The following is a 72,089-nucleotide window of genomic DNA, read 5'->3' on the forward strand; positions in this document are numbered from 1 at the left end:
CATTCACTCCTATTATTCTGGGCAGCCCTGTGCAGCTTGGGGTGAGCTCTCAACATTGTGTCTGCTGTAATGTTGCTTTGTGATGGTCTCCATTATGTTTTAGAATTTGGTTGAGCTAGGCGTATATAGTGATGCACTAGATGTGATTACTCTCTGGGAATATTTTCCTGGTGGTTTTGAACTAGGATCCAAACATGCCTTAGCTCATCCTAAACAGAAACGGTGAAACAGATTTGGAGACAGATTTACTACAAGGTTACTCCTTAGAGAACATTAAACCTTTGTGTAACATTTCTCTTACATTACATTAAGATTACATTAAGATCCACCCAACTAGTACATAGTATAGTGTTATTTTCCTTTGAGGTTCCCCAAAAACTTCCTTTTTTGATTTCCTCTTTCTTTAGTCCTTCTCTTCAGTTTCCCTGAATATCCACTCAGGGATTATACCTTGAGCATGTCAGAGATTGAAATCTGTGGGACTACATGTCCCATGTTTCACTGTGCACTGCCCATAATGTGCATGCTTTGCCTGAACACAGCACAGTAAGGTATGCTGCTACAGTTCTTCTTACTGTTTCATGGAGTGTGTAATGATGCTTCACTTCTTAAATTCTTGCAGGCAGAGGGTAAAGGCACTTTATGTGTAAGCCCCACTCAGGACAGAGTTTGGGATTCTGATTGGTCAGGGCTGGCACGTGACTGCTTTGACCAATTGGAATCACTCTCATTCGTCCCAACATCCTTAAGAAAAGAAGGGGAAGAAAATGGCACATTTCAAATCCCTGGACCAGCGCACTGGCTGCACGGGCAATGAAAGCTAATCCACCAAAGTATGTAGCGGGAACCAGGGGGGTGGGGAGGTTGCAGTGTGTTAGTTAGTTATCCTTTTTTTGTGCAAAGGTGAACTTACACTTTACATTTTTTAAAAAATCTATGGTTTGTTGGAAAACTTTTGTCGGTCGGCAGCTCAAGCCCCTGATCAGTGTATTCAGGGGATAAAGGCCCTTTAAGTGTAAGCCCTGCCCAGGAGACGTGTTGGGGGGTTGAGTCAACGTTTGGCATATATATTGCCCCTGCAGGAAGGGAGAAGGGTCTGAAGGGGAGATAGTGACCTGGCAATAGCAACATGTGAGGCTACAAGGGTTTAGAGAAATACCCTGATAGGCCCCAGGCTGCTCCTGAGAGAAGTGGGTCTGAGCTATGGACAATTATTTTTGGGACTGAATCTGCGAAGGTTGTGCTGTACCCACCGTGTTCATACTAGAGTTGCCAGAGTTTGTGGGGAGAGGTAGAAGGAAAAAGAATTGGAATGGTTTTGTACACAGGAACTGCTTTGTACCACTTTAACCACTCTTATATTATTTTAGTTAAGCATCTAAAATGGCTGACCGTATGGACAATCGTTGATTAACAAAAATGCCAAGTATTCTTTGGAGTAGGCCTCAGACCAGGATTATGTGAGTAGCCAAGATGAAGGAATTCCTCCATAATTCAGGTGTTTGGTACCCCATCTCGATCATGTTTCAGGAAGGGAATGGGTGGTGCCCTGGCCTGGCATGACAGTTATTGGTGGCCAGCCAGGAACTGCTTACACTTGGCGTAGTTGACAGGGTAGGATATGTTGCCACCAAAGGAGAATATATCAGCTTTGCTAGTTGGGGCTTGATTGAAAGGCGGAATCAAAGGGGCAGTGGAAAGAACGCAGCAATTTGTCAGGTCATGTGGTTAAAGTGGAAAGCAGGTTTCTGCTACCTTGGAAAAGAGCTACTTAGGATGAGGTTTGGCCCTGTATGGTGGGGGAACTACAGTGGACAGTGGGCTGAGGTTCCTGCACAACAGAGGACTGCCTTTGTGCCATCATGATGTTAGGGAATCGCAGGTACCACTGTAGCCACAGTGTGGGAAGTGTCATATGTATCTGTTTGAAACCCTTCCAGATCCTGAGAAACCAAAATATCTACCCATACCTTGGGAGGAGGACAGTGTAGCAAACTAACTCATCAGAGTTGGAGCTGAGTTCTCCTTTTACATTTTTTCTCTTTTTATTCAAGATATTTCTCATTCCTCAGCCTCATTTCCTACCCCCCCCTGCAGTCCTGAGAGGCAAACGTTATCTTCTGACAGATGGTGTGGGTCAACCAGGTTAAGACATCCCTGGTTGGGTGCCAGTTGTCTGGGGAAACATGTAACCTTTCTCACCTACGTCTGATAAGGCAGCATTTCTAAGAGAATTGGGAAGCACTGACCCCAAAACTGTGTAAGCCCCCACATCATAAAACAGATAATAGCTTCTCTCCAGGACTTAAAAGAGAATTGAACATTCCTCAGGTCAACTGTGTGTTTCATGTCATGGATTATGAAGCTGTTAGTTTTAACTGAGTTTCCCACTGACCTCTCCCAAAACTTGTAGTAAGAGCCCCCCTCCCCTTTGAGAGGGACTTTTAAGAAGAGAAAAGCTAGTTTAAGATACACACACACATCTCCCAGTGAACATCGTAACAAAAGGAGATCAAAGAATCACCCTGCTCTGCAACTTGAATCTGCAAAACCAAGGCAAGGCACGTAACTTAACCCCGTAATCTCTTTCCTATTATCTTGCTGCTGTGTCTTTATATACATATATATATATATTTGTGACATCTCTTTGTAAATATTTTATTGCACCTGTTTGACTCTTTTAGTAATAAATCTTTCTTTCTGAAAGTATTAAACTGTTTTTAAGTGCTTACCTGCAATTCACGAATTCCTGCCTTTTGAAGAGAGGCTACTGTGTTTGTTTACTCCCTGCCCAATTGACCATATTGGACAGGTGACTTTTCAATCATTATAGTGTATTTCTGACAGAGTCCGTCTTCTCTGTACATTTCAAGACGGTGGTGGAAATGTGAAGGGCTAGTGGTGTAATTAACCTGACCCAGTAACAAGCGCATTCAGGCTGCAGGCGGCACCGATTGTAGCCCATTAGCTGGACAATCGCTGTGCAGGGTGCGGCTGGGTGGGGCCTTGTTACGCGCGTCACACCGCGGTTTTAGATAGGCCGGTCCTTTGGTCACGAGTTTGGTGAGAAGGTCTGGTGTCTGATGCCGTGGGCGTGATGTATTACTGTTAGTCACGGTCGTGCGATTGTCGCATGTTGGTGGCGGCGACCGTGGATCCGTGACAGACGGAGCCTAGGAAGAAATTTTGGTTGGCAAGGGGTCAGGGGTTGGATCAATAGTAACAGACCCCCTGGGCTCTCCTTGTTCCTAGTCATTCTGGGCTGGTGGAACAGTGGACAGCTTCCCTAATACTTTCCCAAGTGTAGTTGTGATCAGTGTGATCAAGCGTGTCCTCAGCCTCAAATACCCCACAGTTGGGAAAGTTGCAGGAATCTATAGAGGTGGTGCTGGAGAAAGATGTAGAGGAGCTGCAGGTGAAGTTAGGGTTGATTTGAGAAGGGGAGTGCTTCCCTCTGAAGGGGCGGATGACTGTTGTCAGTGGTGGTGGAGCTGATAACGGAAAAAATTTTAAAATAGTATTGGAACAGTTTTGTATGCCAGAACAGCTTTGTACCACTCTTTTTTTTTAGTAAAGCATCCAAAAAAGCCGACTGTGTTGAAAATCGTTCATTAGCAAAAATACCAAGTGTTCTTGGGAGCAGACCTCAGGCCGGGAGTACTTGAATAGCCAAGATGGCAGAATTCCTCCATAATTCAAGAAGATGGTGGGAGGTGCACTGGGCTAGCATGGCCGTTGCTGTTGGCCAACCTAAAGGAGCACTGCCACAGAATGAAACCTCACCTGACCACATTGTGTGTGTCTGTTTAAAGGAAACTCTGTCATATCAACAATGATAAATCTGTTTCAGATACTTATTCCTGTTTCAGGAAGATGGCGGGAGGTGCACTGGGCTAGCATGGCTGTTGCTGTTGGCCATCCAGAGACCTGCTGCTCTAAAGGAGCACTGCCACAGAATGAAACCTCACCTGACCACTTTGTGTGTGTCTGTTTAAAGTGAAATTCTGTCTTATCAACAATGATAAATCTGTGTCAGACATTTGTAAATCTGTCACAATTTGCTGCCCAGGATTTCAAGCACAGGGGTTGCAAAAACACAGCTAAACTGTTGCATAACAATATAGAAATGTGCCAAAATTATACAAACTAATACTTATACAGTCTGCCCCATAGAACAACTCTATATCAATATTAAAAAAAAATAAAATTAAAAAAAGTCCAAAAAAAAGTCCAACCAAATAAATATAAATCCAAAAAATTCAAAAATAAAATAAATGAAATATTCGTGACAACACTCTGGTGATTATCCAAATAAGAATATCATTTTTTTCTTTTGCTAATTAGTGTAAAAAGTGAATCAAGTGAACAAACATAATTAAAAAAGAAAAATTAGTGCAAAACACTGTGTACTGTGAATCACTCTTCCAGTGCTCCAAAACAAATCCACACTGTGCCACTTCTATTGTAGTAAGGAATATATACCCTTACCAACACTCCTCAATAAACCTGCTTTCAATATTTAATAGTATCCTATGGATGGGATCCTCCTAAAGTGCTCCCCAGATTCCACTATATTCAGTGCACTATTCCAGCAGGATTTTCCATATCTCCATATCATTGGCACCATATAGACAAAAAGCATATGAGGGACAAATAGTATAATACCGCCAAAGTAATGTACAGAAAAACACTTTATTAAAACTGCTCACATTTGAAATGATTCAAAACCGCTTTTAGATACCGTGAAAACCGCCAGGCTACTATCCAGGGAACATCCAGGGACCAACACACAGTCCTTATCCTCTTTTTCCCTTTTGCAAAATGGCCACCGGTCGACTTCCGGTTCCTGTATGCGTCTTGACGTCACAGCCCTTGACGCGTTTCATCATCGACTTAATCATAAGGGATCCCTTATGATTAAGTCGATGACGAAATGCGTCAAGGGCTGTTTTATTTTATTTTATTTTTGATTTTTTTGGATTTATATTTAATTGGTTGGACTTTTTTTTGGACTTTTTTTAATTTTATTTTTTTTTGAATATTGATATAGAGTTGTTCTATGGGGCGGACTGTATAAGTATTAGTTTGTATAATTTTGGCACATTTCTATATTGTTATTTCATATCTTCAAGGGTGAAGGTTTTATTTGTGCTATGGGGATTTAAGTTTTGTTGTATATTGATTTTCTGAATTTGTCACTTATTATATTTGAGGAAGTGGTAGTTATAGATAAACTGTTACATAGGCATTTTATCAGGAGGTAGCCTGGTTTCCATCTAATTGTGTTGCCAATTTGTTTGATAATTGTCTCCTAATATGTCTAGGTGCCTAGTATATTATGACTGGTAATACTCCAAAAGCAGGGTAGAGAGGAATGGGGAAAGCACAGGTTCACTTTGTCCTTAACACCAAACTTAAGTCCCACCCCCTAAGCTTAAAGGAATTCTATGGTCACAGCACAGACTTTCCTTTTTTTAACATCAGTACTGTGATAGCAATACAATCAATAGTTATTTTTGACAATCCAATATAAGCTTACTTAAAAAAAATTCTGCTTTCATGTCATGAGTCCTGCCTGTCTGCTGGCCATCTCTTTCCACAATTTCTCAGATTCCCTGCATGCTTTCCAGCTGCTCCTCTGCTGCATGCTCGCCATTTCTAAGGACTACATATCCCATGGTACCTTGCTGCCTGCAAGCTGTGATTCCTGTACTGACTCCGCCTCCTGAAACTCCTCCTCTGAGAACCTCTGTAGTTCAGAAGGCAGGCTCTGTGAAATGTGTGACACAACAGTGACTATCAATAGGGCATAGCGAATTTATGTCACAGAATTCAAGCAGGGAAATGTCTGGGGATCTTTACAAAGTGAATTGAAACCTTCAAGGTTATTTAGATGAATGGGAATAGGCTAGAAATAATTGAAACACAATATGGAAATGAATATATGATTTTAAATTTTGATCATAGATATGCTTTAAGGGCTCCTACACATGGGTATCTGGGGATGAGGGGGCACGGTAAAAACAAGTGGTTCAGACGTGTTTTTTTTGCGCCCTGGCTGCTGTAATTACTGTATTGTTGTTACAATACACCTGGATGGGGCTGTACACATGCAGCATTTTTTACTTGAGGTACAGAGTTTGATAAGTAGAAGCTACTGATCTGAGACCAAGGGGCAGAGTGAGAGCTCTGCTGGCAGTGATGGTAATAAGGACTTCCATGTGATCTCAGACCAAGAGACTTCAGCATACAAACATGGGAACAGAATACATACATGATACCCCGGTTTTCTCCTGTTCTCTCTGCGTAGTTCGGACGTATTCCACTATATTACGTAGCTTCCTGTTCTTGATCAGACGAGGCCTCTTTGGGTACTTTCCTCTGCATTCAGGACAGGTATAATATATACCCCCTTCCTGGGTGTCCAGTGCAGTTACTATACAGTCGTGGCAGAAGTAGTGACCACATCTCAGTGATACGGGATCCGTGTAAATGTCCAGGCAGATAGCACAGGTCAGCTCCTCTCTTATAGCAGCAGACGCCATGATGAACACAAAATGAAAGTGAAAGAATTTCTAAGAAGAACAGATGACTTCTTGGAAACCCCCCAGATACTGAGTCACTGGTCCAGGATAAGTATGGAGGAAGTAAAAATGACAGTTGCTTATCTGCGTTCTTGTCTTGAATGGGTGAAGATATTCAGCACATACTGGAAACGACAACGAATGCTGAATACTTTCAGCAGCCGACCCAAGAGATGAATGCAGATCACATGTTAAAGGGTATCTATAGCCAGGGTCACTGATAGAAATCCTGTACAGTCTACCTGATAGGGCCCCCTTTGACTCCACCCTTGATCCCACCCCTGGCCCCTCCCCTGACCCTGCCTTGAAAAAAAACTTTTTTTCTGGACCTGAATGGACATGGAGGTAGGCGGATGTAAATGGCAAGAATTCCATTTACATCCAGACTCCTGTAGACCCACATGGAGCTTTCAATTAAGGTAAGCATGAAAAACTGGCAGGTGGCCCTAATTGGAAAAGCTTGGGTGAAAGATTCTTAAAGGAGAGTCCTATCTTTGTATTTGGCAGAAAAGAATTATAAAGCTGCCCCAAACACCCCTGTTGAGCTGATGGGGCCCAGGTCTAGTACAACAAGACCGGCTGAACTGTCTTATCAGCAGCCCTGTCTATAGCCAAAGCCTTGGCTGGATGCTACGCAGTAACGCTTCTTTTGACCTTATGTGGGAGCAGGGGCGGACTGACAACTCATGGAACCCCCGGGCAATAGGGGATCATGGGGCCCAAACTCAAAAAAGCCTATGAAAAAGGTACCAGGAACATCTCATGGGGCCCCCTACTGACCCCGGGCCCTCGGGCAGCGCCCGAGTTTCCAAATGGTCAGTCCGCCCCTGTGTAGGAGTAATCCTAGATGTCTGTTCTTATGCTGGCAAGGCTATTGTACAGTATCCCTTCTCTGGAATCCCTTGAAAAAGGTTGGATGGCTACTCTTAAGAGCTGTAATTCCTACACCCTTCCTCCAATTTGGATGTACATACCTTCAAATTAAACCTGAGAGTGTGCACTTTCAGCCCATATCCATGATATAACTATAGTTTGAATATGTGTTGGTAAATACCTGAAAAAAAAACTAAAATTGTGCCTAAATATATATGAGCTGAACTGTACGTAAAGCACTACGTAAATTGACAGCGCTATATAAGATTGTAAACTCGAAAGAGCAGGGCCCTCAATCCCCTCATGTTTTGCATTGTATTGGTATTGTTCTGTCACATGTTCTGTCCCCCTTTGTAATGTACAGCGCTGAGCGAATCATCGGTGCTTTATAAATACTGTATAATAATAATAATATAAGTACCTGTAATAATAATATCTGCGCGACACCTCATTTTTTAATCTGAATGTTTTAAGTCAGGTGCATTGCTTTGATTGTAAAAAATTTTGTGCAACCCTGGGCGCACTGGAAAGAGAAATCCCAAGGAACGTACAGTATATCATACCACAGTGAACGTTGGAACAAAAATAAAAAAAGAAACCGCATGCCTTCCTATGCACAAAATATAGACATTAAGCTAACTCTATGCCTTTGCCTTCCTTAACTTCAACATTTGTGGAAAAAAATAGAGAAAATGCAAAAAATAATGAAGCATATACTGTGGAATTGCAACACAAGCCATGTTGTAATGTTATCTTATTAAAATTACCTTTCTTTTTCAATCTGATGCTGTAATCTTATGAAAAATTCAATGTAATATGGCAACCTGATTGTGTTCTATACACTGCTGGTGTAGAGAAGGGTCCCAGAAATTCATATTCCTGTTTATTTGATTGGTTCACTAAATTTCCCAGATGTTTTCACTAAGATATAAGTAAAATTTTTAAACACCCCCTGCACAAGGGATTTCAGTTTGGGTTAGGTACTCCCCAAGGGTTAAATGATTCTTCAGGGATGTAGATACTGCAGCTTTTCTCATTAAAATACTGAGAGTACACCAGCTGATTATAATGAGTCAGCCCCTCCCATTCAGAATCAGTCTGCAGAGGACATGGTGAAACAAAAACAGAGAAAACTTCATGGTAAAGGGCAAGGCAGGAATCTGCCACAAAGTTTGATAAAATCCTTGAGATGTACATTGGTCACCCAATAGGGATTGGAGCATACAGGTGGCGCAAACACCTAGTGCATTATCCAAGTTTTATTGAAAAGTAAAAAAGACGAAAACATACTCACAGACATATCATGTGTGTAAAGCTTTGTATGATAATAGAGATGGCCACTACAATGGGCAGGGTGTTCCTACTGTCAGTGTGGTCGGCTTGCTGACACGTTTTGGGGATGAATCCCTTTCCTCAGAGCTAATGATGGAAGCTTAGCTTAGCTCTGAGGAAAGGGATTCGTCCCTGAAACGCTTCAGAGAGCCAACCACACTGACAGTCGGAACACCCTGCCCATTGTTGTGGCCATCTCTTATTATCATACAAAGCTTTGCACACATGCTATGTCTGTATGTTTTTGTCTTTTTTACTTTTCAATAAACCTTGGATAATGCAGTAGGTGTTTGCGCCACCTGTTTGCTCTTTTTAAGTTGTTGATTTCCCTATCTGAGGAGGGCTGCATCTCCAAAACGCTATCCATAGGCCACCTTTTGCCTTGGTTCCCCTGGCCTTCCTTTGGCAATTGATTCCCGGAGTGCTGGAGAGTACACTGTTACCCAATAGGGCTTGCATTCTTCTCAACAAAAGTAGAGTTACTCTTTAAGTAAGAACTTGATTAACTAGGTTGGGTACTAGTTAGCAATCAGCAACCGCTGAGATAACAAACCCTTAGGTCAGGAGTATGTAATGTACAGCACAGCTTATGAAATTCAGTGGTATTTTTGCAGTATGTTCACATAGTGTTCAGTGTGGTATCACCTTATATTCCTTACATAGGCAGTCATAGGTGAAGTGCACCTTTTCACTGATTGTCAGTGGAGAAGTGTCTCCTACATTAGTGGTCAATGGTAAAAGTGGTCCTTTTAGGTTGGTGGTCAGTATTGTGTGCCCCTTCCATTGGAGGACATTAGAATGCCTTCTTTTGTTGGTGGCCGATTGTGAGTGCTCCCATCACTTTCCATTTTGTCACCTGACCAAACAGGGAAGGAGCTGCAGAGAAATATATTATTATTATTATACAGGATTTATATAGCGCCAACAGTTTGCGCAGCACTTTACAAAATGAAGGCAGACATTACAGTTACGATACAATTTGGTACAAGAGGAAACAGAGGGCCCTGCTCGTTAGATATGTTGCATTATTACCATCTCAATAACTAATAAAAAGCAAATTTTCAAAAACTAACTTTTTTTCAGCCTTCTGGACATGTCAGGGCCCACACTTAAAGTGATATTAAAGGCTATAATTTTTTTTGTTAAAGTAAAAAAAAGAGACAACCTTTAAAGCTCTCACCCCCAGAATTGCTCCATGGATTGAGCCTAACCATACTGTATCTTAAATCAAAGGAATAATATACGTTAGTTTGACTAATGTACCACGATATGATTGGTTTAACAGTAACTACTTAATAATTGACCCCCCCCTTTTTTTTTTTCCTTCTCTCCCTCCCCTCTATGACATTATCTTTCCTATCTTTTCATCTGATGCTCCCTTCTCCTTTCTTTTCCTTCTTTCCTTCACACCTTTTTCTTACCCAACTGACTATATCTCTTATAAGGGATGGAGTGTCCTCTCGCATATAGGTGTGCATGTCCTTTATAAAAAAAAAAACCTATATTTTTTGGATACGGACACATACGATATGCACGCCTTTAGATGATATCGTTGTCCAATGCTTCATTGTCCTATTATGTGAGCACTCCCTACTCAATAGATCAGCATCCATCCTAATTTTCTAGACTACCATTTATAATCAATACTTTACTGGTTTATATCGTTCACCTGTTATAATGTGTTATTTTGCTTCAGAACGATTCACACTTCAAATGAATATCTGATAACCCGTCTGCGTTACGGGAGAATAGGCCAGATGTATATACGCGGACTGTGCTCCGTATCTGTATATGACCTGATATGCCTTTTACTTCAATAAATACCTTTTGGAATTAAAAAAAAAAAAAAAGAGGTTATACTTACCTGCTCTGTGCAATATTGTGGCTTTTATTTTAAGGTTTTATTTAAAAGGTCCCTTACCTCCTCTTTGGCAATTCCCTACTGGCACTGTCTGATCCTCCTGCTCCTCCTCTGGGTGCCTCCCCAGCAAGCCGGATGCTAAGAAGGCACCCATGTGTATGCGCTCCCAAGCCGAGCGGTGTGCATGCATAGATACACACAGCGCTGGTAAGCCATGCCCATGCTCCCTCCTTGCAGGAGTTTGACTGGCAGCAGAAGGAGCTCCCTTCTATCTGACACAAAAAATGTTTGCTTTTAGTTATACTTTAATTCCAGAAATAAAGATTGCAGCACTTCGGTACTTAAGAGTATAGTAACAACTTCTGCTTACACCATGTTATCCTGGAGAAAGGGGCCCTAAAACATTTCCCAGTCCTTAGCTGCATAATGATGTGAGGAAGCATAACTTATCAGATAGAGAAGAGTCTGGGCCTTCTTCAATTTAAATTCTCAGACCACTGAGAACCATACAGAAGAAGTTGGACAGTTCCCCAATAACCCTTGAAGTCTTCATCTGTTATATTTCAGTTTCATACATGCGATATCACCTACAAATAATTTGTATTTATTCATTCTATGCAGGCAAAAACTGAAAGGTTATTTGCCCAGCGTAAACCTTGATTGGTATCATATAAAATAAAAATGGTGAAAAATAAGAAAAAAACTTGTACTCTTCAATGGGCTTTTGGCTACTGGCAACCATTAGAATTCATACACAAAGACCATTTTTATTTGTTAGTTGTATAGTTTTTTTATTTTGAATCTTTAGTAAAATCTGCATGGCGGCACCACGTAAGTTCACACGGTAGGTTCTGGCACTGTTCGCTCAGTTGGGCTACTGATGTCAGTGAATCTTGCTTCATTTTGCCTTTCAGTTCTGTATTGACTTTATATCCATGTACCTATGCTGTAAAAAAAAAAAAAAAAAAAAGAGAGAGAAAGTAAAAATATTCAACAGAGAAATACTATTTGCTATTTGTTTTTGCAGCACTACCTGTATATACCCAAGACAATCCAAACTATTGTGTTAGAAATTGTTAACTAAAGCTGACCGTAGACAGTTCCTCCAACTACACAAACGGGTTGGATGGAGGAATCCATCAACCCCTCCTACCCAACTGGGATATTGTATTCTGACAGTGGGGCCCGGCGCTGTCAGAATACACTAATTAGCAGCTGCAGCCAATTGACTGCAGCAGTTGATCATCAAAAGTTTTCCGGCTTGTTCATTTGACAGTCATCAATCTAAGGGAAGGTCTCACACTAATTGAAATTTGTCCGGTCCTTGCTGAACTGGTCAAATTTTGATCCATCTATGGCAAGCTTTAGTCTCCAGACTAAAAAACCCTGTATGATGACTATATAAAGTCTCCTGAGGAAAAGGACATCATGCTTATAAACTGCACATTCAGACCTATTTATCAGATAGGGACACAAAGGAAGAGGGGATATTTGCCTGCAGCCCAGCCTGGTTCATATCTTCTTACTGACATACATATGTATCTGCATCTTTACTGACCTGGGGCCCATTCTGCTTTGCATAGATCTCAGAGGATCCACATAAACCACCAATAGTCTAATGCATTTTATAAAGAAGATGTATACTATGTATGTATGTGTGGTTATATTGGTGCTGATATCACATTTTTATAGGCATTTTTGCACACTACATAAGCACTATTTAAAAGAGACAAAGGGTCAAATTTATATCCATAGGTTGATTGGATGGCTGCATAGAATTTAACAAAACAATACAGTTTTTAGCACAAACAACACTTTCTTTTGATTATATTGTCTTGCAAAAAAATATTTTATTGTCTTTTAAATCCATAGAATATCTATCTATCCATTCAGTTGTATCCGACCCTTGGCAATTGCATGGACCATCACTCGCAAGCGACTTCTTCCATGAATTCTCTTAGCAATTATTGTACAGGGTAGGTTTCCAGGTCTTTCCCCAACCCCTACCATGCAGGAAATCCCGCATGGCCAGGGATAGAATATAAATAAATAAATATATATATATATATATATATATATAAAAACTGTTTTGTTTTCTACTTTGAAAAGTATTTTTTTAAAACAACTAGTGTAGTAGATAAAAATGTCTACATTGTTCTTTGATTTGTCCAATTTATAACAACACTAAACTTACAATAATAGAACAAAGCATTGGTGGACCTACTTATAATCAAAATAAAAGTTTTTTTTTTTTTTCATTTGGAGCATTTTTAATGTGATAATAAAATAATTAGGGAAAAAAATTAATTCAATCATTAGAGAAATAGCTAAGGGGGGGGCGCAAGGGCCCAATCACAAGTGTGACCTTTGCGACCTTGGTAGTTCCGCCACTGGTGTCAGTAGTTTTCTTTATTGTTGTTGTTTTATTTTATTTATTATTCTTTTTACCATTTTTAAATTTTTTAAAATTATTTTTTACAATTTTGTTTTTAGGAGCTCTTTGGCTTTGGTGAGATATCAGGGGTCTAAACAGACCTCTGATGTTCCACCTTTGGGACAGAGAAATGAGATTAAGGAGACAGCCCTCAATCTCATTCTCTGCATCCTCAGCTGCACAGAATGAATGGACAGGAATAGGTCTGTACAGATTTCCCTGCCCATTCATAAACTGAAGCATAGTAAACACAGTTTACTGTGTTTCAGTTATGAATAGATAGAGTCAGTGATTGGTACTGATCACTAACTGTCTGTTGAGAAAATGAAAGGGCCGCTAAATGACAAAGCAGAAAGAAGCTGGATAGGAGGAGATAAGGGGGAAGCTGCATATAGAGGAAATGATCTCTCGATTTTCCTCCTGTAACCACTGAATTCCTGCGGTCGAAGCTGCCCTGCCTCTCCTCCTATCCAGGCGTACAATTGACCACATGGGCTCCCTGAAGCATGGGGCCAGGTCTCAGTTGCGACCCCTGTAGGTACACCTCTGGATACAGGCATGCCATAGAGTATAAAAGAGTGCCTGCCTCCCTGCATGTCTGTAGATAGATGGGCATTCCATTATACTCCACAGCAGAGAGTGCAATATTGCAGGAATGCATGCCACATTCAAGGTCCCATTCACAGTGCTGTGTCACATTTGTCACCCATGTTTTTCTGTGCTTTTTCCGCAACAGAATATGGCAGTTTATTCATTTGAATGGGCTGCCCTATGGGGGACAAACGTGCCAAAAGAAGCTCTCGGACGTTTTCGGGCATTAAGTTTCGCACACGTTTTACCATGCCGCAAAACACGTGTTTGCTAGCCATATTTGGGGTACCATTAACAATTAATGGCAAAACAAGTGTGATGTGCATTTTTAACACATTTTTTGAGCATTTCAAGAATGCACATGGAGAGTTTCCGGAATGTGCGCCTTAAAGTGAATGTGCCGCTATAATAAAAAATTCCTGAAATTGGATTCAGTGCCCACTGGATAGGTAAGTACCGTGTTTCCCCGAAAATAAGACATACCCATAAAATAAGCCATAGCAGGATTTCTAAGCATTTGCGCAATATAAGCCATACCCCGAAAATAAGACAGTGATAGGCGTGGCTATGCAGTGTACGGGCGCGGAGCCGGGCAGCCCTTCTCATCTCCCCCATTGTGACAGCTGCTATCTCGGAGGTGAATGGAGAGGTTGCGGGCAGCCCCATGAACAAGGTCGGCTCCCAGTCATTCTGTGCGTGCTGCAAGCCAATTCATAGAGGGAGATGGTGAAGAGGTAGAAAGTGAAAGTAAAAGTCTTCTCAGTGAAGTGAGGATCAGGACGCTCTGCTTTAGGTACCATATTGTGTGGCCTCGGGGAAGAAGTAAAGCTGTGCCTGCTGTTTTACTCGGCACTGTGGGTCTCTCTCCCCCAGCACCAACCAGCAACAGTCTGTGGGTCTCTCTCACCCCCACAAACACCAGTAAAGCTGCTGCTCCCCAGCACTGACCAGCAACAGTCTGTGGGTCTCTCTCACCCCCACAAACACCAGTAAAGCTTCTGCTCCCCAGCACTGACCAGCAACAGTCTGTGGGTCTCTCTCACCCCCACAAACACCAGTAAAGCTGCTGCTCCCCAGCACTGACCAACAACAGTCTGTGGGTCTCTCTCACCTCCCACAAACACCAGTAAAGCTGCTTCTCCCCAGCACCGACCAGCAACAGTGTCGGTCTCTCTCACCCCCACAAACACCAGTAAAGCTGCTGCTCCCCAGCACCGACCAGCAACAGTCTGTGGGTGTCTCTCACCCCCCACAAACCAGTAAAGCTGCTGCTCCCCAGCACCGACCAGCAACAGTCTGTGGGTCTCTCTCACCCCCCACAAACACCAGTAAAGCTGCTGCTCCCCAGCACCGACCAACAGTTTGTGGGTCTCTCTCACCTCCACAAACACCAGTAAAGCTGCTGCTCCCCAGCACCAACCAGCAAAAGTCTGTGGGTCTCTCTCACCCCCCACAAACACCAGTAAAGCTGCTGCTCCCCAGCACCGACCAACAGTTTGTGGGTCTCTCTCACCTCCACAAACACCAGTAAAGCTGTTGCTCCCCAGCACCGACCAGCAACAGTCTGTGGGTCTCTCTCAGCCCCCACAAACACCAGTAAAGCTGCTGCTCCCCAGCACCGACCAGCAACAGTCTGTGGGTCTCTCTCACCTCCACAAACACCAGTAAAGCTGCTGCTCCCCAGCAATGACCAGCAACAGTCTGTGGGTCTCTCTCACCCTCACAAACACCAGTAAAGCTGCTGCTCCCCAGCACCGACCAGCAACAGTCTGTGGGTCTCTCTCAACCCCACAAACACCAGTAAAGCTGCTGCTCCCCAGCACTGACCAGCAACAGTCTGTGGGTCTCTCTCACCCCCACAAACACCAGTAAAGCTGCTGCTCCCCAGCACCGACCAGCAACAGTCTGTGGGTCTCTCTCACCCCCCACAAACACCAGTAAAGCTGCTGCTCCCCAGCACCGACTAGCAACAGTCTGTGGGTCTCTCTCACCCCCCACAAACACCAGGGGATAGGGGAAAAGCTTCAGCTTAAGACAACTTAACTATATTTGAATAAATGTAGATTGCTGTACGATACTTAATAAAAATAAGACATCCCCTTAAAATAAGCCATAGTGTGTCTTCTTGAGGAAAAATAACTATAAGTCGGTGTCTTATTTTCGGGGAAACACAGTATTTAGCTTCTCAGTGTTCTTTCTCTTCCAGAGCTAGTGGCATCACTGTTTTTCAACACTTCCGGGTTTGTAGGTTAGTGTTTTCCCTGCCGTGTTCTGCAGTATCACCTACCTGCTCCTACACTACTTTAAGGTGCTGGAGTGACATAGTGACCAGCAGATGGAACCACAGAGTGCAGTGAGTACACACTATCTGACACACCCAGAAGTGTCAGATAGCAGCAGCACCCTTTAGCTCTGGAATAAAACAAATACTGGACTCTCTGCCCACCGGACAGGAAAGTATTCAGCTCCTTCTTTTACAGAGTACTTTGGGTTTATATCCTGGTATTACAACAGGGTCACTTTAAAGCTTGGAATTGCATTTGCTCTGCAACATATCATATGCACAATATTCTATCATCAGTAAGGGCAGATATGGCTCACAATTATGCCCTTTTGTGGGACATTGTTCTATATCACCAAAGAATACATGGGCAATGAATACACTTACACAGCTGGTTCCTGTTGCTTCTGGCATTCCCTACAGGTGCGCACACAGGACAGTCACGTCGTGTGCAATTCTTCCAATGAGAGATTATCTGCCTGGAGGAAGCGCAGTGGGGAACTAAGGGATGAAAAGGCACAATATTCTGTAAGTGCATACTGTAGGGTAAGATATAAATAAAAACTTTATTTCATTTAATGTGGCCCACCCACTACACGCTGCCTGCAAAATACAATAGGGGCAGATACAAGACTAGTCACCCTGCACAGGGAGAGAGATTAGCAGTGACCAGTCTTTATTAGGTCTTTATTCATAGCCATGGCTATGAATAATGTTTTTTTACCAAAATGCGTAAGCTGCTGTAACTTGCACACTGTACCCTTTATTAACCATTTCCCATCCTGCTGTTGTATATAAACGGCTGGACGGTGGCAGTGCAGGGTGGAGTGGCCGTTTATAAACGGCCTCCCCGCACCCTGCTTGTGCGCGCTCCCTGGGAGCACGCAGCACCACGATCTGGAGCCCGCTGTGTCCTCCGGACACAGTGGAACACCGATCGTCAGATGGGACTGTCACGATCGCGGCGTCAGACCCCAGGCCTTCTCATTAAACTTGTGACCGAAGGACTAGCTGATCTAAAACCGCGATGTCACGTGCGTAACAATGCCACACCCAACTGCACCCTGCACAATGATTTTCCAGCTAATTGGACCACAATCGATGTACCGGCAGCCTGAGCGATTGTTACTGGGTCAGGTTAATTACGCAATTAACCCTTCACACTGCCACTACCTCCTTTTTGTACAGAGAAAGAGGAACCTCGGAAATCTCAGCAATAACACTATAATGGTTGAGGTAATCGTCTGCATAACACAGTTATACAGAGGATTAAACAAACAGCAGCATTTTCTTTAGAGGCAGGAATTCGTAAATTGCAATAAAAGCGCTATAGAAACAGTTCAACACTTTCAGAAGGAAAGATTTATTACTAAAAGGTCAAACGGGTGCAATAAAAATATTTACAGAAAAGAGGTAACTAAGATATATATATAAACATACAGAGACCAACAGCACAGCAAAGAGATATCAGAGAGAGGTGAAAGGGTTAAGGTACTTGCCAAAATCCTGGGTTAGCAGATCCAAGTTTCAGAGCAAAAGGGCACGGGTCTCCCCAGGTGGCATTGATGTTAAAATGGGAGACGTCTTCAACTCCCACTCTTAGGCCTGACAGCCTATTTTGTAGTCCCCAGCAGGGGGTGTCTCTGAAGTCAAGGACCAATACCCCGTGTAGGGCGTGGAGGTATGGGTGGATACCTCAACTAGAGCCAAAATCTCCCGTTACTCATATTTTGGCCCTTAACTTTCCATCTGCACAAGTGACATTCCACCCGCAGGTAGATTATTATGCAGACACGTCTGAGGATTGATTAGAGGTGAAATATGTAATTCTATACTGAACGGTTCACGAGATCTACTTTTCTGCTTTCCTGTGTATTCGAGACAAGGCAAGTAATCCAACAAACTGTTCGCCTTTTTGTAGCCAATCTGACGATATGTCAGGTTTTTATGTAAGTCTCTCATATTCCAAGATATGAGACATAGGGGGAAAATGGATTTTAACAATGGTTATCTGATTCTGTCACATACGCTGAGTTAGGTTTATTAGGTCGGAATCTCTTTCAACTCCTGGGAAAGCTTACCTTATCTCTTCTGAGGTGTTACAATTTTCAGGATCTTTGGACAGGGAGGCCCCGGCTCCCTTGGGGGGCTTTATAGCTCCTATGACCCTTCTGTGACACACATACACACTGGCCAAATGTCGCTGGGACTCTCAGAAAGGTAGGGGGGAAGAATCAGGGAGAAATATATTTGTCAGGATGGTTAATCCCTTTGCCAAGATGGAGGTTGAAGCCAAAATGGTTGAACTGCGTCCATTTCTGGGTATACGCTGTTACAGGGACCTCTGTGCGAGGTCCCGATCATGTGATCACTGATTGGCAAGAGTAGTAGGGAAGATGTCACTTCTGACATCACTGCTTACTACGTGTGAAATCTGTGAATGATCACAGAGGTCACATGGTACAAGGCTATTTACAACAGCTGTGACCAATCACAGCTCACACAGTAGTTCTCAATGGCTGCAAGAATGCAGCTACAGAGACAGAGAAATTATTGCTTTTACAGCCTTTATGGGTGTAAAAGCAATCAGTGTAAAAAAAAAAAAAATCTTCATCACCCCCCACAAGTAGTACAATGTCACCATGGTGACACTGTACTGCTAAGGTGACAGTATGTAAAAAAAACCCATAAAAAAGAATATAAAAAAATAAAAAAAATGTTTAAAAATTATAATTTTGGGTTATAAACTAATTTGGGTTATTTTTATTTTTTTACTAAAAAGATAACGGAATAAATTTTGGCCAAGATTTATGATGAAATACTATTTATTTGCAAAATTTTATAAGAAAAACACTTTTTTTCAAAATTTTTGGACATTTTCATTTACATAGCAAAAAAAAATAAAAATCCCAGTGGTGAATAAATACCACCAAAATAAAGCTTTATCTGTCTCAAAAATATGCTAAAAAATTCATATGGGTAAAGTGTTGCATGACCGCGCAATTGTTATTCAAAGTGTGACAGCACTGAAAGCTGAAAATTGGCCTGGACAGGAAGGGGGTAAAAGTGTGCGGACTGGAAGTGGTTAATAAAGTAGTTTTATCTGGAGAGCGATTGCTGGCTCTTCACCTTATACTCTCATGCTATTTAAAGTGCCAAGAAGACACTGTCCTTTGGAGCACCGTCGGTCTACCTCAAAGGGAGAATTCACTTAGACCTACATCTTCGTTTGTGAATCCCACAGGTTTATTTCAAAAGTTGAAGAAGAAGCCTACAATTCTTTAGACAAAGCTCTGTTATAAAATAAAACACTCTTAAAACATTCAGTTTTAGCCTACCTAAAAGCTTAAAATTGTTTCATCTCAAACGGGCAACCAAATCATAAGCAAGGTGGGCTATTTAATGTAGAATTGAAGAGTCAAATTTGGTTTCCAGCAGCAATTTTATGGAACCAAGAAATATACAGTAAAGACATCGAAAATGATTTAATAGCTGGCTCCTGAACGCTAAGATTTACATATTGGAATCCTATTCACATTCTGCATCTTTTTTCTTTTAATTTCATATTTTACAGGCACTATGATGTCACATTCAGAAGCTACAATGACTGAGCAGCCTGACAGTTTTTGCACTGAAGGCAATGGAAAAAAATATCTAAAAGTAGGGAGTCAAAGGTTGGGAATAGAGATGAGCGAATCGAACCAGGCGAACCGGAATTCGATACGAATTTCAGGAAAAATTCGATTCGCGGCGAATCCGAATATTTGCCTACTTCGGGTGCGCGAATCAGATTTTTCCCGATCAGCCGGCAAAAGTGTCCCTGCAGAGAGCTCCGCTATTTCTGACATTTCTCTGACAGTTCCTTCACATGTACAGCGGTTGAAACATTGTATCTATTAGTTTCCATTTAGGATACAGATGTTTTTATTCGGAAACAGATGTTTCAACCGCTGTACATGTGAAGGAGCTGTCAGAGAACTGTCAGAAATAGAGGAACTCTGCAGATACACTTTTTGCCGGTTTGGAATTCTTATTTTCATCCTACTTCTTCTTCTTCATCCTCATCCTCATCCTCAGAAGAAGAAGAAGAGGATGAGGATGAGGATGAAGAAGAAGAAGAAGAAGTAGGATGAAAATAAGAATAATTCCAAGCCGGCAAAAAGTGTATCTGCAGAGCTCCTCTATTCTGCAGATACACTTAGAGGAGCTCTGCAGATACACTTTTTGCCGGCTTGGAATTAATCTTATTTTCATCCTACTTCTTCTTCTTCTTCATCCTCATCCTCAGAAGAAGAAGAAGAGGATGAGGATGAGGATGAAGAAGAAGAAGAAGAAGAAGAAGTAGGATGAAAATAAGAATAATTCCAAGCCGGCAAAAAGTGTATCTGCAGAGCTCCTCTAAGTGTATCTGCAGAATGTCATTTATGGAAACAAATAGATACAATGTTTCAACCGCTGTATGGAGTGAATGTCCCAGAACTGTCAGAAATAGGCTATTTCTGACAGTTCTGGGACATTCACTCCATACAGCGGTTGAAACATTGTATCTATTTGTTTCCATAAATGGATTCATTTATGGAAACAAATAGATACAATGTTTCAACCGCTGTATGGAGTGAATGTCCCAGAACTATCAGAAATAGGCTATTTCTGACAGTTCTGTGACATTCCCTCCATACAGCGGTTGAAACCGCTGTATGGAGTGAATGTCACAGAACTGTTAGAAATAGACAGAAACTGTCACAGAACTGTCCTTCTTCTCATCCTTCTCCTTCTTCTCATCCTTCTTCTCATCCTTCTCCTTCTTCTCATCCTTCTCCTTCTTCTCATCCTTCTCCTTCTTCTCATCCTTCTCCTTCTCCTTCTTCTCATCCTTCTCCTTCTTCTCATCCTTCTTCTCATCCTTCTCCTTCTCATCCTTCTTCTCATCCTTCTCCTTCTTCTCATCCTTCTCCTTCTTCTCATCCTTCTCCTTCTTCTCATCCTTCTCCTTCTTCTCATCCTTCTCCTTCTTCTCATCCTTCTCCTTCTCCATCTTCTCATCCTTCTCCTTCTCCTTCTTCTCATCCTTCTCCTTCTCCTTCTCCTTCTTCTCATCCTTCTCCTTCTTCTCATCCTTCTCCTTCTCCTTCTTCTCATCCTTCTCCTTCTCCTTCTTCTCATCCTTCTCCTTCTCCTTCTCCTTCCTCATCTCCAAGGGCATTTAAATTAAAGGTACAGTGTTCTGCACTAATTTAAAGGCTCTCTGAAGCCTAGAAACCCTTTTTATAAGTTAACTTCGTAGCGAATAAATTCGCATCGAATCGAATTTCTTCCTGAAATTCGCCGAATCAGCCGAATCGAATTTTTGAATAATTCGCTCATCTCTAGTTGGGAACATGGTACAGTGAATACGGAGCAGCAGTAAAGGTTATTTTAACAACTTGGTACATTTGATAACAGCTTACCCTGGCAGGTTCTCCCAGCTTTACAATGTGGCATGTGATTCAGAACATTCTTCATGGTAAGACAATGGGGAAGACTGCATACATGCATGACACCACTGCCTTTCTGCTGTCGTTGACACTTGTGTGCATGTAGCAATAACACCAACTGCTGCTGGATAAGCTTGCGACGTTCTAGGCCAGTAAAGGTTCTGGTTCCCATTGAGGAAAGTGTACCTGTGCTGGTTTCAGTGGTAGGAGTTGTGGCTACCGGGTGAACCCAAGCCTGTAAAGGGGACTGGAGAATGGAAAGAAGACATCCAAACACTGTAAAGTACATACGCTAAAAATAAAGCATACTTTATTCAATCAATAAAGTGTATAAGCAATAAAGACATGGGGCAGACATAGAGAGAGCTGACAAAAACTTACCCACTTCAATCAAAAATTAATAAGTGCAGTCAGAAAAAACAAAAAACCTACAACAAAGTGTTAGCTTTATGCTCCAAGCATTGCCTTGAATCTGTCGGGGAAGGCTCTTGATTTAACTTAAATACAAAACAGTCTTCAATCATATCAAAGCAAACCAAGCCCTAGCAACCTGAAGGTTGCAGACTGATAGTGCTAAGCCACTATCTTCCAATTGACAGTGGCATTGTCAGTCTGCTGTGCAAGTTGCCTTAGTTGTCCATTTGGCTGCCTCTCTGACAAATCTGATAGGCAGCCCTATGGCCAACTGAACGAATTCACTCATCAGACTGGAAATGGTAACTGGAAACACAAGGGAAATGTGAAAAATATTCTGAGAATTACATGGGACGAAAGTGATCAAAAGGTGAAGATTAGGTGGCCAAAGGAATATTGTACAAGTAGGAAAGATGACAAGGTGAGTTATATGGGGTCATTGAAGGTTTATGAGGAGTTACCTGGAAATAGTGAGTGAGGTGTGGTCAGGCAACAAAGGGTTCATGAAATGGTGTTGGTCAATGTGATTTAGGTGTGGACAGCCAGCACAGGTTTCATGGAGAAGTTCTGTATCAGAAATAGAGGAGTGATGTGTAGTAAGGTAGTAAAGGGTTCATGGAAAGGTGTAGGACAGAGGTAAGCAAGGTGTGGTTGGGCAACAAAGGATTCCTGGAATAGAAACGGAGAGGTGAGTGACGTGGGGACACGAATCAGAGGGTTCACAAAGAGGTGTCGGGAAGAGGAGAGTAAGTTGTAGGCAGGCAGCGGAATGTTCACAGAGAACAGACAGGTAGAGATGAGTGAGGTGAGTGATGTGTGGACACAAAAATAAGAGTTCATGAAGAGGTGTCAGGTTGAGGTAAGCAAGGTGTGGGCAGGTAGGAAGAGGGCTCCTGAGAAATGTGAACGAGAAGTGGGCAAGCAATAGATTGAGATTAGAGAAGGAGAGTGGATGGCAAAAATGGAAACATGAGCAGAATGCTCTTAAAGTAAAAAATATAGGACATATAGGAAATTAATAAGGTGTAGTCAGGCAGCAGGGGTTCATGGAGAGGTGTTAGGGAGAAGTGGGTCAGTTGTGGTCAGGCAGCAGAGGGTTTATGGAGAAATGCAAGTGAGATGTGGACAAGGCATAAAATAGCTAGTATTGGGAGGTGTGGACAAGCAGCAAAGGGTTCATAGAAAGGAAACAAAGAGATGTGAGTGAGGTGTAGATGGCAAGCAGAGGGTTCATGAAGAGGTGTCAGGCAGAGGTAAGTAAGGTGTGGGCAGGCAGAGGGTTCATGGAGAGGAAACAGGGAGAGGTGAATGAAGTGTGGGCAGGAAGAAAGCGGGTGGGAGAGGTGAGAGGTGGGAACAAGTTGGAGAGGGTTCATAGGGAGATGTTGAGAAGAGGTGAGCGAGGTGGGGACAGGTAGCAGAGCACTGATTGAGATTACAGAAGGAGAGTGGAGGGCAAAAATGGAAACACAGGCAGAATACCCTTATGACAAATATATACAGAACAGAATTGGTAGCAGGGGTTCATGGAGAGGTGTTGGGCATTGGTAGATTACGTGTGGTCAGGGAGCAGAGGGTGTATGGAGAAGGGTTGTGTAGAGATGAACAAGTTGTGGACAGGAAACAGAGAATTCATGGATAGATGCAGGTGAGTTGCGAACAAGGTGTGGTATGCCAGAAATACAATCTAAGAAACAACAAGAAGCTATTTAAATTGGCCAGTGAGCTCCTAAATCACCAGCCTGGCATGTCCTCTTCATACATTGTGGGGGACATTTAACAATTTTATTGCACAGCAAGGTAGTGCTAAATAGGGATGAACTCTGGTGTGTTTGGATCCTAGTCTAAACTCTACTACTTACTCCGCATTATATTCACATCATCCTCTGCCTCGGAGCCTCTATACTGGAACACAAGACTAAGATTCCAATACTAGAATCTACTTATCTGAGACCAGGGTTCAGAATGAGAGCCCTGCTTAAAGTGGTTGTGGGGTTGCTAAAGCTGGAGAAACACTCCCTGAGCACAAAAGACAATAAAGACTTCCATGTGATCTCATACCAACAGACTTAAGGATACAAACACGGGAACAGAAAATGAAATAGAATACATACATGATACCCCGGTTTTCTCCTGTTCTCTCTGCATTGATCTGAAGTATTCCACTATATTACGTAGCTTCCTGTTCTTCTTCAGACAAGTCCTCTTTGGGTACTTTCCTCTGCATTCAGGACAGGTATAAGATCTACCCCCTTCCTGGGTGTCTAGTGCCTTCACTATGCAGTCATGGCAGAAGTAGTGACCACATCTCAATGATACGGGATCCATGTAAATTTCCAGACAGATACCACAAGTCAGTTCTTCTCTCATAGCAGCAGACGCCATACTAAACAGAGCAAAATGAAAGTGAAAGAAATCTCAGGAATAGGTGACTTCTCAAGGACTCCAGATGGTGTCAATACTGAGCCACTGGCCTGAAATAAGCAGAGAGGTAGAAAAAATGACAGCACCTGATCCGCATTCTTGTCTTGGGTTGGTGATTCTTTACTTCTGACCTTCAGCCAGCAGTAAACTTGTACAAATACGGGTAGATAAGCGTTGCCTTATTGGATATTCAAACGCATAAGTGCAACACAACGTGTAAACAAATATCACTATAAAAAGTCCATCATATCAAAAGTACATTAATATCAGTGCCAGTGTGCTGTTCTCCATACAATTAGTGGCAAATTCACATGCTGTGCTCCCCACCAATGATCCCACTCACTCACCGACTTCAGCGGACTCTTAGACTTGGACTCTAAAGCACTTAGTGGGAAATTCTGGCTCTGCTGGGGCTTGTAGTGCTCCTTGATTCAGACGATATCTTAGAATGTAAGCTCCAAGGAGCAGGGCCCCCCTAACCCTCTTGTATTGAACTGTATTGTTGCTGTATTGTCTCCCGTTATATTGTAAAGCGCTGAGCAAACTGTTGGCTATATAATAATAATAATATAATCTCCACATATTTATTTATTTCAGGTACTTATACAGCACCATCAATTTACACAGCACTTTACATATATATTGTACATTCACATCAGTCGCTAACCCTCAAGGGGCGTACAATCTAAGGTCCCTAACTCACATTCATACATACACACACTAGGGCCAATTTAGACAGGAACCAATTAACCTACCAGCATGAGTGGCGGACCAATGGACTGTAGAGCCTGTGCAAGAGTTTGGAGTGGAGAACTAAGAGAGGAGAAGGAATAAGGAGTTTTCCAGGAGGGATATACCACTGAGGTGGAAACAGCTCTGCGGCCCTGTGAGGGTCAAGGAGGGGAGGTGAGCAGGCATTGCTGCCATTTGGAGGATTCATTTTACACCTAGAAGTGGAGAACACGAGTGGTTTTAAAAGCACAGAGTCACATGCATGGACATTTTATCACCTATGATGTATATATAATGTGTGTAAATTAGGCACGATATTTTAGTGGTTAATTGATATATTATATGAGTTTTTATTCACTTGTATATTCACTCTTAATTTGATTTGTGGAGTCCTTTTGATTATATGCCCTGCAAAATAGTATCTTTCACAGTGTGTGTTAATTCACCAATTTAATAAGTTTGGTTGCACCATTTTTCTTCCTCCACTAGAGGGAGATATTAGCGTATATTATATAGAGTTGTCACATATTATTATATTTATTATAATTTTTGAAGGCACTTTTTATTTTATATTAATTTTTATGTAATGTAAGAGCTTCACTATTTTTCTTTATTTATTGTTGCTGTATTGTCTCCCGTTATATTGTAAAGCGCTGAGCAAACTGTTGGCGCTATATAAATCCTGTATAATAATAATAATGTAATCTCCACATATTTATTTATTCCAGGTATTTATATAGTGCCATCAATTTACACAGCGCTTTACATATATATTGTACATTCACATCAGTCGCTAACCCTCAAGGGGCGTACAATCTAAGGTCCCTAACTCACATTCATACATACACATACTAGGGACAATTTAGTCAGGAGCCAATTAACCTACCAGCATGTCTTTGGAGTGTGGGAGGAAACCGGAGTACCCGGAGGAAACCCAAGCAGGCACAGGGAGAACATGCAAACTCCAGGCAAGTGGTGCTGTGGTTTGGATTTGAACCAACGACCCTGTACTGCCAGGTGGAAGTGCTAACATTTTAGCCACTGTGCTGCCCAACATATACCAGGATGTCCCGGTTTGCACAATCACAGGTAATGGATGCTCATGTATGGAAAATAAAGGATGGGGGCCATGTAGTGTAATTTATGAAAAGCGACATGTTTACTTACTTTCCCTCACCCCACCCACCTTGCTTAAAGTGGAACTCCACTTTCTCAACATTGATTATTTTAATTTTTTTGCTGCCAGCAAATGAGGTCATACATCCCAGGAGTCTTCGGGAGGGGAGGAGGGGTTTTCTCAGCTAAGCACACCTTCCTGCCTGTATTCCTGAGCTAAGGGCAGATAAATTCCAGGAAGTGAATGTTACATGAATCATCTGCCCTTACTCAAGATGGCAGCAGCCAGAAACGCTAGGGAGTTGTTTTTCAAAGTGATTTATAAAAGGACAATAAACCATGGAGACATGGCTTGATGGGGGAGTTTGCTTTGCATATTAAAAATGAATTAAATAGCGATCTTGGTTTGTGGTGCTCAAATGCAGTGTAGTTCCACTTTAACTTAAAGGAATATTTTACTGAAATGAAACAGAATATAGACAGATAGCTAACACTTTGTCTGAGCCTACCTTGAAGAAGAATTTCATTAAAGTGCTTCTAAACGCAAAACCTTTTTTACCATTAAAGTTAAAAAAGTACTGCAATACCTGTCCTAGCCCCCCTGCCCCTAAACATCTAGCTGGCTCATCTCACCAATCCCGTGCTGTCTTGGCTGCAGCACTGCCCCTCCACTTCCTGGGTTCAAAGGCTCCTACTGCTGTCATCAAACTTCTGAGGAGGGAGCACAGATGTGGCTTACCAGTGCTGTGTGTGTCTATGGATGCATACAGCCTTGCTCGGAACCGCTGCTGCACGGGTGCCCCCTTAGCACACGGCTTACTGAAGGGGCACCCAGAGGAAAGGGGAGCAGACAGCACTGGCAGGGGACCCCAAAAGAGGAGTTAAGGAGCCGCTCTGTGCAATATCACAGAATATCCTTCTACAGAGCAGGGAAGTATAACATCTTTTTTTATTTTAAAGCAAAAAAAGTATCCTTTAGTATTGGTTTAAAATAGTTACAAACTACACAGCAATGAGCAACTTTTGAGAAAATAAACACTTTATGCATAATTACTGTATGTAAAACATAACATAGCATATCAGGTCTATGTGACGCTCTAAACCAGTGGTTCTCAACCTGTGGGTCGCGCCCCCTTTGGGGGTCAAACGACCCTTTCACAGGGGTCCCCTAAGACCATCAGAAAACACATATTTCCGATGTGTAAAGAGCAGCTACTGTGTAGAAAGCAGCTGCTGTGTTGAAAGCAGCAGTATTGGAGGTAAAACGACACTCATGAATTATAATTACTGGATAAATAATTTTATGGTTGGGGGTCAACACAACATGAGGAACTGTATTAAAGGGTCACGGCATTAGGAAGGTTGAGAACCACTGCTCTAAACCGTATATAGAGCATAGCGGTCAGGACTATGCAATGTACATAGCAGTGCTGGAGAATGTACTTACATTTCTGGTCAATGGCAGAACAAATACCCCAGCATCAGTGGAAGGAAGAAGCCTCAGCAGCAGTGGTCAGTAGGGGAAAATGCCTTAGCTTCAGTGGTTAGAAACAAATACTTGTGGTTAGTGGGAGGCTGAATATCTGGCATCATTGTCTGGTGGAAGAAGAATGCCCTGACTTTGGTGGTCAGTAGGAAGAAGATTGCCCTGGCGAACATGAGCAAATTAGTTTTTTTTTCAAAGTGTAAAATCTTCAGATCCCCCTTTACATTGGTGGTCAGTATGAGGGCTTTCTACCCCGACCACCAATGTAATCTGAGCATTACAATGACCACCAATATAATGGAACATTTACATTAACCACCAATGTAATGGAGCAATTACGCTGACCACAGAAAAAAAATGGAGAGTTCTACATTGACTTAAAATTTAAAGACGATCCTACACTGCCCCGACCTCCTTTCATCCACTGATCACCTCTGCACCCCCTCCACCTGCTGGTCAATTCTTCCCCCACCTCCATCCTCTGGTTACCTCTCCACCTCTTTCCTTAATCCACTGGTCACCTCTTTACCCACCTCCCATCATCTACTGGTCACCTCTGCACCCCCTCCATCCACTGGTCATCTCTGCACCCTCTCCATCCGCTGGTCACTGCTGTACCTCCTTCCTTCTCTGCTTACCTTTGCACCCCTTTTCCATCCATTGGTCACCTCTACCCCCACCTCCATTCACCAGCAATCTCTGCATCCCTTACCTTCATACGTTGGTCATCTCTGCAACCCCCCCCTCTTCTATCCACTGGTCACCTCTGCATCCTTCCTCTATTGGTCATTTCTGTACCACCCTCCATCCACTGGTCACCACTGCACCCCCCATATCACCTCCATTGCTCACCTCTGCAGCCACTCCCTTCCTCTGTTCACCTCTACACCCCTCCCTCCATACACACTATATTGCCAAAAGTATTGAGACACCCCTCCAAATCATTGGATTTAGCTGTTCCAATAATTTCCATGGCCATAGGTGTATAAAATCAAGCACCTAGGCATGCAGACTGCTTCTACAAACATTTGTGAAAGAATGGGTCGCTCTCAGGAACTCAGTGAATTGAAGTGTGGTACCGTGATAGGTTGCCACCCGTGCAATAAGTCCATCCGTGACATTTCCTTGCTACTAAATATTCCACGGTCAACTGTTAGTGGTATTGTAACAAAGTGGTAACAACAGCAATTAAGCCATGTAAAATCACAGAGCGGGGTCAGTGCATGCTGAAGCGCACAGTGCGCAAAGTCACCAACTGTCTGCAGAGTCAATAGCTAAAGGCTGCCTTCATATTAGTTCAACAACAGTGTGTAGAGAGCTTCATGGAATGGGTTTCCATGGCTGAGCAGCTGCGTCCAAGCTTTACATCACTAAGCGCAATGCAAAGCATCGGATACAGTGGTGTAAAGCATGCCGCCACTGAACTCTAGAGAAGTGAAGATGTGTTCTCTGGAGTGACCAATCACGCTTCTCTGTCTGGCAATCCGATGGGTTTGGCGGTTGCCATGAGACTGGTATTTGGCAAACTGCATTGTGCCAAGTGTAAAGTTTGGTGGAGGGGGGATTATGGTGTGAGGTTGTTTTTCACGGGTTTGGCTTGGCCCCTTAATTCCAGTGAAGGGAACTCTTAAGGCGTCAGCATACCAAGACATTTTGGACAATTTCCTGCTCCCAACTTTGTGGGAACAGTTTGTGGATGACCCCTTCCTGTTCCAACATGACTGCGCACCAGTGCACAAAGCAAGGTCCATAAAGACATGGATGAGTGAGTTTGGGGTGGAAGGTATTGACTGGCCTGCACAGAGTCCTGACCTTAACCCGGTAGAACACCTTTGGGATGAATTAGAGCGGAGACTGTGAGCCAGGCCTTCTCGTTCGACATCAGTGCCTGATCTCACAAATGTGCTTCTGGAAGAATGGTCAAACATTCCCATAGACACCCTCCTAAATCTCGTGGACAGCAGAAGAGTTGAAGCTGTAAAGGTCGGGGCCAACTAAATATTGAACCCTATGGACTAAGACTGGGATGCCATTAAAGTTCATGTGCGTGTAAAGGCAGGCCGAACAATACTTTTGACAATATAGTGTATATGGGACTGGCCTCATAATTATTTTGAGGGGTATTTTATGTGGTGGAGGGGAGGGAGGAGAGTGGACACACGTCCACTCTCCTCCCCTTCTTGCTGTGACCCAGAAAACTATGTGTATGACATCTTTTCCAGGTCACTTGTCACTTTCGTTGGCTAGCAGAGTCGGGAAGGAATGTATTGCAGTGCGATTTGCATTGCAGTACACTCAGTGAAGTACAGAGGAGACATCTTTTAGACTGAGAACCTGTCACCTAAAAATCATCAGCAGGTAAGTAACTTCAGTGCAGAAGAGACAAAGCATGTCTTTTCTGCAATAAACTTCCTGCCTGTTTGCCCATTTTTATTATTTTAGCTAAAGTACCACTTTATTGACTGTAGGCATGTGGCCCTTTCATATATGATGTGTGGCCCTCAGACCTTAGTGGTCTATAGTGGAAACATCGATTGGGGCAATAGAATTGATGTTTACTAGTTTCATGTAACGTGTTCCCTGTTTTCTATTGTCTTCAAAAGCACACCCCCAGCCCAAAATGTGGCACGTCTACACTCTCTAGCCCTCATTTTCATCTATTAAAGTCTGAAGTCTCCGACAGTCCACTCAAGCATTATATATATTGAACAGTATGTGCGGTCCTTTGGTGATGTCAGGGGCCACATTTGATGCCCCCTTTATCTCATACGTTGACAACCACTGATCTAAAGTGACTATAGATCTTTCCATAGGGTGCGAATGAGCCAGTCATTAAAACACACAGGCACATTTTCCTTACTGCAATGATTGGAAACATATTTTTATTATAAATACTTTACTGCCAAATAACAGTACAAAAGCACCAGTGATTATGTACTAGGAATTTAAGTCCAATACCAGTTCTGGATTGGTTGAGGTCATGAACAGCCAGATGCGTCGTGACAAATCAGGACCAATGCGCCTCTCTCTTGTCTGGTCTTGGTCATTAGACTGTGTGACATCTTCATCTGGATACTCCATATCGTCTGTGGCACCTCCAGCACGTGGTACCCTCAGGTTACTGAGGAGAGATAGTCTCTCTTTATCAGTATTACATGCCACGTATGCCTGGATAGAGAGAAAAGATACAGAATTTACTTTCTTTGAATAACATCAGCTTTATACACCGACTACTAGAATTAATACGGAACAGATGAAATGCGTACATGTGAGCTTATTTACCTGCTAAAGGATTTGTGTTTCCGTCCATCCGGTCTTACCATTTACACAGCTCTGCCTCACAGCACATCCCTGCCTGGAAGGGGAGGGGACTTGATTTGTCTCTGCTGTGGATTCATTTTTACTTACAGATCTATTTTCCACCCCACCCTGTGTCAGGGCAATGAAAGGAGAAGCAGCACACTGCGCTCATCCCTTCATCACTGCTCTTTTATCAGCATGCTCCTTTTGCACTGCAGCAACACCTGGCTGATTGTGCTTCCTCCTTTCTGAGCTCTGCTGTACAGGGGAATGCAGGCTGATACCAAGCCAAACATGGTGCTTACACTGCTGACACTGAAAAAAATACATTAATATGATGTAATAATGATTACAGAACAGCATCAATGTATGTTTCTATTAAACTAGTAAGGTAAAGTCTAAGAAATACTTGAAGCACTTACCTTTTAATACCTTCCAGACTAATATGGTAAAGTCTAAGAAATACTTGAAGCACTTACCTTTTAATACCTTCCAGACTAATATGGTAAAGTCTAAGAAATACTTGAAGCACTTACCTTTTAATACCTTCCAGACTAATAAGGTAAAGTCTAAGAAATACTTGAAGCACTTACAGTACCTTTTAATACCTTCCAGACTAATATGGTAAAGTCTAAGAAATACTTGAAGCACTTACCTTTTAATACCTTCCAGACTAGTATGGTAAAGTCTAAGAAATACTTGAAGCACTTACCTTTTAATACCTTCCAGACTAATATGGTAAAGTCTAAGAAATACTTGAAGCACTTACCTTTTAATACCTTCCAGACTAGTATGGTAAAGTCTAAGAAATACTTGAAGCACTTTCCTTTTAATATTTTCCAGATCCACCAGAGATCCCCATATTCTGGGGTGCTCGAATATGCAAATATTGCCTTAAAAGAGTAATGGTGAGGGTTGACACCCCCTCCCCCTCTCCTGGCTCCTGTGCCTCCCTATTGGCCACTGAGCTTACCTGTCAGTGGGGAATAGTAGATGAGAGGGGCTTTGGGAAAGATTGTAAAATTTCAAAACCATCTTATACAAGCAATTAAAAAACAAGGTCTATTTTTATATATACTGTACATCAGCTTGATGTAACTAAGTAAATGTCTTACTTCCAGTCAATTTCAGATATGTGCTTTTCTACGGCATGCCTTAGAACAGTGGTCTCCAAACTGTGGCCCGGGGACCAGATGCGGCCCTTTACTTGCTTTTATCTGGCCCTTGGGGAACTATTTCATCCAATGATACCAACAATGGGGCATAATTACCCTCACTGACACCAATGATGGGGCACTATTCCTGCCAATGACACCAAGGATGGGACACAATTTCTCCCAATGACACTAACAATAGGGCCATATGACATTAATGATGGGGTACAATTCATCTCAATGACACCAACGATGAGGCACAATTCCTCCCAATGACACCAAAGATGGGACAGAATTTATCTCACTGATACCAATGATGAGGCAAATTTCCTCCCAATGACACCAAAGATGGCGTCAATGACTTTTCCCCACTAACATCAGGGACTTTTTTTACTCCTAATCCAGCCCCCAGAAAGTCTAAAGGACATTACCCCTTGGCACCGGCGCCTCCTGGCCCTTTAAGGGTTTCAGAAGTCGGGAGGCGGGGCAGGGTTTAGCGTCATGTGACCTCCGTGACACACTGTCACATGATCGGGAAAGGTCGCGATCGAAAGAGGAGATTGGGACCTTTCCATGAGTACTGGACATGTGTGCTGGGAGTGCGCAGGCGTGTGCTCTCAGCACATATGTTTTTTTAATAGAACGCAAATGTGCGGCCGCTCAGCGTCTAGGCCCAGACACCGGGAGGCCGCACATTTGCATGTGTCAAGAGGTTAAACTGGCCCTTTGTTTGGAAAGTTTGGAGACCCTGCCTTAGAAGATGGTCCATTGTTTTGATAGGAGTGACCAATGATCCCTATGGCTATACACTCCTCTGTCTAATATCTGCAGATGCTCAAGCTTTCCCTTTAGTGTGAAAAATAGTGGGGGAGATTTGCTAAAACTGGTGCACACAGAATCTGGTGCAGTTGTGCATGGTAGCCAATCAGCTTCTAGGTTTTATTGTCAAAGGATAACTGAACAAGCTGAAGATTGAAGCTGATTGGTTACTATGCACAGCTGCACCAGCTTTAGTAAATCTCCCCCATTGCATGTGGATCCTGGGCAGAAAACACATTACACAAAGACACTGACCTGCATAAGGAGTTGTGGAGAAGGATAGGCCTCTGTTATAGTTGCAGCCATTGCTGGACTGACTCTATTAAACTGCTGAATCTGTCTCTTCCAGGCCAATGGTAAGCCAGTGAGCGATCCTTTGGGTCCCCACCCTCGCCAGGTGCCTGCTGAGGTGCAGAAGGAGTAGCTCTGAGCCTCCCAGTGCAACCTGCAGACAGAGAGAGAACGTTGTTTACCACGGTCCACCTTGCTGCACCATCACTTATAGGTCATCTGACCTCAATGTTTGCTGCAAAGAAAAGAAAAATTTGGGGCATGCATGCGTGTGCCCACTGCTGACCCCCACTGAGACTGGACACTGTGCAATTTTGTCAGCAGGTTTCATCCAATGATTTATGGCTGACACCTGCTGATTGGCTGTATCCATTCACAGCACACAGCCCTGTGTTTACAAACACACAGGACTCTGTACACAGAACAGCGATCTGTCTGTTTCTTCTCCCTGAAAAGCAGGGAAAAAAAACAGCCAGATCTCTTGGGCCCCTTTCACATAGACGTTCTGATCGGGTCCATCTGCCCGTTTTTCAGGTGGACCCATTGAAACCTCTATTCTCCTCTATGGAGCGGCGGGTGTAAATGGACATGTGTCTGTTTACACCCAACGACATCCAATCCGATTTGATCCGTCGAAAAGAGATGGATGGGGATCCATTCCCCTTCTGTCCACCGGATCGGATGGGATGGCCGTTGGATGGAAACACACAGGCGGTTGTTTTCCATTCGACCGCTCATAGAAGACAGTTGATCCGCTGACTGGTCCACCCCGTCTGAAAGGGGCCTTAGTAAAAGCAGCACATATTACACATACAACACTTGTTAGGCACACAGTTAACCCCTTGACTGCCCCTTGATGTGAACCCTTTCCAAGCCAGTGTAATTAGTACAGGGACAGTGTAAAGTATTATATCTGATCACTGTATTAGTGATGTCAGTGTCATTTAATTTACCTCCCAGTGACGGTCTGTTAGCACTAGATTGCCCACCACACTATCACAGTCCAACTGTAAGTCACTGATCACCAGCACAGCGTTAAAGCTGCGTAAATTCCAGTATATATACACCATAGTTTTTAGATGCTATAACTTTCAAACAAACCAATTATTATACACTTAGTGGGATTTTTCCTTTACCAAAGACATGTAGCAGCATTTTGGCCTAAATTTATGAAGAAATTAGATTTTTTACATTTCTTTATTTTTTATAACAGAAAGTAGAAAATATTGTGTTTTATTTCCCCAAACTTTTTTGGGTTTTTTTTTGTTTATATAATAAAAAATAACACCAAAAGAAGACTCAAATTTCACTTGGGTACAGTGTTGTATGACTGAGCAATTGCCAGTTAAAGTAGCACAGTGGTGAATATAAAAAAAATTCCCTGGTCATGAAGGGGGTAAAACCTTCGAGAGGTCAAATGATTAAACAGAGGCTAAGAAAATAGCTTCCTTGGCTGTAAAGGGCAAGAGGGTTTAGCTCTGCTCTAAGTGTATGTTATTTCAAGATGTTGCAGTTTGGTTATTGGCGTACACCTAAAACGGAAATAATTTAGTAGGCATTCAGTGGATTCAAAATAGACAATTCATTTTAAATGTAAATTCTTTTTCCTTTATACCACCTGAAAATGCTGATTTGCTGAAAAACAGAAATCTAAATAATCCATTAAAGCAGGGCAATGATTATAAGGCTGCTCATGTCACTTGTATAACCTTTCACTCACAAGGAATTTACATTGTCCAGTCACTTTTTTGTGAACTCACCGGAACGGGCGCTGAGCTATACTCTTGGTCACAGCACACACATGTTGCCCCAGTTCTCTCCATGTATCCAAGAATAAGACTTCGGTCTCATGGTACAGCTGTAGAAAGATAAGTGCCTACCTCCACAGAGGAGGATAACAGTTATCAAAGAAGGTGACATCACAGAGAAAACTTTATTAGAATATACATAATGCTTTCACATTAAAATTTAGATTTGACAGCATGCCTAACAGTGATAATAAACTAGAGAAAAATCAGAGTTAAAGGGCAACTCCATCTTTTTGCACCATGTTACGCCCATATTTAGGTGCTGCCCCAATCTAAAAGGATCTTGTAAAGAGATGCAAAGGTCGCTCCTTTTCTTACAAAATAATTTTACATTCATGACTACAAAAAGTAAAAAAAAAAACAAAAGAAAAAAAAACACCTAAGCCGGGGCCACTGATGCAGAGAAGGTCTGAGATTCTTATTACAGCTCTGAAACTGATCAGAAAGAGGGCTGATCTTGCCACTTGGCAGTCAGTTTGCAAAAAGTTTTGACAATAACTCAGTTTCTACTGTAAATTACACAGGAAGGTTAAATAAAGTGACAAATCTTTAGTAAATTCTCCCCAGAAGCTAGTTTGAAAAATATATTATGGCTTCAACATAAAAGCCTCATTGCTCACTGGGTGTTTAGCCCCCCGTGCCTGAAATCCTGGCATTTTGGTGCAAATGAAAAGTTCACCATCCAGCCCCACTGCTGACAGTCTGAAAAAATCTATGAGAGGCTGAAAGCTGCTGCGGATGGATGGGACTGGATGGTGCGCAGAGTGGTACTAACATTTAGGGCAGTATGTTCCCAGGAACGAATACCCAGAATACATGCAGTGTGCACTCCCAGCATTCATCCTTGGCCACATACTGCCCAGGGGCGGACTGACCATTTGGAAACTCGGGCACTGCCTGAGGGCCCGGGGTCAGTAGGGGGCCCCATGAGATGCCCCTGGTACCTTTTTCATAGGCTTTTTTGAGTTTGGACAAGGACACAGGGGCCCCATAATCCCCTATTGCCCGGGGGCCCCATGAGTTGTCAGTCCACCCCTGATACTGCCACAAACATTAGGAACACTCAGTGCAACATCCAGGCCTGTCCAGCCGCAGCAGCTTTCAGCCTCTCATAGAGTTTTACAAGTTGCCGACAGTGAGGCTGGATGGTGCAACCTTTGCCTTCCGCCCGCATCAAGATGCTGGGATCTCATGCTTCGTTGCTAAATGTCTAGTGTGCATGGGACCTGAGGTGTCTGGAACATGTAAACTTAAAGTGGAACTAAATGTAAAATAGAAACATTTGTGAACAGGCAGTCTTTTTATTGCAGAAAAAAAATGCAATGTTACACTTTCCTGCCTATTTGCAGTCCTCTGTAGAATGTACACTGAACTGCACAAACTGGCAAACTCCCAGCGTGCCCGGATGACTGCACTCCTGCACATGTATGGGAGTGATGTCATCCCACATCAGCCAATCAAAACAAACAAAAACCAGGGTCCAAAAGAACCCAGGGAGAAGAGAACAGCGCCGAGCAGGGACTTTATGGGTGTCAGATTGTTGGAACTAGAACTAAGGTAAGTACGTGTGCCTTTAGTTCCACTTTAAGACAAAAATGTATTGCATAAGCTCACTGGGCCACATAGTCCCCCCCCCCCTTTAGGACACAATGCAGCAAAGTAAAAGAACTATGTAGCAAAACAAAATTCATTTTAGGCTCTTGCTTAAAACAAAAAATTGTATTCAAAATTTAGTTTCCAAAACTAATCCTAGAAGATGATACTAAAGAAGATGATGTATGGAGAAGTCTTTAACCGAGGACTGGTATTTAAATGTAGATTAGCTACCAACCTCATCTATATGTCGCCTGGTCACTTGGCTTTCTGGCTGTTCATCATAGCAAAGGCTTGGCTCTAGAGAGTGTCCCTCCATCTTACGCGACAGTCTTTGACATCTGGTGGTCAAAAAAACATTTACTATTAAAGCTCAGTCAGTTCACTTATACCATCTCAGTGTTTTCCGTCTTCAAGCATAAAAAGAGAACCCCAAATAAATAAATAAAAAAGTGAGTGCTTTCAACGTCAGCAGCTATGCACTAAAGGTAACCAAATAAAACTTCAGTCAAAACAGTAAGTAAAGTGCAGCGCTATAAATAATTAAATAAATGATAATAATGTCCGTATAAAATGAATATTCTTATGGTGACAATCCGTGTGTAGAGTGCCCACTATGGCGGTACTTCAGTGCTTGTGTTTTTAAAAGTGGGGTAAGAATACGCACTCACCAGATGTGTAAAGAAATTACGCATTTAAATCAATCATCAGAGGTCCCCTTTAAGGAAGCGGATTAAGCCATGTATAGAGATATCCTCCCTCTGTATGGGTGGTATGTCAGGCACTTCTGGGTGGTATATGGATCCAGTAAACCAGAGGTCCCCTTTAAGGGATGAGTGGGTGTAGCAACCTGTGTAGCAGGAACTCCCTCCTCTGTGTAATAAGGTAGATCTTGATTCAGGGGTGAGCTCTAGGAAATCAATGACTCCACTTCATTAAAGGGGACCTCCGATCATTGATCTATATGCGTAATTTATTTACGCATCTGGTGAGTGCGTATTCTTACACCACTTTTAAAAGCACAAGCACTGAAGTACCGCCATAGTGGGTACTCTACACACGGATTGTCACCATAAGAATATTCATTTATACGGACATTATTATAATTTATTTACTTATTTATAGTGCTGCACTTTACTTACTATAAAAAGAGAACCCACCTCTTTGTTACGTTAGCTTTTGGAACCAGAAGTCTGGTGTTGTTAGTGCACGGTTTTTAGCAAAAAACTGAGGACTTGGGGTAAATAATGCAGGTGCCTGTGAACTACACCCACTATGCACTGATTACACTTGCAATGCTCTGCAGGACTGAATGCATATATTTAAAAGAGAAGCATTGCCAATCGTCTCCTATGGATCATAGGTGTGCAGCTTGTTCTGCACTCCTGTGATCCATTTTCTGACCTCACAGAGCCAGTCCAGGCTCCGAAAGATCCTAACCACATGGTTGGAATCCACCCAGAATCCTGGACCGGCAACTGACTCAGCTTCTCAGCAATCCACTGATATCCTGAGCCAGCCACTCCCACCCCCGCCTATCACTCCAGTGAGTGCTGGAGGGGCAGAGCAGAGAGCCAGTCACTGACAATCACTGCTCCCTTCTCAGAGTGGAGGGGAGAACTGAGCGATCAGCAGTGTCTGATCACTTAATTCTCAGTGGATAGCCGGTGGGGGACAGATGCAGCATCAGATTGATGCTGCATCAACCTAGGTGAGTAGAAGATTTTCTCTTTGTATAGCCCATACTTCTCTTTTAATAAATGCACATTTTTGATTTTATTAATGTGTGTGCAACCTCACCTTCAACACTTAACCTTTAAGCAGAAATCGGGGCAAAATGTTTTTTGAACCATTCAGTGGTGCTGTGCCCATACTGCACGGGCCATCTGCTCGTTTTTGTCTAGGGGTCATAAGAGTGAAAATATACTTACCGAATCAGATGATCCTCAGAGCGCAACACTGGTCCTTGCCGCTTCCCCCCCCCCCGCATACTAGCGGTCTTGTCAATGGACTGTTCCTGACGTCATCATGCCAACAGACCGTCTCAGAGCCTGAGGATGGCAGGAACAGTCCACCGCTGGACTTGGGGGAGCGTGGTTTTCCGGAGGATCGGAGGACGGGATATATATAGCTTTTCCACTAAACCCCTGGACAAAACGAGCAGTTTTCCCATGCAGCGCACAGCCCCACTGCATGGGAAAGTAAAATTTTACATGGAGTTCTGCTTTAAATTTCAATCTGTAAACCAGACTTGCATCTTAAAATCAGACTGACTATTGAACACTGTAGCTTTGAACAGAAAGTTTTTTGGACAAAAAAATGTAAATAAAAATGTTTAACTTGAATCAGACTAATGGTATTATTTCAAAAGTGAAAGGTCCTCTTTAACCACTAGCCGACCGCGCATAGCCGAATGACGGCTGCACCGCGGCCGGCCAGTTCTGAGTGGACGTCATATGACGTCCTCCCAGAACGCGCTCTCCTGCGCGCCCCAGGGGGCGCGCACCCGGCGATCTCCGTGATCGCTGTGTCCTATGGACACAGCTGATCAGGAGATGTGGTGAAAGGCCGAGCCCACCGGCCTTTTACCACGTGATCAGCGGTGTCCAATGACACGCTGATCACAGGAAAATGCAAGTGCCGGTTCTCGGCTGCACTTTCCTCACGCTGTCAGATCGTGAGGAAAGTACTGCCGAGAACCGGCAGTTGTCACAGCGGGGATCGGCACCGATCATCAGGGCACTGATGATCAGTGCCCTGATGATCGGTGCCCAGCAGTGACCCCCGCATTTCCGGTCAGCAGTGCGCCCACTAGCCCCGCCCACCCATTCCCAGCAGTGCCCCCACCTGTGCCCAGCAGTGCCCCCACCTGTGCCCAGCAGTGCCCCCACCTGTGCCACTCTGCAGTGCCACCTACCTGTGCCCAGAAGTGCCACCTACATGTGCCCAGAAGTGCCACCCACCTGTGCCCACCCACCTGTGCCCACCAGTGCCACCCACCTGTGCCCACCAGTGCCACCCACATGTGCCCACCCACCAGTGCTGTCCACCAGTGCCACCCACCAGTGCCACCCACCAGTGCTGCCAGTCAGTGCCACCAGTCAGTGCCCAGGAGTTGTGCCAGTCAGTGCCGCCAGTCAGTGCCCAGAAGTGATGCCAGTCAGTGCCGTCTATCAGTACCCATCATCAGTGTCACCTATCAGTGCCGCCTATCAGTGCTGCATATCAGTGCCGCCTATCCGTGACCCCTAATTAGTGCTGTCTATCAGTGCCGCCTATCCATGCCACCTCATTAGTACTGCCTATCAGTGCCCTTTAGTGCTGCCTATCAGTGCCCATCAGTGCCGCCTATCAGTGCCCATCAGTGCCGCCTCATCAACGCAAATCAGTGAAGGAGAAAAAATACCTGTTTGAAAAATTTTATAAAAGAAACAAATAAACTTTTTTTTTTTTTTCAAATTTTTTGCACTTTTTTTAATTTATAGCGCAAAAAGTAAAGCGCCCAGTGGCGATTAAATACCACCAAAAGAAAGCTCTATTTGTGAGAAAAAAATGATCAAAATTTCATATGGGTACAATGTTGCATGACCGCGCAATTGTCAATCAAAGTGCGGCAGCGCTGAAAGCTGAAAATTGGCCTGGTAAGGAAGGGGGTATAAGTGCCCGGTAGGCAAGTGGTTAATGAAAGTTGCAGTCTGTAATCCAACTTACCTTCTATAATCATGTAGCCCCAAAACAGCCAACTTGATCTTCTTTCCAGAACACTTCCTATCTATTCCAAACACAGAGGTCGGAGTCATGGCGTTTTCAGGAGCCAGGAATGGAGAGGGATCAGCTACTTTAGATCTTACAAGGCTGTTATTAACTTTTTCACTGCTGGGCCCGATGTCCATTTTTTCACCTCACATACCCAGACCACTTTGGCAATGTTTTCACTGGTTATGATCGGCAGCTGCTGATTGTGGCCCTTCATGAATTAGGAGAGTCTCAGGTACCACTCTGCCATAAGTTCATGATCAGCGTAGTGGCTATTAGCTTATAGACTAAGGCAGTGGTCTCCAAACTGTGTCCCGGGGGCCAGATGCAGGCCTTTGCTTGTTTTTTCCAGTGAAAGGATTAAACACAACCTCCACCCCGATCATGCCATGCTTTTAATACCAATGAAAGCGGATCTATCATTACAAATTAGAAAGCACATGAATCAATATGGGAACATTTTACCATGACATTCTTTTGAGTAAAAAAAGTACCTTTTTGTTGTTATTAAAAAAAATGGCTGCTCAGGTGATCTAAAGCCTGAGTGGAAGAAAATGTGGGTTCAGTTCGCATCACTCCCTTGTTTTCCCCTTTGTTCTATCTGTATACTTCATATCTTTTCTATATCCATCTACAGTACATGCCTTTTCTTACATATTCCTTTGTAATTAAACTACTTCCACGTATAATCTCCCAAAATGAAAACAACTGAAATATACATAGACATTTAGCAACATTTTACTACTTCAAGTCTCTCTAAGGTAAGATTCACACTACTGTTGGTTGTGAACAAAATTGTGCGCTTTCCTGACGCAAAACATCCTGTACAACAAACACTTTACTCCTGCGCTAGGAAAGGACTCAGTAGACCTAATAAGAATGTTCTGGAATTTTCTGGAATATGCACTGCTTGCTGCCCTCAACAGACCGGGGTGGTCCGAATACACTGGATACAAATGGAGAAACAGAAAAAGGGCGCACCGACCTAGTGCATTATCGTTTAAAATAATGTATTAAAGAAACAAAAATAGGTATCATACTCACAATGGACATAATAACACAGGTATGTCAAACTGAACAAGGTGTATGATCCAAACAACATCTGAGTCCATACGATGGAACCCTGGATGACCAACTGGCTAACGCGTTTCGAGGACACAACCTCTTCTTCAGAGCCAACACTACAGGAGTCTGTACTTCTCTTTATATAAGTTACTAAATGGTAACAAAAGGGCTGTCCTTTGGCAGACACGTGGCAGTGCCAATATTTCTGAATTAATTAATTATTATTATTAGTAGTAGTAGTATTTATCAACTCCTAATGGCACTCCCATGCGTCTGTTTTCACACATACTGAAATGCAGGGTACGTTTTGATGCGGCATAATTTTTAACAGGGGTCAGGGGCTTCTTTACCATGATTCCTACATGTAGGGAAGCCCACTGAAATTAATAAACTGATCCACACATAACTCACAGGAACTTGATAAAAACGCAGTTAAACGCACAGATGTAAACTGAGCCTTAAGGCGGAGCTCCTCCCAAAAGGTGAAGTTCCGCTTTAAGGACTGCTCCCCCGCTCCCCATTAAGGACTGGCACCTTTGGGTGCCCAAATTTGACAGGTACCTGCTCCCATTTCCGGTCTGATTGCCTAGGCGATTGGAAACAGAAGTTGTCCTCCCTCCCTCTCTGTAGTCTTTTGGGACACGTGACAGGTCCCAGAAGACTACAGGACCATTCAGGAAGTGCAGCACTACTCGCGCATGTGCAGTGGGTACCCGGCTGTGAAGCCGCAAGCTATCACAGCTGGGTGCCCACACTGAAGATGCCGGCCTCCTGGAATACATGACGGCCTGCTGGCCTCCTGGAATCCAGGACGGCCGGTGAAACGGGCTGCGGGAGACACACCACAGGACCGAGGGACAGGTAAATGGCTGTTTTTTAAAAGTCAGCAGTTTTTGTAGCTAATGAGTTATTTTTTGACAAGTGAGTAGAACTCCACTTTAAAGTGTTACTAAACCCTGGACCCTGCATTAACTATATCTGGCCTCCCACAGTACATAGAACATAGAAATATAATTATTTTAGTAAATATAAACTGCTAAGTACCTTTTCTTTTATCAGCGGGTAGAGCAGTCCTGAGACTTCTATCAATGTCCAGCAGAGTACTGGATAAAGATGGTAGGAGGAGTTTTCATTCTCCCGACTGACTTATGAGGCTGCATGACCCCTAAACCTCTGTCTGGACAGTGCTTATTGACCCTGTGCTGGATATATGCACTCTCCCAAGAAAATAAAAAAAGGTCTCTAGCAATACACACCAAACTGTGCATGTGCAGCTTGTCTCCAAGGCTCTGTTCTATCAGCAGATGGATTGGGGACAGCAGTAGAAGGGGAGGATCAGAGAAGTCTGGATCAAACATAATTTTTACACAGTGCAGAGGATTAACCCCTTAGGTTCCACAGTGAGTATAACAAGCATGATTTACTGCATATACAGACTGATTTTACTGTTGTGGGTTTAGTAACACTTTAAGCACAAAAAAATAAAAAATCTAGGACACATACTGTAAACCTTTTTTTACATCTATTATAATTGACCTCAGCAAATGCAATTATTGTACATATGGCACATGGATATTGAGCTATATGCCCCATGGGTCCCTATATTATTATTAGTATATTATTATACAGGATTTATATAGCGCCAACAGTTTGCTCAGCGTTTTACAATATAACGGGAGACAATACAGCAACAATACAAGAGGGATAGGAGGGCCTTGCTCCTTGGAGCTTACAATCTAAGAGGGAGGGGCTAGTGGTTCAAAAGTTAGTAACTGTGGGGGATGGACTGGTAGGAGGAGTAGAAGATTCCATTATTAGCTGAGGGCAGGATAGGCTTTCCTGAAGAGATAGGTTTTCAGAGATCACCTAAAAGTGAGCAGAGTAGGCGATATTCTGATAAATTGGGGTAGAGAGTTCCAGAGCATGGGGGAAGCTCTGGAGAAGTCCTGGAGATGAGCATGGGAGGAGGAGACAAGGGAGCTAGAGAGTAGAAGGTCGTGCAAGGAGCGGAGAGTACGGTTTGGATGATATTTGGAGACAAGATTGGTGATGTAATTTGGGGCAGAGTTATAAATGGCTTTATATGTTATTGTTAATGTTTTGAATTTTATCCGTTGGGCAATGGGAAGCCAGTGGAGGGATTGGCAGAGAGGGGTGGCAGATACAGAATATATATAAATCTGCATGTTCTTCACCTTTCCAAATTTTACCTGAATGTAATAGAAGACACTCTTGAGAAATTCTCTAGGCTCCACCAGAATCAGCATTTGCTCTTCTTTCCCTTTACATAGATCCAGACCATCCTGGAATATAAAAACAGCGATTGGAAAATCCAGAAATATTTTTGTGTTAGCTGAATGAAAAGAGTTCGGAACTTAATTTCTGTGTTTCTCGTGTGTAGAGCAGTCCATGGAAATGAACAGGCTGCCATTCATGCCACACATGGAAATGCACCTGCATTTGGTTGCATCTGCAGGTGTGAACCAAATCTAAGAGGAAGAGAGGACACCCCAAGATAGCAGCTCTCAATAGCTGGCATTATATCACCATTCTGAGTAAATATTTGTAGTAGGTCTTATGTGCACTCCTTATCCCCCCCCCCCCCCACACACACACACACACACACACACACATACTTCTTTTTGCCTCATAACATATTATTATTACAGTGCTAGTGTTACTGTTTGTGTTCTTGTTGTATAATTTTGCTGTTGTTTTGGTAAAAATTCTCTTCTTTGGTCCCGGTAGAGTAACAATTTTCTTACTTAATCCCCCAATACCAGGGTGGATTTGATTTAAATCAAACTGATTTAAATTACGATTTAAATCACTAGTCAGTAAGGCTTGATTTAAATCAGAGTTTTCTACATAAAGACTAATTCTTGCTGGTATAACTTTAATATGCAAGTAGATGAAGATTTTTAGAATAACAACTTTTCATATTAGTTTTTTTATCCCCAGTTTAATAGGTTAATCATTCATATTTGGACAACTTTTCTGTTGTACTTAGGAAGGAGAAAAATAATCATTACCTTAATAATAACAATTTAAATAGATTTATTCAACTGAAACAATAACATTCCAGCATATGTTATTTGCTTAAACAAACATCCATGTTTATTTACTAATTTGGCTAAACAAAATATATATATTTTAAGAAACTTAGACTGTCAGCCCCTTCCTCCTCACACTTAGTTTCACTTTTTTCTTGTGCAGATCTATTCCACTCCAAACAATCAGAAAAATATTGTTTCTATTCTATTCACTGAACTTCTTGAAACTTAGCAGTGAAGGGGTTGATTCTGTATTCATAGGTTTGTAGAAGTTAGGATGAAGGTCTTTTTCTTAACTCTGTTCATGTTAAAACATTTTTGCTGTGAAGAAGAGGCATGTGATCTCCGCTGAGTCAAATTCAGTTTTGAGAACTGCAAAAATAAACCAAGCATCTGTGATAATATCTTGTAGGCAGAGAAACTGCCCAATAATCTTACAAAAACCTCTGGAAGAGCAAGACATTGTGAATGGATTCATGGAATTTATTTACCCAAAAAATTAAACATATACAGCCTTATTCTACATAATTAAAAAACTAATCTTTATTTCATGATGGAATAACCTTTGGATGGTAATATATTTTCCTCAAAAAAAATTTTATTAAAAAAAAATCCGATTTAAATAAAAAAATCAGATTTTTTAAAAAAAGCATTGATTTTTATCCACCCTGCCCAATACTGATGATCTCATCCCTCTGATTCCCACCCTTGGAGGCTGCTCCCAGTGTTAGCCATGATAAGCTCAGAATACCTCTCTCAGTCTTAGTGCCCCCTGTGCAGGCTGATATCAAGTCAGAGGATTTTCAAAGTCCCCCAAAAAAATTAAAAGTCAGCAGCTACAAATACCGTAGCTACTGACTTTCATTATAAGGATATTTAGATATCCATGGATCAAGTGCCGCCCTCACCTGGGCTGGTTACTCACTGGTCTTTGGCAGCCCGGTGCAAGCATGTTTATTAATTGAAGTGCGCAGTGAGCCCTAACAGCTTCACAGCCAGCTACCTACTGCGCATGCACAAGTTGAGCTGCACTTTGTGAATGGTCTTGCAGCTTTCTGGGACTTGTGATGTGTCCCAAAATGTTGCGGGTTAAGAGGGGGGTGGGGGTGAAGTTTCTCTTGGATCGCCTGGGTGAAGTTTCACTCGGATTGCCTAAGCGATCCAAGTGGAAGTGGGAGCAGATACCTGTCAAAACTAGATACCCGCTCGACCCCCCCCCCCCCAGTATGACCGTAACGTAACAACGTATGACCAAACATGTTGGGGGGTGAGTTGGCGGCAAAAAAGAAGAACTCCCTCTTTTGTGTGAAATTCCACTTTAACACTGTATGCTAGTTTTATGATACATTGATTATAGTTTACTGAATACTTACCAGATTACATGATGACATTATATACATGCTTAGCATTTGGCATTCAGGTTTAAAAAATGTATTCTGCATATAGGTAAAAGGAATTACAGAAAACAGTGTGTGAGAATTACATTGTGTGCAGTGGCTTGCTGTTTGTGCACAAAGGTGGTGCCATAAAAAGAATACAATGGAAACCTTTTCTCATAAAATATGAATTATTAGAATGTATTATTCTCTTTTTAACATAATAACATAAAGGAAACCAGTACTGACACAGCCTGGATGCCTTCATTACTGACCTTCCCCTGAAAATGTTTGTTGTTTGGCTATTTTTGGCATCAATAAATTCAGAGCTTCCAACTAGAGATGAGCGAATTATTCAAAAATTCAATTCGGCTGATTCGCCGAATTTGCGGGAGAAATTTGATTCAATGCGAATTTATTCGCTGCGAATTTAACTTATTAAAAGGGTTTCTAGGCTTCAGAGAGCCTTTATATTAGTGCAGAACACTGTACCTTTAATTTAAATGCCCTTGGAGTCTGCTGGGGAAGAGAAATAATACTGTCAGTCAGTATGACATGCAGATGAGTGCCGTCGATCTTAGAATCACCGCACACTTCACTCATTTGGGCAGTCACGGGGCACAACGAAGAAGAAGAAGAAGAAGAATGAAAAGAAGAAGAATGAAAAGAAGAAGAAGAAGAAGAATGAAAAGAAGAATGAAAAGAAGAATGAGAAGAATGAAAAGAAGAAGAAGAAGAATGAAAAGAAGAATGAAAAGAAGAAGAAGAAGAATGAAAAGAAGAAGAAGAAGAAGAATGAAAAGAAGAAGAAGAAGAATGAAAAGAAGAAGAATGAAAAGAAGAAGAAGAAGAATGAAAAGAAGAAGAAGAAGAAGAATGAAAAGAAGAAGAAGAAGAATGAAAAGAAGAATGAAAAGAAGAATGAGAAGAATGAAAAGAAGAAGAAGAAGAATGAAAAGAAGAAGAATGAAAAGAAGAAGAAGAAGAAGAAGAATGAAAAGAAGAATGAAAAGAAGAATGAGAAGAATGAAAAGAAGAAGAATGAAAAGAAGAATGAGAAGAAGAATGAAAAGAAGAATGAAAAGAAGAATGAGAAGAATGAAAAGAAGAATGAAAAGAAGAAGTATTCCAGTACAGCAAAAAGTGTATCTGCAGAGAGCTCCGCTATTTCTGACAGTTCTCTGACAGTTCCTTCACATTTACAGCGGTTGAAACATTGTATCTGTTTCCGAATAAAAACATCTGTATCCTAAATGGAAACAAATAGATACAATGTTTCAACCGCTGTAAATGTGAAGGAACTGTCAGAGAACTGTCAGAAATAGTGGAGCTCTCTGCAGGGACACTTTTTGCCGGCTGATCGGGAAAAATTCGATTCGTGCATCCGAAGTTGGCTAATATTCGGATTCGGCACGAATCGAATTTTTCCTGAAATTCGAAACGAATTCCACTTCGCCTGGTTCGATTCGCTCATCTCTACTTCCAACCTAGGGCAAGAATTTAGCTAATGAACCCAGAGAAAAATCAGAACGGCTCATCTAATCTGAGTTATTGACTCAAAGTACTGAAAGCCTTTGGGTTAGCATAATAGTCCAGCAACTAGAATTTCCAAAAGAGACTTTAGTACTGACAGCTCCTATTTGCTCTTACCAATTGTTCAGTGTCTGCCACCCCTCTCTGCCAATCCCTCCACTGGCCTCCATTCAGTGTCCTCCACCCCTCTCTGCCAATCCCTCTACTGGCCTCCATTCAGTGTCCTCCACCCCTCTCTGCCAATCCCTCCACTGGCTTCCATTCAGTGTCCTCCACCCCTCTCTGCCAATCCCTCCACTGGCTTCCATTCAGTGTCCTCCACCCCTCTCTGCCAATCCCTCCACTGGCATCCATTCAGTGTTCTCCATCCCTCTCTGCCAATCCCTCCACTGGCTTCCATTCAGTGTTCTCCACCCCTCTCTGCCAATCCCTCCACTGGCTTCCATTCAGTGTCCTCCACCCCTCTCTGCCAATCCCTCCACTGACTTCCATTCAGTGTCCTCCACCGCTCTCTGCCAATCCCTCCACTGGCCTCCATTCAGTGTCCTCCACCCCTCTCTGCCAATCCCTCCACTGGCTTCCATTCAGTGTCCTCCACCCCTCTCTGCCAATCCCTCCACTGGCTTCCATTCAGTGTCCTCCACCCCTCTCTGACAATCCCTCTACTGGCTTCCATTCAGTGTCCTCCACCCCTCTCTGACAATACCTCCACTGGCTTCCGCTTACTCAACTAATTAAATTCAAGGTACTTACAACAACTTCTAAAGCCATCCACAACTCAGCCCCCAGCTACATCACTAACCTAGTCTCAAAATTCCAGTCTTCCAGTTCTTTTCCTTCCTCCCAAGACCTCCTGCTCTCCAGCTCCTTTGTTACCTCCTCTTATTCTTGCCTTCAGTACTTTTCCAAAGGTACTCCCATCCTCTGAAACTCCCTTCCCCAATGTGTCCGACTATCTCCTACCCTGTCCACTTTTAGACAATCCCTAAAAACCTCATCTCTTAAGAGAGGCTTATCCTGCCCCCTCCTAGCAACGGTACATGTATTTTTCTCTATCAGCCCATCCCCCGCAGTTATTACTTTTTGTATCAATTGACCCTCCCTCTTAGATTGTAAGCTCTACTGAGCAGGGCCCTCTGATCCCTCCTGTATTAATTTGTATTGTAACTGTACTGTCATCCTTTGTGCAAACTGCTGGCGCTATATAAATCCTGCATAATAATAATAGTACAGATTTCCTCAAATAGGACTAACCCTCTCAGATGGATATTTTATTGCAGGTGACGTCTGGCAGACTGAGACTGCCCCAGGTTTCTTTCTTAGATCTTGATTGCTCTTACAGGGAGATCTTCCTGCTATAATCCATGACTGTTCCTGGCCACCTTTGCTCTGGCTATGTTTTCCGCAGTCTAAAATAAATATGAAAACCCAATAGAGAGAATGGGACATCTCATAATGGCCACATCAGTTGTGAAAACCTGTGATGCTCAACAAAGATCTCAATAAGAGAATCCCCAGGAGATATAAAGAACTAACAGGCATTTTATCTCAGCAGCACCTACAAAGAACTAAAATATCAGTTTGGAGTTGACTGATCCTTCCACTTTAAATATAAGCGGCTCTAATACAAAAACGTGTTGTCTGTTCCAATCACAACTTACTACACATGTCCAGTCAGCAGGCATCTCTCTTCTCCAGGTAATGCTCCATGGCACAGAGTGTGGCTCTAAGGAGTAAGTATACCCAGCTGAACTCAGAGCTTCCAGCATACCTTCTGACCCTGCATCTTGGAGAAGACCTGCGCAATAAGAGATCAATCAACAACACAATGTAGACATATATGTGTGATTTGCAATGATGCAAAAAGTTGATCTGTAATGTTAGCAAGCACCAAAAGACAATTTATATAGTGCCAACTCTCAATGAGTCAAATTTGCTTGTAAACTCTACATGTAAGAACACAAGGCCTAACCTTGCAGATACCCTCTTCTGGTCCTCCAAAAAAGCTGCCAAACACTAATCTGAAATGGTAGCTTGCGCCAAAAGACTATATATATATATATATATATATATATATATATAGCCAGTTCTCAATGTGCCCCATTTGTTTGTAAACCCTGCATGGAAGAACATAGAGGTGACCAAGAAGTCCTGGCTGGAGCAATTCGATGAGCCTTGCTACTGGAATATTACTAAGGTCAAAGTGGATTACAGAGCTGAGGTGAGGGAGAGTTCAGAAGATCATGACCGCCGTCCTGCAAAATTGAGAGGGTAGAAAGTGGCGCTGACAATCTTAGCCAGAATACACACCATGGTATTTAAGCTCATCAGACTCTAAGGACTGATTCACACTAGGAATCGCACCGGTATGCGCTGCACGTTCCTGTACGATTCATATGCAGTTATGTGCAGTACGATTTCAGCCTATTCATTTTAAATGGGCTGAAATTGTACTGCACTGCACCTAAATTAGTGCATGCACTACTTTTGTAAACGCACTACAACTGGATTGCATGGTACTTTTGTACCATGCAATGTGGTGTGGGCCAATGCACTGTGTTTACTGTGTCAGTAATATTGCACTGACACCCACTGCAGGTCGCAAGGGCAGCGCATTCAGAATGCGGTGCACGAAACCCGCGCAGCATTCTAGTGTGAATCAGCCCTTAAGGATACTGCACACATGGACATGGTAGACAAGACAGCACACTTGCTTGCCTGCCTCTTACGTCTTCTGCATGTTGTGTTCATTTTTGTGGGCTAGAAGCCAAGGTGGGGTCATGTGTAATATAAGGCTGTGGTGATGCCATGGGAACCTCATTTCATTTTTTTTCCCTCCTGGTGCATCAAGGGAGGGAGGCCTTGGGGTACTTTACAATGCCACGTCATCAGGGGGCTTGCTGAGGCTCTGGTTCTTGCAGCCAGCCCCCTGATGAAGTGAAACATGCATGCCATCATGAGGCCAGCTACAAGAACCCAAAATAGATAGTTCCCCCCTGATGTTGTAAGTAAATGAGATGGTGGAGCAAGACCTGGAATGCTGCAGTGGATCGGTGGTTTGACCCAGGACAACACTATATCAGCTGGATGTGTAAGTATGTATTTTGAAGGTAACCCTGCTAACAAGATAGGAGGGGAACAAAAATAGAACACAGGGATGGTAAAGGGTCATTGAGGTTGCTCTTTTAATAATACATAGAACCTTCCTAGATCTATTGCCATCATTTTCCCTACAGTTCTACATATCACTATTCTTATAGTAAATTATTTATTGTATGGTGACATAGGTTCAGATGTAACAAATACTCCAGTACAGGGTGGATTTGATTTAAATCAAACTGAGTTAAATCACAATTTAAATCACTAGTCAGTAAGGCTTGATTTAAATCCTAGTTTTCTACATAAAGACTGATTCTTGCTGGTATATCTTTAATATGCAAGTAGATGAAGATTTTTAGAATAACAACTTTTCATATTAGTTTTTTTATCCCCAGTTTAATAGGTTAATCATTCATATTTGGACAACTTTTCTGTTGTACTTAGGAAGGAGAAAAATAATCATTACCTTAATAATAACAATTTAAATAGATTTATTCAACTGAAACAATAACATTCCAGCATATGTGATTTCCTTAAACAAACATCCATGTTTGGTAACTAATTTGGCTAAACAAAATATATATATTTTAAGAAACTTAGACTGTCAGCCCCTTCCTCCTCACACTTAGTTTCACTTTCTTCTTGTGCAGATCTATTCCACTCCAAACAATCAGAAAAATATTGTTTCTATTCTATTCACTGAACTTCTTGAAACTTAGCAGTGAAGGGGTTGATTCTGTATTCATAGGTTTGTAGAAGTTAGGATTAAGGTCTTTTTCTTAACTCTGTTCATGTTAAAACATTTTTGCTGTGAAGAAGAGGCATGTGATCTCCGCTGAGTAAAATTCAGTTTTGAGAACTGCAAAAGTAAACCAAGCATCTGTGATAATATCTTGTAGGCAGAGAAACTGCCCAATAATCTTACAAAAACCTCTGGAAGAGCATGACATTGTGAATGTAGTCATGGAATTTATTTACCAAAAAAAATTAAACATATACAGCCTTATTCTACATAATTAAAAAACTAATCTTTATTTCATGATGGAATAACCTTTGGATGGTAATATATTTTTCTCAAAAAGCATTTTATTCAAAAAAATCCGATTTTAAATAAAAAAAATCAGATTTAAATAAAAACAAATTAGATTTTTTTAAAAAAAATCATTGATTTTTATCCACCCTGCTCCAGTATATACACTATATTGCCAAAAGTATTGGGACACCCCTCTAAATCATTGGATTCAGGGGTTCCAATCATTTTCATGGCCACAGGTGTATAAAATCATCACCTAGGCATGCAGACTCCTTCTACAAACATTTGTGAAAGAATGGGTCACTCTCAGGAGCTCAGTGTATTGAAGTGTGGTCCTGTGATAGGTTGCCACCTGTGCAGTAAGTCCATCCGTGACATTTCCTTACTACTAAATATTCCATGGTCAACTGTTAGTGGTATTATAACAAACTGGGAAGAACAGCAACTCAGCCACAAAGTGGTAGGCCACGTAAAATGACAGAGTGGGGTCAGCGAATGCTGAATCGCACAGTGTACAGATGTCGCCAACTGTCTGCAGAGTAAGTAGCTAAAGGCCTCCATACTTTGTGTGGCCTTTAGATTAGCACAACAACAGTGTGTAGAGAGCTTCATGGAATGGGTTTCCATGGCCAAGCAGCTGCATCCGGGCATTACATCACCAAGTACAATCCAAAGCATTGAATGCAGTAGTGTAAAGCATGCCACCACTGGACTCTAGAGCAGTGGAGATGTTTCTCTGTCTGGTAATCCAGTGGACGTGTCTGGGTTTGGCGGTTGCCAGTAAAACGGTACTTGCCTGACTGCATTGTGCCAAGTGTAAAGTTTGGTGGAGGGGGGATTACGGTGTGGGGTTGTTTTTCAGGGGTTGGGCTTGGCTCCTTAGTTCCAGTGAAGGGAACTCTTAAGGCATCAGCATACCAAGATATTTTGGACAATTTCATGCTCCCAACTTTGTGGGAACAGTTTGGGTATGTTCCCTTCTTGTTCCAACGTGATTGTGCACCAGTGCACAAAAGAAGGTCCATAAAGACATGGATGATTGAGTTTGGGGTGGAGGAACTTGACTGGCCTGCACAGAGTCCTGACCTCAACCCCATAGAACACCTTTGGGATGAACTAGAGCGGAGACTGTGAGCCAGGCCTTCTCATCCAACATTCGTGCCTGACCTGACAAATGTGCTTCTGGAAGAATGATCAAACCTTCCCATAGACACCCTCCTAAACCTTGTGGACGGCCTTCCCAGAAGAGTTGAAGCTGTTATAGCTGCAAAGGGCGGGGCCAACTCAATATTGAACCCTACGGACTAAGACTGAGATGCTATTAAAGTTCATGTGTGTGTAAAGGCAGGTGTCCCAATACTTTTGGCAATATAGTGTATGTTTAGATAGCACAAACTGAGAGCTGTTGATTTCATGATAGATGTACCAGCTACATCTTGCAGAACTTTAGTTAAACCTCCAGTGTATACTTATGATAGGGACAGATTATAATTTAGAGTTGTTATTGAAAGACTGTCAGCTAAGAGCACGCACACATAAAGAGGTTTAAGGGGTGTTTTCTTTGATGTACTCCAGTGAAGATAGCTGCAGGATTCTAGAATACCACTGAAGAACTCTGAAGACCTAAGGTGACCGAAGGAGGATGGATAAATTTGAAAGGTTATGTTTGCCAACTTGCTTGATTTTCCTAAATAATATATGAAACTAGCTAGGTTTTGTTAACAGTGTGCTCATTCTTTAATCTTAATTTACATATTTTAACTTGTGTTTGTGTCTTCCAGAACATGGACCATGGGCAAGCCTGGGGTTATTTAACATATCGCGGTAGGTCCTGGTACATTAAATGTCATTACAAATTTTAAAAAAAAGCAACAGACCAAAAACATACTGTAAAAAGTTTAATAGAAATCCATGTTAATATTTTAGTTCAACGAAATTATTAAGGGAAAGTTAATGTGTATTAAGGTAAAAAAAACCTTCTGCATGTAGCTTCCCCTTGTACTCACCTGAGCCCAATCTCAATCCAGCAGTGTGCACAGGAGCAGCCGTTCTCTTGGCTCTCTCCCTCCTCATTGGTTCCCACTGCTGTCAATCAGAGCCAGGGAGGAGCCGCGCTCTGTGCGTCTATGGACACACAGAGCCAGCTCGGAAGCAAGCATGCTTGCTATGAGGGCACTCGGTGGGGGCAAAGAGCCAGGAGTGCCAGCAGGGGAACTCACGGAGAGGAGAATTGGGGCTGCTCTGTGCAAAACCATTGCACACAGCAGTTAAGTATAACATGTTTGTTATTTAACCACTTCAAGTCCGGACACTTTTACCCCCTTCCTGTCCAGGCCAATTTTCAGCTTTCAGTGCTATCACACTTTGAATGACAATTAATATTTGGCAAATAATATTTCATCGTAAATCTTGGCCAAAATTTATTCCGTTTATCTTTTTAGTAAAAAAAATAAATAAATAACCCAAATTAGTTTATAACCAAAATTATAATTTTTAAACATTTGTTTGTACATTTTTATTTTATTTTTTTATTATTATTATTATTATTTTAACATACTGTCGCCCTAGCAGTACAGTGTCACCATGGTGACACTACTACTTGTGGGGGGTGATGAAGATTTTTTTTTTTTTTTTTTTTTTTACACTGATTGCTTTTACACCCATAAAGGCTATAAAAGCAATCATTGCTCCTTCTCTCTGGCTGCATTCTTGTAGCCATTGAGAACTACTGTGTGAGCTGTGATTGGTCACAGCTTGTCACATGGTACAAGGCTGTTGTGAATAGCTTTGTACCATGTGACCTCTGTGATCATTCACAGATTTCACACGTAGTAAGCAATGATGTCAGAAGTAACATCTTGCTTAATACTCTGCATGTGATCACTGATTGGCCAATCAGTGATTACATGATCGGTACCTTGCACAGAGGTCCCATACGACGATCGGTGTTCCACTGTGTCCGGAGGACACAGCGGGCACTAGATCACAGTGCTCCCAGGGAGTGCGCACAAGCAGGGGGCGGGGAGGTTGTTTATAAATGTTTACCCGACCCTGTACTGCCACCGTCTGGCCGTTTATATACAACAGCTGGACAGGAAGTGGTTAAAAAAAAATAAAAAGCAATCCTTTACAATTAGTTTAATAATTAAGGTTGGTGGTAAAAATGTCTGGATGACATCTAAAATACTGTTTTCTATAAAGGAAGGGGTGTGGGAGTTTGCTTAAAACCGTGCGTACATGCTCTCTGATGATCCCGTCCAGCTAGTCTTGAGGGAACATATCAACGTAGAGAAATCTTGTGGATGCATTTTGTTATATAATTCTGTTTTCATAGATCCTGTTGTCTGCAGATGACTTTATTGAAGAAAAAAAAAAAAAGCAAGTCTTTCTGGCAGGACTGCTTAGAACCCAGTGCAGCCTTCAAATGATAGCATCTGAAAGGGAGTATGCCATAAAATTTGATTGCAACATCCGACCTTTTACTCATAGGCAAGCAACACAAACTGAAGCCACAGCAAATGAGGGGTTATGAAATGTGAAAAAAAAAAATAATTGGCCAAACTAACTCATTATATTAATTTTCCAAATTCTAGTATACATTCTTACACATATACATAGGAATAGATTTACTAAAACTGGAGCGTTCAGGATCTGGTGCAGCTGTGCATGGTAGCCAATCAGCTTCTAACTTCAGCTTGTTCAATTAAGCTTTGACAAAACCTGGAAGCTGATTGGTTTCTATGCAGAGCTGCACCAGCTTTTGCACCCTCCAGTTTAAGTAGATAACCCCTATTGTTTCCTTTTAATTCTTTGTAGAGTTTGCAGTGAATAGTTTGGTAAACAGTGTAGAAAAGTAATTGATGAACTAAGCTGTTTAACCACTTGCCTACCAGGCACTTATACCCCCTTATTTACCAGGCCAATTTTCAGCTTTCAGCGCTGCCGCACTTTGATTGACAATTGCACGGTCATGCAACATTGTACCCATATGAAATTTTGATAATTTTTTTCTCACAAATAGAGCTTTCTTTTGGTGGTATTTAATCGCCACTGGGCGCTTTACTTTTTGCGCTATAAATAAAAAAGTGCAAAAAATTTGAAAAAAAAAAAGTTTCTTTGTTTCTATTATAACATTTTTCAAACAGGCATTTTTTTCTCCTTCACTGATGTGCGTTAATGAGGCAGCACTGATGGGCACTGATAGGCGGCCCTGATGGGCACTGATAGGCAGCACTAAAGGGCACTGATAGGCAGTACTAATGAGGTGGCACGGATAGGCGGCACTGATAGACAGCACTAATGAGGTGTCACGGATAGGCGGCACTAATATGAAGCACTGATAGGTGGCACTGATAGGTGACACTGATGATGGGTACTGATAGACGGCACTGACTGGCATCACTGCTGGGCACTGACTGGCAGCACTGACTGGCACAACCCCTGGGCACTGACTGGTGGCACTGACTGGCAGCACTGCTGGGCTGCACTGGTGGGTGGCACTGGTGGGCAGCACTGGTGGGTGGGCACAGGTGGGTGGCACTGGTGGGCACAGGTGGGTGGGCACAGGTGGGTGGCACTGTTGGGCACATGTAGGTGGCACTTCTGGGCACAGGTAGGTGGCACTGCAGAGTGGCACAGGTGGATGCACTGCTGGGCACAGGTGGGTGATCTGCTGGGCACAGGTGGGCGGAGCTAGTGGGCGCACTGCTGGGCACAGGTGGGCGGAACTTGCGGGTGGCACTGCTGGGCACCGATCATCAGGGCACTGATCATCAGTGCCCTGATGATCGGTGCCGATCCCCGCTCTGACAACTGCAGGTTCTCGGCAGTACTTTCCTCACGATCTGACAGCGTGAGGAAAGTGCAGCCGAGAACCGGCACTTGCATTTCCCTCTGATCAGCGTGTCATTGGACACCGCTGATCAGGTGGTAAAAGGCGCTGTGATTGGCCTTTTACCACATCACGTGATCAGCTGTGTCTGTAGGACACAGCGATCACGGAGATCGCCGGGTGCGCGCCCCCTGGGGCGCGCAGGAGAGCGCGTTCTGGGGGGACGTCATATGACGTCCACTCAGAACTGGCCGGCCGCAGTGAAGCCGTCATTCGGCTATCTGCGGTCGGCAGGTAGTTAAGAAAGAGAGTGAAGTACACTATATGGTTAACGATTTGCGGACATTTATTGACCATCAAACCCATATGAGTTTGTTGGACATCTCAGGTTAATTAAGGGTATTCGTATTGAACAATTGCCACCAGATTGTAATTGTCTGAATGTCTTTAGGAACAATCGAGTATTGTCCATGATACTTTTTTTATTTGCACTAAAGCCTGGTACACACTGAATGAGAAAAAAAACGGACAGCTCAGGAGGAGCCACTGTACTAATTATTATTGTTATATAGGATTTTTATAGCGCCAATGGTTTGCTCAGCGCTTTACATTATAGTGGGAGACAATACAGTAACAATACAGTTCAATACAAGAGGGAATTGAGGGCCCTGATCCTTGGAGCTTACAATCTAAGAGGGAGGGGTGAGTGGTACAATAGGTAAAACTGTGGGGGATGGAGTGGTTGGAAGCATAGAGGATTCCAGTATTAGCAGAGGGCGGGATAGGCTTCCCTGAAGAGAGAGATTTTAATGATAGCCTAAAGGTAAGTAGAGTAGGTGATAGTCTGATAGATTTGGGTAGGGAGTTCCAGAGAATGGGTGATGCCTTGGAGAAGTCTTGGAGATGAGCATGGGAGGAGGAGATAAGGGAGCTAGAGAGTAGGAGGTCTTGCGAGGAGCAAGGAGTACGGTTTGGGTGATAGAGATAAGATCAGATATGTAAATTGGGGCAGTGTTGTAGATGGCTTTGTATGTCATAGTATACTAATGATCCGATATTGGTACAGCGAGCTCCCCTGCTGTGCTATTGGGTTCTGACAGGGATGCCCCCCATCCCGGACAGAACACTTCGGTCAACACTGTCAGCCATTGGCTGAGAGCACTGATCAGGAGCTGATCAGCAGACCTTCTTCAATCATGCCTCTTTGACAGAAGCCGACCGAACGTCTGGCTTCTGACAGACCGGCTACCACATCGGGCCAAATATGCAATAAAAATTGGAAGATGCCAAAATACCGCTCGACATTTGGCCCGTGTGTAGTAGGCTTGACATCCAAATCTAAATGTCTTTGTATGCTAGAGAATTGTAGAATGAACAGTACCCTTCACTAAAACACATTCACTCAATTATTTGGAGTGGGGTCCTTGTAGCTTTAGCCATATAGCGTATTTCTCATCCAGGATCATAAGCAGAGCCTATCTTAGGTAGAGTGACTTGATGATCTTATATTGATGGTCATCTTCTTCATTCACCCAGGTAAAACCGTGCCTGAAGAGCAGGAGATCAGCAAAGTCATGTACCATGACTGGCGTCTTATACCACGGCATGAAGAAGAGAACTTCAAGCAATTTATCCCTCTGCCGGAGCCAGAACCTGTCCGCTATGTGCCATACCCACCACTACTGAGGGCTATTGCTCTGGCTCAGTTGCAGAAAGAAGGAAAGCCTTTAACAGAGCCCATGCTGGACATTGGGAGATTACGGGAATCTGATCATGAGCTCCAAAAGGAGCTTAAAGTGAGGAGAGCCAAAACAGGGACACCAGTGTGATAAGGCCATGGACTTCTGCTACTTCCTAGAAACATGGATTCATGTACAGTTTATTGTCAGCAGCGTGACCTTCAAACCAAAATGGCAACAAAGTGCCATGGTAATTGGGGTTGTGGGCTCTGCTCTTTGTTGAGGGTTGTTTTCAGTTATAGACCATACTGAGTAAAGACTACACAACACCTTCCGTAATTGAAAATTGTCATTTTTACTCAATGACACCATAAGTAACTGTTGGACTTTCCTATTTGATGTTTACTGGGCTGTTATAAAACTTTATATAAAATCACACCATTATGTGCTACTGAGAATTTAAAGGCATTCCATATATGCAGTGCTCAGCATAAATGAGTACACCCCTTTTGAAAAGTAAGATTTTATTCAACATCTCAACACAAGAACAATTTCCAAAATGTTGGCAAAACTGAGTTTTATGTAACATTTGTTTTGCTCATTACATGAAAGTAAGGTTAATAGTATAACGTAGATTACAAAATCTTCAGTTTTACTCCAATTAGTTGATGCAAAAATGAATACACCCCACAACAAAAACTACTATATCTAGTATTTTGTATGACCTCCATGATTTGTAAGGACAGCACCAAGTCTTCTAAGCTTGGAATGAACAAGTTGGCAACATTGCAACATCTACATTTTTCCATTCTTCGAGAACAACCTCTTAGAGCCTGGATGCTGGATGGAAAGTGATGCTCAACTTGTCTTTTAAGATTTCCCCATAGGTGTTCGATTGGGTTCAGATCAGGAGACATACTTGGCCACTGAATCACTTTCACCTTGTTCTTCAGAAATGCAACAGTGGCCTTAGATGTGTGTTTTGGATCATTGTCATGTTGGAAAAGTGCACAACTTCTCTTTCAATACAGAGCAGTACATCAGTGAATTCATGATACCATGAATTAAATTCAGCTCCCCGACACCAGCAGCACTCATGCGGCAGCACAGAAGGACATTGCCACCACTATGTTTCACTGTAGGCACCATGCATTTTTCTTTGTACTCCTCACCTTTGCAACACCGTACAGTTTTGAAGCCATCAGTTCCAAAAACATTTATCTTGGTCTCATCACTCCAGAGTACAGAGTCCCAGTAGTCTTCTTTTTGAGTATGCTCCCTGGCAAATTCTAGGCAGGATTTTTTGTGCATGGGAGAGGTTTCCTATGTGGATGACACCCATGCATGCCATTCCTATGCATGCCATTGCAGTATACGCCATATTGCGTCATAGGAAACAATTGCCCCAGTTTTTGCTTTCTATTTTAGACAACTGCAATGAACTTGCATGGAGATTTTCTTTAACCCCTCTCATCAGAAGACGCTCTTGTCGAGGTGTCAACTTCCGTGGACAGCCTGGAAGTCTCTGTGAGATGGTTGCAGTTCCATATTTTTTAAATTTTTGTATCACTTTTGATACAGAATTCTGACTGATAAGTAAAGTGTTGCTGATCTTCTTGTAGCCTTCACCTTTCTTGTGTAAAGAAATTATTTTCTTTCTCAGGCCTTGTGACATTTCTCTTCCATGTGGTGCCATTGCTGACAGCATGAAATGGGAGGGGTTTTCTTTGTTAAGTAATGCCCTTTTATAATCAACTGCTGTACACCTGTTTAATGAATATTTAGACTCACCTGTAGTTGAATTCTTGTTAATTAGGATTTTATTGTCTAAAACTTAGCTTTGCGTCTAAGACTTTCATTGAGGTGTATTCATTTTTGCAATATGGTCTTGAATGAATTTGTTAGGAAAAATATTTTCTTGAATATTACTGAATAAGTTTAAACTAGGTGGAAACTGAACCCACATCAGAGGGAAGCAACTCTGCCCATGGTATCGCAGGACACTAGCACATCGAGGGGAGGGGATATATGAGCCGTGGCATATAGTGTGGCCCCTCTCGGAAGCCACGTAGGCCGTGAACCTCCAGCTCTACGGATGGGGGTCAAACAGAACCCGATTCCCCGCTCCAGGCAGCGGAGCAGGTCTACAGGGATCCCCAATGTCGGCAGGATCCCATTATCCCCAGGATGGAGACAGATGCTGTAAGGTGCTTTTTATGGTGGTATTTATTCACCACTGAGTTTTTTTTTGCTAAATAAACAAAAAAACACAAACTTTTGAAAAAAAAACCACGCATTTTTCTTTGTTTCTGTTATGAAAATAACCCAAATTATTGTATATTATTAGTCTGTAGGAAAGTTATAGAGTCCACAAACCATGGTATATACAGTGGGGATCGAAAGTTTGGGCACCCCAGCTAAATATTTGTATTAATGTGCATAAAGAAGCCAAGGAAAGATGGAAAAATCTCCAAAAGGCATCAAATTACAGATTAGACATTCTTATAATATGTCAACAAAAGTTAGATTTTATTTCCATCATTTACACTTTCAAAATAACAGAAAACAAAAAAATGGCATCTGCAAAAGTTTGGGCACCCTGCAGAGTTAATATCTTGTACTGCCCCCTTTGGCAAGTATCACAGCTTGTAAACGCTTTTTGTAGCTGAAAGGAATTGACTCTCGTTCCTCTCGAGCCACTGACCCCCGTCAGTCCCTGGCCTTGATCAGTGTCTGTCCTCAGGCCCGGAGCCCCCTCTGAGACACAGGAAATGCACACAGACACAAGGTGGTATCTCAGAAGGAACTGAATTTATTCTTCCGTGTTTAAACTTATATATGAAACTTAAAACAATGCATGGAAATAGAAGAACCAATCAATTGTCAGATATGCATAAACCAATCAGAATATTACATACGTCAGTCATGCCCAATCATTTGGCATTTATGTAAATTATTATTAAGTGCGTCAAACATGAAATTTTGCTCAGTATAGAAAGTAGACAATTTCCCTATTTAACATTGGCTATAATTATTAATAATCTTGCAACAGGATATATCCAACCGCAGACTTTCAGTCTTGTGCTAGCTAAAAGAAAAAGGGAAGTTACACCTGAAGGGAAAAGAGGAACCTTAGGCTCTTATCGAAAGTAAAAAACAGTCTTAAAACACAAATTCATCTTTAAGTACTGACTAAGTTTTAAAATGGATACTTATCTTAAAATGGCAGAGCTTAGGCTAAGAGACAAAATGGCGGTATGGTAATGCTGAGAGGCTGATTCCTTCAAACCCCCTCTTAGGTCACGCACGTGACCTTACACCTTTTTTACAGGTTGGTACCTGGGGCCCTTAGTAGGTCCTTTATCAAGATACTGATTCCACATGGTTCTAGTAATGGTGGCGTCAATAAGTTTCTGCATTAAACCTCGGATGCAGGGGATACAATAGCAACCACACAGAGTTAATACTGCAGCAGCCATTACTATGGAAATCAGCATAGTTTTCATCAGGGTTCCCCATTTACCAAACCGATTTTCAAATAAACCAGCTAGTGGATTTTCTACTCCTGAGTTTTCAGCCAATTCTTCAGACAACATTTGGAGACCTTGAAGGGCTCTAGTAATGCTTCCATCAGGAGCGGTGTTATTGGGGATAAAAGTACAGCAGTAGGAACCAAACATTTTACATACCCCTCCTTTCTCAGCTAATAACATATCAAGAGCAATGCGGTTTTGCCAAGCAGTAAGGGATGTTGCATCAAGTTGGGCAGAGACCCCCTTTAGAGCATCTCTAGTATAGTTAACAAACCTTTGTTGATTATAATAAATGTAAATAATCCAATCCACATTTTTGTTAGGCTGTACCCATATAGCAATAGAGGCAAACCCTGCAGCAATCTGGTCCTGAGCTTTAAATTCATCAGGGACTCCTCTTGGTACACCTATAGCATCTATGTAAACTCTATTGTCAAAGGAACCACTGGGTGCATTTCTTTTATACCGTCTAGATCTGGATTTTTCCAAGATGGGCAAGCTTCTTATCCCATCTTCTACTTTGATCATAAGAAAGGCATGAGAAGATGGGTCAGAGCGCAGCTTCCCTTCCATCTGCTGGGGAGTCTGGCTCTGAGTCTCATATCTCCACACAGCCACCACACATCTGACAGTTGCTGCCGGTGGTCCTGAAACCATTCCTTCCGGTAGCCTTCTGCGGAGGTGCGGTTGGTCTTAATACAGTAATTAGGTGGAAATGTACCTAAATCTTTACCCTTAGCATCATCATGTTCAAAGCAGGTGAAATTTCCTGGTACCGGTTTAGAGGCCAAAGGTAAATTTCGTAATCCGGTAACAGGGAACTTCTTAACAAAATCAGAACATTCCTTCTCAGTGATGTTATCTTTATACATTCTAATTAGGCAGGACATATTAGTTTCTTCTTCTAACAAAGGAACTGTGGCAAGTAGGGGGCGGGGATTGGCACATGAAACACAGTCTCCCTGTCCCTTGCTCTTAGTGGTCCATCTCACCCATTCAATCCATTCATTTTTGTCAGAGTAACCAGTTTCAATGCTTAATCTGTCTTCTGATTGCATCACTACTCCTGTCACCTCATTATCCAGTCGATCCCTAACTTTGGGGAATGAATTGTCTATGGTATTGACATGGACTCTTGGGGAGGGTTTTACCTGTAATATGAGGTTGGCCCAGGGGTCTGTTCCTGACACAGTTATTCCCAACCTATATTCCCCACTATCTCTGACCTGTGGGTTCCTTATTGTGAAAATGATATTCCCTTGGCCTTTTGCTATAGAGATTCTTTGATAGGTGCCTATGTCCTCTAGGGGAATTCTAGCTGATTGGGTCTCCCATTTATGAGGGTCTGTTGTCCACCATATATTCTCCCAGTAACCACAGGGCTTATTCCTCCCACACATGTACACATTATAAGGTCCAATATCATAAGTAACTTTAGTCGGGTCAAACACCTGGTTTTTAGTCAGAGTAAACACTATGGTCTGATTTACATCCTCAGTAGTCAAGACTGGTGTTTCCTGTAACCCCCATCCCTTATCTTGTATTGACATTCTTCTCATCCTTCTCTTAGTGCGGGTTAGACCTCGTTTCTTTCTGACACTAGAATGTTGTGTACTATGGTTTTGTGTGTGCACTGGTTCTGCATTATCTGGGTCATTAGCTTGGATGGGGGTATTACATATACTCTTAATCACTCCATAATCATCTGGGTGATAAATACAGTTAGTTATTGTCCATACTGGGAGGAACACAGTCAGGGTTGCTAGTATGAGGAAGCAAAATGTCTGCCCAGAGTTCTGTGAGAGCATCAGAAAGGTCATCTTCTTCAAAGACTTTTACACCGGCTTCACTTCCTTTTTCTTCTTCTCTATCTGTGTCTTTGTCTTGCTTCTTAGGGGCTTGGTTCACCCTTTTTACACGACTGGCATGGATCCAGGCCTTGGAATCCTCAGTCAGGACAGCGGTCCTGGTGACAGCGATCACAGAAGTAGGGGGCCCAAAGGGATACTCTTGCTTCCGATTCCTATGGAGGGCTTGTATCACCACACGGTCCCCGACTTGGAAAGAGTGAGTTGGTTCCTGTGAAGAAAGAGGAAAGGTGCGAGCAACATTTCTTTCAACCTTGTCCAAAGTTTCAATACGTTTTCTCACATATTCCTCCTGAATCAATTCCAAATCCCCTCTTTCTACCATGAGTGGCTGTCTGGCCCAGGGAGTGGGACATTCCTGACATACCTTGGCCACAAATGCTGGACCGTTGTCAGAATTAATCTGGAGTGGACATCCCCACCTGGGAATAATTTCCAGTGTGAGGATCCTCACTACAGTTTGGGCATCTTCTTTTGTGGTTACAAAGTTTTCTACCCAGCGGCTAAACATGTCCACAATTACCAAAAGATATTCTTGTCTTTTTCCTACCTTTGGCATGTGTGTAAAGTCTACTTGTAGGTGGGTAAAAGGTGTTGATGGGTATGTCAGGTGTTCATGTCTTGCCTTGTGAGGATTGTTTGGGTTATTCCTTATGCATGTAATGCATCTAGACACATAAGATTTTACCAAAGAGGGAAGGCCAGGAATGAAAAAATCATTATCCAGCAGTTCACATGTAACCTGCCATCCCCTGTGACCTACTCCATGATACTGTGAGATGAACAGAGGTGCACTAGCCTTTGGAATGCATGGTCTCCCCTCTGACACAAAGTCCAGTTTATGGATCTTTGGTCACACCAGCTGCATTCCACTGCTTAATATCTTCTGAGGTAGCATATGTCTGTAAATCCTGCAATGTTTGATCCAACAGTGGCATTTCAGGGGTGAGCATTGGCATCTGGATCATGGCAGGCTGGGTAAGGGCCGCCTCTTTTGCTACTTTGTCAGCTAGAGCATTTCCCTTTGCAATATCAGTTTGTTCATTTGTGTGTGCCCTACAGTGTAGGATAGCAAGGGATCTTGGCAGTTGTATGGCTTTGAGTAAAGCCTTCACCAGAGATGAATGTGAGATGGATTTTCCTCTCTTTTCCCAAATTATTCCAAAATCGTGGCACACGCCAAACGCATATCTGGAATCTGTGTAAATATTTACATCCTGTCCCTCAAAAAGCTGACATGCTCTTGTAAGGGCTATCAGCTCAGCGGCCTGAGCTGACTGGTATGGGATGGGTTTTGCTTCAAGTACTTTATCTGGCAACTGCACCACCGCATATCCTGCATGGTAAACAGTATTAGTGGGTCTCGAGCAAGAGCCATCTACAAAAACATTCTGTGCCTCTGGAAGAGCCACAGAAGACATATCCTGTCTTGGGGAGGTGTCCTGATGAATCAATTCCAGGCAATCATGCTGTGGAACAACTTCATCCTGCTCTCCCTTTAAGCCTAATAAGGCATTCAAAATTGGAGCTGGACCTGAAGTGGGAGAGGTATATTTTATTCTCAACTTAGGGTTTGACAACAGTATAACCTCATATCCACTAAGTCTCTGGGCTGACATGTGTTGGGTATGTATATTCTTGAGTAGAATAGACACATTGTGGGTGGTATGTAAGGTGGTCTCATGTCCCAGAGTGAGTGACGTAGCCATTTGGACCACCATAGCGCATGATGCTAGTGCTCTGAGACACACAGGCATGCCTTGGACCTGTACTGGAACCATTTTTGAGAAAAAAGCAACAGGGCGGAGTTTTCCTCCATGCTCCTGGGCCAGGATCCCTGCCATAGTTTTACAATTTTCCCTAGCATACAGATGAAACATTTGATCATATGCGGGCAGACCAAGACCAGGGGCTATTACCATAGCATTTTTCAGATACACAAAAGCATTGCACATATCATCTGACCATTTCACAAGATCGGACATTTCTGAACCTGTGGCTTGTCTCAAAATGTTGTCATAGTAGGAACAGTCAGGTATCCATTGGCGGCAGTAACCAATCATACCAAGAAAGGTGAGCATGTCTTTCTTGGTCAATGGGAGGGGCAGACCCATAAGAGCCGCAGCTCTTTTGTGGCTGACTTTCCTTTCACCTTTTGTGAGAACAAAACCAAGGTATTCAACAGTTTTCTGACACCATTGTAGCTTTTTCTTAGACACTTTATGACCACATTCATATAACCAGTTCATGAGATCTACACTATCCCCCTGGCTGGCTGCCCGATTAACACTACAGAGAAGCAAATCATCTGCGTATTGAACCAAAACTGAACCATGGCGAGGAGTCCATGGCTTTAAGGTAGCCTGGAGGACGACAGAGTAGACCACAGGCAAATCTACATACCCTTGCGGTAACTTACACCAAGCAAGGGTCTTTCTCCTGTAATGAAACGCAAAAATTGGGCGTGTCTCCTTGGCAACAGGGATTGAAAAAAATGCATTTGTCAGATCAATCACTGTGAAAAACTCAGCATCAGCTGGGATGGAGGAAATGAGTGTTGGTACATCAGGCACTATTGGGGCAATGGGAATCACAAGATCATTAATGGCCCTCAGGTCCTGCACAAATCTGTAAGAGCCGTCCGGCTTCTTAACTGGATTTATTGGGCTGTTGTATGGTGAAATCACCTCTTCAAGAACTCCTTCCTTGAGAAAGTGTTCCACCATGGGCGTTATTCCTTCCTCCTTTTCTTTTGACAAAGGGTATTGTTTGTGAAACACAGGTTGAGCCCATGGTTTCAGTGTGGCCTTATATGGAGTGCAGGAAATGGATCCCACATCCAAGGCACTTTTTGCCCAAACTTTGTCATTAATTATTCCAGCAGGAAATGAGGGGTCTTCTTTAGTAATCATTGTCATGGCAGGGATGATTGGCATTTTGGCAGAGTGAGCCACAATACCACCTCTCTTTGTGGATTTCAAGTTGATGTTCAACTCTCCCAGGAGGTCTCTCCCTAACAAATTAACTGTACAATTGGGTATGATTCTGAATGAGTGATCTAGCAGAGTGATTCCCTGTATGGGGTCAAAAATTGGAAGAGGCGGTGTTTTATAAGTCTTGGTCAGTATCCCATTTATTCCCATGGAAGGTTCAGCATTCATTACCTCTCCCTTATAATAATCCTCACTCAGACTCGAACGAGTGGCCCCGGAGTCCAACAAAAATGGGATTAATTTGCCCTGTATATGTAAGGATACAAGGGGTTGTTCCTTATAAGAATGAGAGACAAGCGGGAATGCTGGGATACCACCTTCTGGGCACCTTCATTTATTTTGTGATTGTGTCTGCCAAGAGATAGGAAACCTCACATTCTGCTGTGGGAGGTCCCTTTGTGGTTGGCCTGGGGAGGGGCTATGCTGGGCGTGGTCCTGAGTTTCATATGGACATTGATTTCTCCAATGATCCTCAGCCCCACAGTTGAAACAACCCGTGTCCCGTCCCCTATTATTCCTCCCTCTTCCCCTAAACCGGCCTCTGCCTCGGTTATTGAAACCCCCCCTTCTCTTGTACGGCGGGTTTGTGTGGGGAAAAGGATCTTCCTGAAAATGAGTGGCCACCGCCTTGGGTATCTCTAGACATCCGGCAGCATCTTTCTCAGTCAATTTTAATTGAAATTGTTCTCTGGTACAAGTGGGCCATTCAGAAATCATCTGTTTTACAGTTAACATGACACTGGGTTTTAGATTGGACAGGAAAGTCTGAATCAGTAGACTATGCATGGTGTCTTGCAATGTCAATCCTGCCTCTTGTGTCCATGTCTCATTAAATCTTTTCCAAAAATCTAACACAGTTTCTCCTGACTTTTGCTTGCAGGCTACTGCGGTAGGGAGGGAGGATCTAGATTGGAAAGCTCATTCCATTTCTTCTGAGACCTCTCTCCACATATTGTCCCTATCATCTTCTGTGTTTAATTTATAATTTGTGGCAGTAATGTTGCCTGCTTCTAAGATGGATATGGTCCCAACATTACCCCAATTCCAAGGGGATGTTTGTCCCAATATTCCATCGAGGATAAGGCGCATATCCTCTTGTGTGTAATTTCTACCTTTACATGCTTTCTTCAAATAGCTCACAGTAGCCGTTGAAGAAACAGTGGGTCTTGGACAATGTTTGACAATCCTATTTATGTCTTCTATCTCAATGGATCTTTAATAGATTGTCTCCTATTGTCATGAAGGGCATCTGTTGTGTATTGGAATCAATACCATATTGGGTATTATGGCGTGTGTGTGATGGACTTAGCATGTCCACTATACCTAGACTATTAGCTGCTCTGAACAGCAGAGAGCCTGAACTAGCGGAATCATCAACAAGTGAGTCATCTGCTTCAGTAGTTGAAGAAACAGCTATTCCCCCTGTCACTCCCTGTGTGGTAGGAATTTGAACCACACCCTGGGAGTGCGCGGGAGTTTGAACTGTACTAGGCTGTGTGGTACAAATGTAAACAGCACTAGGTATTTGAGGGGTCTGTGGAAGTGTTGGTGCTGGAGGTGCAGTGGGGTGCTGGACTGCATAATGTCTGGCTAAAAAATCAATATCTTCTTAGAGATGGATAAAGTTTTGTGGGCTGTGGGACAGGTGGGACATATGGGGGAGGGAATGGCATGAGAGGGTGTGTGGGTCTGTCTATTTCTGACTCTAATGCATGTCTTTTAGTGGCATCTACATTTCTAGCTTTGGCTTTATTTTGTTTCCCAGTTTGTCTATGAAACCAGAGAGGGGCAAATTCTAACCAATTTTGTCCTCCTCTGGCCATATATTTCTGATCCCACGCAGGATCTCCCTCATACCATGGAAAAGCCTGTTTATCCCCCAGACAGAGACCCCTAATCATATCCATATGAAAAGTATCATTACTCCCATCACGGGGAAACGGGTCAACACTTCCCATGAATTCACTCCAGTCTGCTAATTTATCCACCCAGGGGTTAACTAGATAGTAATCTGTCCCACAGATACGGGCTACATAATCTTTACATATCTCACCAACATTTGGGGGGGGGAGTTTATCCTTACTTCGACCACTTCCCATTTTTTACACTTACAAAGGTCTGTGTTACAAATCTGTCCTATAGGCTGTCCCAAAAGACAGGGGTCAACTTCCAAATGACAATTTACTTTATAAAAATGTCTGGACTTAAGATATTGATTGGGTCTTTCTCTAGTGGTTGACCAAAAGTGGAGATTATAACCTGGATATACAATACTTCTAATAATATCCTGACTCTGACTACCTCCCACTTTTTCTAACAATAAGCCTACAACACAATTTGAACAAGACATTTACATAGGCACCCAACTCAGTGTTGCCACGCAATCACCCCATCCAGATCATCAACCAATAAGGTTTAGCTGAAGGGATGGGGCATGTCACACTGAAATTGACAATACCTTCAGTAACCGCTGGTCCATACACTTACCACCTGGACACTTGTGTCACACAAACAAATTATCTTATACTTCTATGCGATAGGAAGAAAAGCAAAGAGTTGCAGGACAGAACTGATCAACCCCGGACTTTTTCTGGTTTCTTCTCAAAGAAACTCTTTTCAGTCCCTTCTCTTAAGAGACTTGCAGTTCCCAAAACTGCTCCGGTCTTTCCAGAGTGCTTCCCACAGCACTCTGCGCCTGGCCACTGGCGTCTTATGACGTGAGGTCCAGTGCTACAATAGGGCATGAAATTTTTATCAGAGCCTTAACGGCAAGAGACTTATTTGGCAGAATGACAAAAAATCTTACTTACCGAAGGGTGATTATCTCATCCCGGACACGAGCCCCCAATTGAAAGGAATTGACTGTCGTTCCTCTCGAGCCACTGACCCCCGTCAGTCCCTGGCCTTGATCAGTGTCTGTCCTCAGGCCTGGAGCCCCCTCTGAGACACAGGAAATGCACACAGACACAAGGTGGTATCTCAGAAGGAACTGAATTTATTCTTCCGTGTTTAAACCTATATATGAAACTTAAAACAATGCATGGAAATAGAAGAACCAATCAATTGTCAGATATGCATAAACCAATCAGAATATTACATACGTCAGTCATGCCCAATCATTTGGCATTTATGTAAATTATTATTAAGTGCGTCAAACATGACCTTTTGTTCAGTATAGAAAGTAGACAATTTCCCTATTTAACATTGGCTATAATTATTAATAATCTTGCAACAGGATATATCCAACCGCAGACTTTCAGTCTTGTGCTAGCTAAAAGAAAAAGGGAAGTTATACCTGAAGGGAAAAGAGGAACCTTAGGCTCTTATCGAAAGTAAAAAACAGTCTTAAAACACAAATTCATCTTTAAGTACTAAGTTTTAAAATGGATACTTATCTTAAAATGGCAGAGCTTAGGCTAAGAGACAAAATGGCGGTATGGTAATGCTGAAAGGCTGATTCCTTCAGTAGCCAGCCAAGAGTCTTTCAATTCTTGTTTGAGGTATCTTTGCCCATTCTTCCTTACAAAAGTCTTCCAGTTCTTTGAGATTTCTGGGCTGTCTGTCACGCACTGCTCTTTTAAGGTCTATCCATAGATTTTCAATTATGTTGAGGTCAGGAGATTGTGAAGGCCATGGCAAAACCTTCCGTTTACGCCTCTTGATGTAATCCCCCATGGATTTTGAGGTGTGTTTAGGATCATTATCCATTTGTAGAAGCCATCCTCTCTTTAACTTCAGCTTTTTCACAGATGGCATCAAGTTACCATCCAAAATTTGCTGAAATTTTATTGAATCCATTTTTCCTTCTACTCGTGAGATGTTCCCTGTGCCACTGGCTGCAACACAACCCCAAAGCATGATTGATCCAACCCCATGCTTAACAGTTGGACAGAGGTTCTTTTCATTAAATTCTGTGCCCCTTCTTCTCCAAACGTACCTTTGCTCATTCCGGCCAAAAAGTTCAATTTTAACCTCATCGGTCCACAGAACTTGTTTCCAAAATGCATCAGGCTTGTCTATATGTTCATTTGCAAAGTTCAAACGATGATTTTTGTGGTGAGGACGTAGAAGAGGTTTTCTTCTGATGACTCTTCCATGAAGACCATATTTGTACAAGTATCTCTTTATAGTGGAATAGTGTACCACAGCTCCAGTGTCTGCCAGATCTTTCTGGAGGGATTGTGCAGTCAAACGTGGGTTTTGAATTGTTTTTCTCACAATCCTGTGAGCTGTTCTGTCTGATATTTTTCTTGGTCTTCCAGATGTTGCTTTAACTTCCACTGTTCCTGATGATTGCCATTTCTTAATTACATTTCGAACAGAGGATATTGACATCTGAAAATGCTTTGCTATCTTCTTATAGCTTTCTCCAGCTTTGTGAGCGTCAACGATTTTCAGTTTCAGTTTTCTAGACAACTGCTTAGAAGAACCCATGGTGCTGATTGTTGGGGCAAGGTCAGATGAGTCTGGGCATTTAAAACCTTTGAGCTTGACATCACCTGGTCTTCCCAGACGATGATTGAGAACAATCCATGACAATGGCAGGTCTCAGATTTGCAAAGGGGGCAGTGCATGCTATAAATTCTGCAGGGTGCCCAAACTTTTGCAGATGCCATTTTTTTGTTTTCTGTTATTTTGAAAGTGTAAATGATGGAAATAAAATCTAACTTTTGTTGACATATTATAATAATGTCTAATCTGTAATTTGATGCCTTTTGGAGATTTTTCCATCTTTCCTTGGCTTCTTTATGCACATTAATACAAATTTTTAGCTGGGGTGCCCAAACTTTTGATCCCCACTGTATATCTACCAATCAATCAATTCTAATGTACTGATGGCCAATCTCAATTCTTGAGGCCCAAAAATGCCAGGACAGTACCAATACCCCCCAAATGACCCATTTTTGGAAAATAGACAGCCAAAGTTATTTAGTAAGAGGCACGGCAAGTTTTTTGAAGTTGTAAATAAATATATATATATATATTTTTTTTTTTTTAACATATTGTCACCAGTCCAGTCCAGTATTATCATATAAGTGGTGTGGTGGTGATTAGGGACACTGACCTGGTGACAGTATGTAAAAATAAATAATAATTTAATTATTTTTTTCAGTTTTTTTATTACTTTTTTATTTTATTACCATTTTCAACACATGGTGCCCAAAGCAATACAATGTTACCATAGTAATATTGTACTACTCTGGGCAAGGATTTTTTTTTTTTTTTGCATTTCATTGGTTTTAGCAACCATTGTTACTGAATGAAACTGAAATAGTCTGGGGGAAGGGTTCGATTTTTGTCTTTTTCTTTTTTTCTATTGGTGTCCCCATCTGGGGAGATTCACCCTTCACCCTCTCTATGCATCCTGCAGACCACTGCCACTGGGACAGAAAGTGCGACAAAATGCAGAATGTTAGCATTTCCACTAGAGCAAGAAGTGAAATGAAATGGCGTAGTGGAGACACCTGTTCCTGTGAAAAAAATGAATTAAAAAAATTGTTTTAAGCCGCCACCCCCACGCATATTTAAAAGTAAACACGTATGTAGCATGTGCCCAGGATTTTTATATTATTGTGGATCATGTGTTTCCTACTCTAGGTGGGAGGAGGATACATTGTATCTTTCTCTTCTTGCACGAGAGGAAGAAGTAAATAAACAAATGTGTGTAAAGAAAATATATTAGAAAAAATGAAAACAAAGAAA

At 42.5% G+C, this 72,089-nt stretch overlaps 2 protein-coding genes across 2 annotated transcripts; one reads left to right on the forward strand and one right to left on the reverse strand.

Moving 5' to 3' along the window:
* Positions 1-30,539: 30,539 nt before the first annotated feature.
* On the reverse strand, positions 30,540-40,460 carry LOC149461604 (structure-specific endonuclease subunit EME2-like). Its single transcript, XM_089678039.1, has 5 exons — positions 40,279-40,460; positions 36,806-36,908; positions 34,927-35,042; positions 33,131-33,320; positions 30,540-30,770 (listed from the first exon to the last, which is right to left on the reverse strand). Exons 1-5 carry the CDS (start codon positions 40,458-40,460, stop codon positions 30,540-30,542), a joined length of 822 nt encoding a protein of 273 aa, XP_089534165.1.
* Positions 40,461-49,058: 8,598 nt separating this feature from the next.
* Positions 49,059-58,142, forward strand: LOC149461605 (small ribosomal subunit protein mS34-like). The gene is made up of 4 exons (XM_089678040.1): positions 49,059-49,083; positions 49,486-49,571; positions 53,264-53,306; positions 57,850-58,142. The coding sequence occupies exons 1-4, from the start codon at positions 49,059-49,061 to the stop codon at positions 58,140-58,142; spliced, it is 447 nt and encodes a 148-aa protein (XP_089534166.1).
* Positions 58,143-72,089: the final 13,947 nt, after the last annotated feature.

Source organism: Staurois parvus, unplaced genomic scaffold, assembly GCF_062004578.1.
Source record: "Staurois parvus isolate SC_StPar_1 unplaced genomic scaffold, SC_StPar_1.0 ptg000197l, whole genome shotgun sequence".
Lineage (NCBI taxonomy): Eukaryota > Metazoa > Chordata > Amphibia > Anura > Ranidae > Staurois > Staurois parvus.

Excerpts from the sequence above, each read along its gene's own strand:
- LOC149461604 (XM_089678039.1), bottom strand. The coding sequence starts at position 40,460 with ATGGACATCGGGCCCAGCAGTGAAAAAGTTAATAACAGCCTTGTAAGA. Across the intron at positions 36,909-40,278 it reads GGGCTACATGATTATAGAAG|ATGTCAAAGACTGTCGCGTA; the intron begins GTAAGTTGGATT and ends TTTGACCACCAG. Across the intron at positions 30,771-33,130 it reads CTCCACAACTCCTTATGCAG|GCATACGTGGCATGTAATAC; the intron begins GTCAGTGTCTTT and ends CTCTCTATCCAG.
- LOC149461605 (XM_089678040.1), top strand. The coding sequence starts at position 49,059 with ATGGCACAGAGTGTGGCTCTAAGGA. Across the intron at positions 49,084-49,485 it reads ACAGAGTGTGGCTCTAAGGA|AGGTGACCAAGAAGTCCTGG; the intron begins GTAAGTATACCC and ends GGAAGAACATAG. Across the intron at positions 49,572-53,263 it reads AAGTGGATTACAGAGCTGAG|AACATGGACCATGGGCAAGC; the intron begins GTGAGGGAGAGT and ends TGTGTCTTCCAG.